General features: G+C 42.5%; 5 protein-coding genes and 1 long non-coding RNA gene across 6 annotated transcripts in view; 2 read left to right on the top strand and 4 right to left on the bottom strand.

The window, feature by feature from the left end:
• The window catches only part of LOC121924260 (zinc finger protein 397-like), a 13,473-nt gene extending 9,751 nt beyond the window's left edge, over nucleotides 1–3,722 (top strand). The window contains exon 4 of the mRNA XM_042455559.1: nucleotides 2,072–3,722. Coding sequence (XP_042311493.1) covers nucleotides 2,072–3,132 — 1,061 coding nt within the window. The 3' untranslated portion in view covers nucleotides 3,133–3,722. The remainder of the gene's footprint in view (nucleotides 1–2,071) is intronic.
• Nucleotides 3,723–16,003: 12,281 nt separating this feature from the next.
• LOC121924272 (zinc finger protein 501-like) lies at nucleotides 16,004–22,890 on the bottom strand. The gene is made up of 3 exons (XM_042455588.1): nucleotides 22,809–22,890; nucleotides 20,770–20,896; nucleotides 16,004–18,578 (listed from the first exon to the last, which is right to left on the bottom strand). The coding sequence occupies exons 1-3, from the start codon at nucleotides 22,881–22,883 to the stop codon at nucleotides 17,224–17,226; spliced, it is 1,557 nt and encodes a 518-aa protein (XP_042311522.1). The 5' UTR covers nucleotides 22,884–22,890; the 3' UTR covers nucleotides 16,004–17,223.
• A 94-nt stretch (nucleotides 22,891–22,984) lies between these two features.
• On the bottom strand, nucleotides 22,985–29,971 carry LOC121923343 (zinc finger protein 24-like). Its single transcript, XM_042453688.1, has 4 exons — nucleotides 29,862–29,971; nucleotides 25,067–25,904; nucleotides 23,471–23,588; nucleotides 22,985–23,031 (listed from the first exon to the last, which is right to left on the bottom strand). Exons 2-4 carry the CDS (start codon nucleotides 25,541–25,543, stop codon nucleotides 22,985–22,987), a joined length of 642 nt encoding a protein of 213 aa, XP_042309622.1. The 5' UTR covers nucleotides 25,544–25,904; nucleotides 29,862–29,971.
• A 1,244-nt stretch (nucleotides 29,972–31,215) lies between these two features.
• LOC121923338 (zinc finger protein 665-like) lies at nucleotides 31,216–52,618 on the top strand. Its single transcript, XM_042453682.1, has 8 exons — nucleotides 31,216–31,304; nucleotides 33,047–33,500; nucleotides 34,963–35,089; nucleotides 37,169–38,668; nucleotides 45,860–45,940; nucleotides 46,944–47,026; nucleotides 47,697–47,823; nucleotides 48,036–52,618. The coding sequence occupies exons 2-8, from the start codon at nucleotides 33,108–33,110 to the stop codon at nucleotides 49,670–49,672; spliced, it is 3,948 nt and encodes a 1,315-aa protein (XP_042309616.1). The 5' UTR covers nucleotides 31,216–31,304; nucleotides 33,047–33,107; the 3' UTR covers nucleotides 49,673–52,618.
• A 4,999-nt stretch (nucleotides 52,619–57,617) lies between these two features.
• On the bottom strand, nucleotides 57,618–61,608 carry LOC121924299. Its single transcript, XR_006102564.1, has 3 exons — nucleotides 61,547–61,608; nucleotides 59,389–59,471; nucleotides 57,618–57,743 (listed from the first exon to the last, which is right to left on the bottom strand). It is a non-coding gene; the product is annotated as an uncharacterized LOC121924299 (long non-coding RNA).
• Nucleotides 61,609–67,919: 6,311 nt separating this feature from the next.
• LOC121924276 (zinc finger protein with KRAB and SCAN domains 7-like) overlaps nucleotides 67,920–70,671 on the bottom strand; it is a 14,847-nt gene continuing 12,095 nt past the window's right edge. The window contains exon 6 of the mRNA XM_042455592.1: nucleotides 67,920–70,671. This exon is cut by the window's right edge and continues 133 nt beyond it. Coding sequence (XP_042311526.1) covers nucleotides 70,092–70,671 — 580 coding nt within the window. The 3' untranslated portion in view covers nucleotides 67,920–70,091.

Genomic DNA, 70,671 nt, shown 5'->3' with positions numbered 1-70,671 from the left:
GGCTGGATGGCCATCTGTCAGGGATGCTTTGATCTGGATTTCCTGCATGGCAGGGGGTTGGACTGGATGGCCCTTGCGGTCTCTTCCAACTCTGTTATTCTATGATTCAACGGGGATGTGTGTCAGTGTTCAATATTCAGTGAAGTCTTGGAGAAGCCTGGAATGGGAGCCAGTTGCAACTTAGAGTACTAGGCTTCTCCAAATGGCCTTAACTCATTCCCCAAGACACCCTCATTGGCTGGGGACATGTTCCTAGCTTTTGTATCTTCCTCCCATTCCAAAAATTTGAAATGTTTTCTTAAGTCTAAGGCTGCATCTGAACTGCAGAAATAATGCAGTTTGACAACACTTTAACTGCCATGGCTCGGTGCTGTGGAATTCTGGGATATGTAGCTTACTGTCGTACCAGAGTTCTCTGACAGAGAAGGCTAAATATCTCACAAAACTACAAATCCCGGAATTCCTTAGCATTGAGTCATGGCAGTTAAAGCAGTATCAAACTACATTATTTTTTGCAGTGTAGATGCAACCACAGTTATAGGCGCAGGACAGACCACCCCAAATGGTGGCCTGCCGGTCGCCTTTTTCTCTCCGGAGGGACGTCACAGCCACCAGACCGCATGGCGTCCATCCGGAGTAAAAAGAACTCGGGAAAAAACAGGTTCTCTTTGTGGCACTGGGCAGACGCAATAAGTGCACCAATGGCGATGCACAGCAACGTGCGAACACTGCGTGTCGCGTACGTCAAAATGGCGGTGCCTGGATGGATAAAATAACGGTCTGGAATAATAAAAAATCAACAGATTACTGGGAAAAGAAATGGAAACTTCTGACAAGGTATTTAAATAATTTATGATGAACAAAAGAAAATATATAAAGCTATTTAAAGGTAATTAGCATATGTAGATAATACCTTATTTTGCATTAAGATATATGGAATAAGGAATTGATAGATGGGAGTAAATGTAAAAACGGAAGTTATGAAGACCTATGTACAGAAGAAAAGGAATAATATTGAGACGTTAATTTGTATGTATATTGTACATGAGGAAAAAACCAATAAAAATAGTAATAAAAAACACAACAAAATGGTGGCACCTGGATGCATGGGATGCCACCATTACTACACCGTTGCGCCACCGCTGTGCAGTTGGTGCATGGTCCCTAATCCTAAAATCAAATTCATATCACAGGCTGAAGGAGCCCCTCCCCCCACATGCTCCTAAAAAGTGAGCTAGCCCCATATGACTTTTCTGCTTGTCCATCCCGTGTGTAGCAGAGCTAGGAAGTAGCTTGTTTTTCTTGGTACCTAATTATGTTTACAGTAAAGAACCAGAGTCAAATTTCATTTTGCTTTTAATCCAAGGCTGTAATCCACTACTTTTCAGTGTAAGATTTGCCTGTGTGTTACTCATGACTGATTCTGAGCAATGGGAGGCTGAAGAGGAAGGATAACTGGGGTGGGTAAAAGGGTCACCCTGTGCTACATCCAAGAAGGCTTGTTTGTAACAGCTTATGCATTTTCCTCAAAATATCCAAGAGGCCATAAAACAGGCCAAAATAAAGCTGTTTCAGGTCACTTTGGGGGTATGCTGTATAAATGGACACACACAGAGTCCAGAAGCTGTGCCAAAGCAGCACTCCAGTCCTTAGGATTGGAATGTGGCTTTGGTGCAACTTCTGGCCTCTTAGGACGCATGCATCATTTAAGCAGCATACCTAAAAAGTGACCCAAAGCAGCTTTATTTTGGCCTATCTGTACAGCCCCCAAGTTGCAATATCTGAATTAGCCACATAGGAGAAACAGAGAGTATTTCCTTCTATTTTGTAATAGCACAGTAGTAACCACAAGGGTAACTTGTTAGTAAGGAATAACTCAGTGAGTTTCCTTTCTGAGTTATAATAGCAGTAGTAAAGTGATCAGATTCATAGGGATTGGAGTAATGAATCGAGTAACTAGTTTCTATTAAAAAGAAACATTTCAAACTCTGATATGTAGGGTACTTGTTTCTTTATTTAATAATTTTCTTTCTATAGGGAATAATGTGTAGAGTTTCTTTGTCTTTTCCAGCGGATGATGAATGGATGACAGAGAGCAAAGAGGATATGCCTCAGCTAGACGATACTGAAACAGTGAAGCGCCACAGACCCTCCTGGAAAAAAAGCCCATGGCCCCAGGAAGATGGAGAAGCTTCTGAGAGTCACAAGGAGTCAGAAAAGGGGAGGAAAAACTACCTCGATTCCAATGTGAATGTATTGTTTCCTTATTTAGGAGAAAGTGGCGAACTGAACCAAACCGTTGTCATAAAGAGAAGACGCAGAAGTAGAGGGGAAAGGGTATGTAATGTGTGTGGGAGAAGCTTCAGTCGGACCACAGTGCTAGTTGCACACCAGAGGACCCACACTGGGGAGAAGCCGTTCATGTGCAAAGATTGTGGGAAATGCTTCAGCTTGAAATCCACCTTGGTTGCGCACGAACGAACCCACACAGGGGAGAGACCTTACACCTGCTCTCAGTGTGGGAAGAGCTTTACTGTCAGCTCGGATCTCACCCGACACTATCGCATCCACATCGGAGAGAAACCGTTCAGCTGCTCAGAGTGCAACAAAAGCTTTAGCCGGAAAACACAGCTTCTCAACCACCACAAAATCCACACAAGGGAGAAGCCGTACAAATGCTCACAATGCGGAGAGACCTTCAACCGGAGTTCCAGTCTCATGATACATGAGGGATCCCATACAGGGGAGAAGCCCTTTAAATGCCCAGACTGCGAGAAATCATTCAACACATCCTCCCAGCTTGTCAAGCACCATCGGGTCCATACTGGGGAGAGACCGTACACCTGCTCTGAGTGTGGGAAAAGCTTCAGCCAAAGACAAATCCTGATGGTTCACCAGAGGATTCACACAGGCGAGAAACCATTCAAGTGCGCCACATGTGGCAAATGTTTCTGTGACCGGGCTGTCCTCATTAGGCATCAGAAGGTCCACACGGGAGAGAGGCCACATCAATGTACAACCTGTGGGAAGAGCTTTTCTCACCGTGCGGTCCTTGTTAGACATCAGAAAATCCACACCAGAGACGCTCTCAATGTGCTGATAATAGAGGAAGAACCAGACGAAACCTCATAAAAGCTCAATCTGCCCAACATTGCCTTACTTTCAGTGTGGGCTGCAACGTCTGTGGTAAACCAGTGGTTTATAATGCCCTTCTACTGGGCTGCAACAGCACTTCAGTAAACTTATTAGACATGAACATCAAAACCAGGAGCTCAGCAGAGCAGGCAATGGTAACCATTTCATTGTTCCGTAGCTCCATTCCAGGTATAAGGAAAGTGCATGCAACCCCCAGAGTTGTTTTTTTTTTACACCCCCTGCACCTCCCCAGTTTTTTCTTGCTCTCAGATTTTTCCAGATACAGTACTGTATGGGTATAGTAGGCAATGTCTGTGCATTTTTTTTTTGTTTCCCTGGTTTGTTTTATACCTAGGGGAGGCTCCCCCCCCCATTTTAAATAAGCAGAAGTTTGCAATTAGGTGACTTTCTGTTGGGGGGGAAGGGTGCTCCTGAGAGGATGGAAAGCATGGTGAAAGTATCCTCTACACCAGGGGTAGGCAACCTTTTTGAGCCGGGGGCCGTGTTGCTGTCCCTCAGACAACTGGGGGGCCGAAGCAAAAAAATAAATAATTAAATAATTTTCAAAATATTTAAATAAATAAATAAACCGGGACAAATGTAGGATAAAATTTTCAAATGGTGGACACTTTTTTAAAAAAAGTGGAGGACACGCAAAAAAATTTGCTGATTTTTAAAAAAATGTTAATATAAATGCATGTTTCTGAGGTTTCTATAGACAATTGCCCCTGCGCGCGAGATGACAAAGGCCCCGGCGACAATTGATGGCAGGACCGGGCTGGGGCCGGTCCCAAGGCCTTGCCAGGCCGCATCCGGCCCGCAGACCCCAGGTTGCCTACCCCTGCTCTACACCCACTAGCGGATGTTGGGGACATTTGGAGGTAAAATTTGGTTCAATTTTGAGGGAAGATATGGGGGTTTCAGTCCTCCTAGATCCCCTGGGAGTCTAATGTGGGTCCCCAACAATTCCCCACCCCTTGTCTAGATTTTGGGGGTAAAAGTGATGCTCTTCCAGATGTTGTTCAATTCTAACTCCTATTAGCACCAGACATCACAGCCAACACACTGGGATGGTGAAAATTGTTACCTAAGAACATCTGGAAGGCCCACAGTTCTCCCATACCATAGGTTTAGTGAGCACTGGTATATCCCAGTTAAATTATTATGGGAAAAGTAATACCTCTGGATTCCCTCTTGGATAAGCACTTGATATACAGCCAGTTGTAGGCAAAGTGAAACCAATGACCTCAGTGTTTGCATTTTTAAGCTATGCAGTAGATGTGAATGAGTAAAACGTGTACCTGGTTATACGGTCGGGACAGCCAGGATGGCATCCATTTGATTTATGCATGTGCATTGACTCATAGTATTAGTAGTAGGGCTGACAAAAGCACTTATTTGGTTTTTGTATAGTAGAATTCTACGTAGTTTGGTTTATGTTTTTGCTCTTCACTTCAGATTTTGGGGCCCTGCTATTGTAATATAAGGGATGGTGAAAGAGTAGCCTGTGGATCACATGTGACCAACAAACACCACTTTTGTGGTATCAAAAATCCACATACACACAGATAGAGGAAGAATTTCCAGAAGGACAGCCCTTGAGAACAAGAATAGGACTGCAGTGCCCTTAGATGATGTTAGGATGAGGCCCAGCGCTTCCCTGTCCCAGTTTAAAATGAGTTGTTGTTTGGATTAAGAGAGGAACCCCTTCAAATTATGTTGATAAACTGGCTGCTGTTACTGTGGTGGTTAGAGAAATGGTGCTCCTTTTCTTTAAGAAATTCTACAGAATTTATCAGTGTTGTCTTTAGTCAGAGGTAACAACCACAGCACCCGCCAGGTATAGTTGAACTACAACCCCCAGTATTCCTAACCATTTGCTATGCTGGCTAGCACTAGTGCAAATTGTAGTCCAACAACATCTGAAAGGCCACATAATTTTTAACTCATGCCCTAAATTCAATTCCTAGTCCAAAGTAGACTACAGATCCATTGAATCAATTGCTGAAGAGCCAGCATGGTGTAGTGATTTGAGTTCTGGATTAGGACTTTGGGAGACCAGGCTTTGAATCCCTACCTGGTCATGAAAACCTTCTAGGTAACCAGAGGGCCACTCTCTCAGCCTCAGAGGACATCAAGGGCAAACACAATGTGAATAAATCTTGTGAAGAAAGGCCATGATAGAATCGCCTTAAGGTCACCATAGGTGGGGAGCAACTTGAAGGTACACAAGAACAACAAACAACAACTTTTATGTAAGGCCTGTTGAGTCAATGGGTCTAACAAATCTGGGCTAGCAGTTTGATTTACGTTAACATATAACCATGGGGAACTCTTCAACATAGGGAGAGCGGTTGGCTATGTTTTTAGTTATGTCTGGTTCGTGCTGTTCTGGTATTCTTGTGGCTACAAGACCTCCCCACTCCAGAATTCCACAGCATAGATGTTTAGCACTTTCAACCTCAAGGTTTAAATAAATAAACTGTGTGCACCTAAGATGGCCAACTCTTTGATAGCTGTGAAGAGCATCCTGCAGAGCAGACTGGAATGGAAGGCTATGAAATGCACCATAGAGTCTATGCAGAGAGGATGGACTGCAAAGTGAAACTAAGCACCAATGATATTGAGAAGAACTCAGGCAAACCACAGGTGCTTGGGACATTCACACTTGTGTAGCCGTTGGCTAATTTGCCCAAAACAGGGCTATTCTCAAGTTGACCACACTGGAGTGGAGAAGTGAGGCTGCTTATGTTCCTGGGACAAAAGGAGATCCCACTTCTAAAAACAATAGCCTTGAACACCCAAGGTGTGTTGAGCACATAAATAAAAATGCAAACATTGAGTCTAACGTTGAAATTCAGATTAGCGAGGAAAGGCCAAAAGAAAGTGTGAAATGAGCACAAAGTCTTCATTGGAACTTCCCATGGTGGCCATGTTGTTGAGTTTAATTTTGCAATAGTATCAGTCACCAGGGTCCATTTGGCTGGTGAGTTGTGGGGTTGCCATTTTGCCTGATGTCTATACAACAAGGAGAGCAACGTGTAGCCCTGAAGCTACATGTCGCCTCCATAAGTGTTTTGTGGCCTTAGAAAATCCTACCCTGATTCTTGGTGTCAGGAGGAGGAGGTGAATTGCCTCTTCTGGAAGCATCTAGGAGCACTTCACTTACCAGCCTTCTCAATGGTGGGGAATGCTGGGAGCTGCTGTCCAAAAACTGTCTTGGAGGCCTTGTGATTGTTCGCCTCTGAGTACATTTACTTCTCATTTCTGAGTCAAGGGTTGGGAATGTGTGGTATTCTTGATATTGAGTTGCAGCACCCATCAGTGGATCTGGCAGAGCTAATACTAGGTCCTAGAACTGTCATTTGACAACATCTGGAGGACCATAGGATTCCTACCGCTGAATTAAGTAAACCATTTGCCACTCACCCTTTTTGACATTGGGTGGAGAATATATCCCCCTTCAGATGTCATTGGACTGCATCTCCCACCAGTCCATACCGACATAGCCACTGGTGAGGGACCTTGACAGTTGTAACTAACAACAGACGTTGCCCATCCTCCTGTACGTAATGCTTCCAATGGGGTCTGTCTTTGACTGTACTATTAAAAGGTGCCTTTCCTACCACCTCTAGCAAACCACCCAGGGAAAGACAATAGGACAAGCCTTTACTTGTTTGAAAATTCCCACCTAACAGAAGGCTTTAGCTACTCTGGGCTGCTTCCCAGAATTCTATGGGGTGTTGCCTGGGTGACTTTGAGCAAGTCACACACTCTCAGCCTCACAGGAAGACAAAGTCAACCCCCACCCAAACAAATCTTGCCAAGAAACCCCTGTACTAGGTGACCCTAGGGTTGCCATAAGTTGCAAACAACTTGAAGGAACACAACAACAGCGACTATACACACATGCGCGCACACATGTATGTGTGTGTAACATTGTGTGCCTTCAAGTCATTTCCAACTTATGGTGAGCCCAAGGCAAACCTATAATAGAGTTTTCTTGGCAAGTTTCTTCAGAGGGGGTTTGCCATTGCCATCCTCTGAGGCAGAGAGAATGTGACTCGCCCAAGGGCACCCGGTGGGTTTACATAGCCAAACCCAGATCTCTAGAGTTTTAGTCCAGTGCTCAAACCACTACACAACACTGGTGTAGAAATATTCCCCTACGTACGAAAATTACATGGGTGGATTTACTATGGTAGACCCTAAATCCTGAGTTGTTATTTTCCAAAATGTTAATGATTCCCTTGATTGAAAATACAGTCATCCCTCCATATTAGCAGCTTTGATATTTGCGGCTTTGATTATTCACGGATTTCATTAATATGTTCACTCTAGGACTGTCTAGGTCTTCCAGTGCAACTCTGTGGTCAACTTTAACTAAAAGTTGCACTGAAAGACCATTTGTAGCTACTCCAGTGCCATTCTCTGGTCAGTGTATGTTGGACATTGACCACAGATTTGCACTGGAGGACCTAGAGATTCCTAGAGAGGTGTCCTCTCAGGTAAAAACAGTGTTTTTGTTATTTGCGGTTTTTCCATATTCACGGGGGTCTTGTTCCCCTAACCCTAGTGAATATGGAGGGACAACTGTACTTCAGAAAAGATGTCATGAAACCCTTTGAGGAAATTGGTTTTGCTTTAAAAATCTCATGGTAGAGCCAGTATGGGATAGCAGTTTGAATACTGGACTACAGCTCTGGAGACCAGGGTTCAATTTCCAGCTCAGCCATGGAAACCCACTGGGTGACCTTGGGTGAGTCACACTGTCTCAGCCTTAGAGGACAGCAGTGGTAAAAACCCTCTGAAGAAACTTGCCAAAAAGAAACCCTGTGATAGGGTTGCCATAAGTCTGAAACGACAACGACAACAACAGTGGCCTATTGACACCTAAGGCATTCCTGTGTTTCCATTTCCTTCTAAAGTCTACCTACAGGCAAATATTTATGCCTTGCAGCCAGAGATCTGCATTGTGATTGACTCACATGTTCACATACTCAGCAATGGCATCAGAGACAATTGGTCAGACCACAAATCGCTGGCCTCCCAGTTGTGCTGTTGAAGAACCAATAAATGTGCCAGTGGCCATGGTGAAAATTTGCAAAGACTCATCCAAAACTGCAAAATAAATAAATATATTTTTAAAAAAGAGTAAGACCAATAAAAATGTTTAGAAAAGCATCTGAAAATGGCAAGAAATAAAATCCACCGAAGAAAACCATTTCCAATTATCACCATGACTTGTGGAATCTGTTGTTTTTTAACTTGGGAAAAAAAACTTTGTTTTGATTTTAAGCCATGAGTTATACCTAGATGAGTAGTTCTGAAAAACAGGCCTTTTAATTCTTCCAGAGACTTTTGGCCCTGCAGTCAAGAATATGGGCTAGGATTCTGGAAATCCCTTGTTCAAATCTCAGTGAAGCCAATGGGTATTTACTACCAGCCGCATCATGCGCACATACCCCATGCTTATAAAGGGGTGAAAACACTGTCCTGCCTCACAGGACTATTGTAAGGACTTTTGAACTATTGTATGTCATACTTGTGCACTTCGAGGAAAATACTGTACTAAATCATTGGTCTTAATGCTATTATGAAAATTTAAAGTTAGGGTCAGGTTTTAGATACTTTCTAAATGCCTTCTTATGTCTTTGGGATCTCCATTGAATAAATAACTTGAGTTGTTTAAGTGTATTGATGCTTTTTTCTCTGAGTTATTCTATACTGTTTTCATTGGATAGCAGGGTAAACATGATCCCCTGCCCTTGCTTTAAACCATTCACAGTGGCATCAAGTGACATTTGGCTTATTATTGACTTAGAAAAAAAGAAAGAAAGAGAAATTGCTACTTTTGGGATCAAAAATGCCAGCATAAAGATCTTAGCTGCTCTTAACTAATCCTTAGGAGAGGAATGCTTTGATTGAGAGTTCCTGCATGGCATGGCAGGGGGTTGGACTGGATGGCCATTTGGTCTCTTCCAACTCTATGATTCTGATTTCATTTTTTTAGAATGGGGAAAATACTGTACAAAAGCTAGGAAAACACCATCAAACAAGAGTGTTATAGAGAAGGGGTTGTTCCCATTTTGGTAGCCAGACTGGGATCCCAGAAGGGCCAGATTTTCCTCCAGGGCCTGAAGTGTAGTCTAGTTCTGACTATGGGGTTATTCAGTCAGTGAAAATAACTCAGGTAGAATCAGGGTTGAATATTTGTTGATCACGTGCATTTTGAATGCATCTACTTAAATTTGAGAGATGAAGCTGCTAAAAACCCCAGTTAACCCAGGGCAGTGGCATCACTAACAGAGTGCGAAGGGTGCGTACCACACCAAGGGACACCACTTCTGTCCAAACACCTGTATTTTGGCAGAAACATTGTGGCATTTGCCTGTATTTCTTTAAAATGCTTTAAGAGATGGTGGGAGTGAGGTGAATCTCAGTGGGAAAAGAAAGGAGCCCCCCCCCCCGAATTTTTAAAAGTTAAAATTTCAAATTTCAAAATTTTTAATTAATTTTTTTAAAAAAATTAACATTGAAAAAAACCCATTACATTTTAACCAAATCTTCACTATGTACATGTAAATACATTTAGGTTATGCATATGGTATTGTCATTTGAAGGTACAGTGTGCCCACGTTATACACAGGCGTGTTTTACGTGGCTTCCAGCATATGCTGGAAGCCGCGACAGAAGGAAGGGAGGCGCGCACTGGAAGGAAACAATGGTGCGTGTTCCCGTGGTGTGCTCCCTGTGCACTGCTGCCACAACACCACGGGCATTTGGATGGGGCTTGAGCATCCGAGTTTTTTTCCATGCAGGAGGGTCGGGAATGGATCTCCCATGTAAGGGAAGGGTGCACTGTATAATGTATACATTAAAGCCAATATTTATTTATTTATTTATTTACTTACTGTATTTATACTTATACTCCGCCCTTCAGCCCTAAAGGCTCTCAGGGCAGCTTACTATTATTATTATTATTATTAATATTACAATTCCCTGCCCTCAGGCTTACAATCTAAAAAGACATGACACAAAAGGAGAAAGGAATGGTGATGGCGATCAGGTCCAGCAGTTCTCCTCTCCCTCTGAGGCCTGGACCAAGGCAGATGGAGTGCAGGCAGGGCTCTGCTTCTTAATCGAGGCCAGGCCCTATGGAGCTGGGCCTAAACCTCTCCCTCTATGGCCAGATTTTAATTTTAATATAAATTTTGCTAGTTGTTTATATCATAACTATTAGCATGAGATTCCATGATATATGTTAATTTTGATTTGTGAGTAACAGTGCATTTTTTTATTATTATTAAGGATTCTGTATGGTGTGAAATGGGAAGACACAGTCAATGAGGGGGGTGACACCATGAATGACTGCACCAGGTGACACCAAACCTAGGGACACCACTGACCCATGGTAATCGATCGCAGGAGTTTTACTGAGTTTTTCTAAAAGATTTGCATTCTTGGCTGTGTGCATAACTGATGCAAATAGGCCTGAGATAAACCGGGATAAAACTCTGCATTCCTTAAACGTGCTTTGAATATATTCACATCTTCAACTCCATCTTTATTTGAGTTCAGATATGTGAGCAACAGAACTCACAGAAATGCTCCTGGGTCATCTGTGACCTCCCCTTTCCCGCATCTGTCTGCTTACTGATGGGAAGAGGTGGTAACTCACAAGAAGAAGATGCAACTGGTCTTTAACCAGAGTCCTGGTGATGCAGGGGTTAAATGCCTGTTCTGCAACCACTCACTCACAAACCCAGTCAGGAGCTCAAGCTCCACCCAGGCTTGCATTCTTCCATAGGTTACTAAAATGAGTACCCAGCTTCTTGGGGGCAATTAGCTTACACATTGTAAACCACTTAGGGAGTGCTTAAGTGCACTGATAAGTGGTATAGAAGTGTACTTGCTATTTGATGCAAAGGAGAAAGAAATAAAAGTGCACTCCCAGATGGAGTGTACCCTCATTTTCCTTCCCCTTTAAGCCAAGACCAGCTGCACCTTCCTCCCTTGAATTGCCTCCCTCCATCACTGTACTCCCTTTCACACTGAACACTGATCACAAACAGCAAGTCCCTCTAAGGGCTTGAGAACTACCAAGAGGGGAAGTTGCAGATGGGACACAAAAAGCTAAAGAATAGCCCCCTGTGACCCATCCAAAAAGAGGCGTATGTACCCAGGAGTCACAGTTCCAGCCAGTCTTGGGGGCCTCGTGATCCCAGGGCCACAGATAGTTCATCTGCTACAAAAGATCCACCTTTTACGCCCACACTCATGCACCTTTAAAGGAACTACCCATGGTGCTGTACTATTTGGGATAGCTCTCTGAAAAGTTCAAACTAAAACCTGAAGCAAATTCACAACTGCTGGGGGCCTACTCCACTGATTCCCAAAGTGAGCAGTACGTCTGCCCACCGGGGCAGTGGAACAATCCAGGAGGAGGGGTGAAGGGGAAAGGGGGCAGCAGGTGGGTGGCAACGGGGAAAGAGGCAGTATGAAGTAGTGGTGCGCAAGAAAGACAAGGGGAGATGATGGCCTTTAGGACCATTGTGGGGATGGGGGTTGCATGAAACTTCTTTTCAGGGACCCTTAAAACCCCCAGGAAGCCTCACTTCATGTGGTGGTGTCTGCTGCTCTTTGCCTGCCCATGTGAGCTCACCCTCTTAGCCACATCTGTCACTAGCAGTGGTGGGAAACTCTTGCGGGGATTGGGTAGAGGGCATCATTTCTGTGGCTTGGAGCAGACTGACTGACTGGACCAAGGAGTTAGACCAAATAGATTTTGTTGTTTTTAAGACTTTCTCTGAATGGTTATTTACAAAACGTAGGTAACTCTGCACATCAAATTCTCTTCTGAAAGGTCTCAACCCTTCATTTGCAAATGACTTGGGGCACCCCCTCATGCCATCCAAGTCCTGTGAGGCAGCTGCTGTATGAGGCTCGGAGGGCACCACCTCACTTCCCCCATGCCCATGGAGTACCAGAGACTCAGAAGGCACCATCCCACCCCCCCCCCCAGGCCCTCCAAGTCCTGTGAGGTCGCTGCTGCATACAGCTTCAAGGGCATCTCTGTCCCGACCACGCCCCCCCCCACACCTATCTGTGGACCATAGAAATCAACCTATTTTAATTTTTGCCCCTACCAGCTGCTAAGTTGTGCAAGAAAGGGTGGATAACCTCATCTATTCTGAGAGCTATATTCAATTTCAGAGATGATTGGGGGGGGCTACATTCCGGTGGTGGATAGCGCCTAAGAGAAAAGGGGCCAAGCCAAAGACACCAGCATATGTTAGCTTCAGTAATGAATGCTTGAAAGAGAGTGTTCAGCTTTTGAAAAGGGAAGGAAGGAAAAACCAATACCTTTGCATCAAATAGGAAAAAAGCTGAGAATAAAGGCATACTCCCAGCAAAGTAGCATGATTGGGCTGAAGAGTTTCAGACAATGTCGCACTTATCCAGGACTTAAGCCATTATGAACCAGCAATGCTCCAGCAACAAATCATTCACAGGACATGAATGGCTTGTTGCTCGAGCATTGCTGGTTCTTCATGGGTTATCGTCTGAATGCAATCATGCTACTTTGCCTGGTGTATGCATTTTTCTCCCATGATTTTATCATCTTATAATCTCCACAGTTAAACCACCAAAGTAAGGAAAGGGATGTGATCATCTGGAGAATTCCAGAGGCAAACTTTGGACCCCAAGAGGGCTCCATTCAATCCAAGGCCTGAGGTTTCCCACCCCATTTCTAAAGGAAATTGTGGGTTGTCCTGTTATTATCACCACATGAAATTGTAATGGGACAGAACGGATAAAAGAATCACAGCCTTACCATCAATTTAACAGCAGCAACAGCAAATGCTCTTATTGTCTTCCCAAATAAGATGGTAATAATCAAGAAAATACAGATATGAGAAGGTGAAGAGAGAGGAAAGGGGCAGATTTTTTGGGTCAAAGAATCTGTTTTCTTCTGGATCAGGTACTGAAACCACATTCTTGGACTATAGGTATGCTCTGAGCCATTCTGTCTCTGATATTTATTTCTGCCTTCCTTAGCTATGCTTCTGTGCCTCACTGTGGTCGACAGTTCTCAGGGCTTCACTATAAAACAAAGTAAACCCTGCTAGCCCAAATTCTGTCCACTGCTGATAAAATGGGCATGGGGAGGAGAGAGAACCTCTTATTCATGTACTCTTTTATTTTAAAAGTAATTCAATTTATTTAAAAAGCAAATTAACTGAACAGAAAGGAAATCTAGGCCAAAATGTAACAAAAAGTATTTTAACAGGGATACAGTACAGCATCTGGGCTGGGAATATGAAATGCACAACTATAGGATTAGTGAAACCTCATTTGAAAGCAGTACGTGTGAAAAAGATCTAAGAATCTTAAGTAGACCACAAGCTAAACATGAAGTCAGCAGTGTGATGCAGCAGCCAGGGAAGCCAATGTAATTCTGGGCTGCATCACAAGGAGTATAGTGTCAAGGTCAAGGTAAGTAGTAGTGGAGCTGTACATTAGGATCGATGTCACGTGTAGACTGTGTTCACTTCTGAGCACCACAGTTCAAGAATGTGACCAGAGGGCAACCAAGGTAATCAAAGATTTGGAAACCAAGGCTTAAGAGGAACAGCTTAGAGAGCCGAGTATGTTTAACTTGGAGAAGACTGAGAAATGATAGCCACCTTTACACATTTGAAAGAATGTAATTGTAGAGATGGAGCAAGTTTGTGTTTTGCTGCTCCAGAGACTAGGACACAAACCAGGCTTCAAATGATAAGAAAGAAGATCCCATCTGAATATTAGGAAGAACTTGTTGATGTTTGCCAGTAGAAGTGACTGCCTTGGAGGAACTGCTCTGCTTCTCTCTGGATCCCACAACAAACTCCAACTCCCAAAATTCCATAGCCTTCAGCCAGGGCAGTTAAAGTGGTGCTAAACCAGGTTATTTCTCCAGTGTGGACGCAGTCTTCTGGCCTTTATTCAAATGTAATAGATTCTGTTTCATTGAGTTGATGACTCCCAGTTAACGAACTGACTCTTCAAAGGTATAATTTCCCCAATGCTAACAGCATAAACCTATGTAAATATAAAGTAGAGCTTACTTTGAAGTAAGAAGGTATAGAGCTAATGTGATGTGGTGGTTTGAATGTTGGACTACAACTATGGGAGACCAGAATTCAAATCACTATTTAGCCATGGAAATCTATTGCGTGGGCTTGGGCAAGTCACCCAGCCTAAGAGGAAGGCAATGGCAAATGTCCTCTGCATAAATGTTAACAAGAACCTATGATAGGATTGCTATATGTTGAAGTCAGCTTGAAGGTATATCTAGAAGCTATACATTTGTAATGCAAAAGACTACACTATATAGGATGAGTTTCCCTGATCTTGAATTTTGAAATCTGAAATTTTCCAAAATCTAAAATGGCCCCAATGGGTGGCTTTTGCTTTCTGGTGGTTTGATGTACACAAATTCTGTTTCACACATAAAATTACAAATATATATATATAATTACCTTCAGGTAAAAGATGTATATGAAACATAATATTTTTAGACTCTAGTACCATCTCCAAGATATCCCCAAAATTCAAAACACTTCTGGTCTCAGGCATTTTGATAAGGGAGACACAATCTGGGCTTTTAATTCATTAGAACTTGGACTGGGCTTTGGATCATGCGGCCCTCCAAGTATTGTTGAATTACAATCGCCAGCATTTTTTAAAGTTAGTTATGATGTCTTGGCCTTCTGGGAGCTGTTCTTTAACAACATCTGGAGGCCACACAATTCCCACTTCTGTGTTATAACTACTCAGAGGTAAGTCCCATAAGGTCATGGAACTGGATCCAGAATAGACTCTGGTGACTATTTGGGTGTCACAGGGTTCTGTCTGTGGCCTGGTCCTATAAAATTCCAGGGTTCAATTCCCAGCTCAGCCAGAAAACCAACTGGGTGACCTTGGGAAAGTCACACGCTCTCATCCTCAGGGAAAGGCAATGGCAAACCTCCTCTGAACAAATCTACCAAGAAGATCCCATTGCAAGTTCACCTTAGTCAGAAATGACTTGAAGGCACACAACAATAATGCTAATATCCCAGAAGACAGCATCAGAATTCAAAGTGACTTTAACAGATTAGAAAGCTGGGCCAAAAACTGACAAAATAAATTTCAACAAGAAGAAATGTAAGAGACTGAACTTAGGTAGGAAAAATGAAATGACAGATATAAGGTGGGTGACACCTGGCTTGACAACAGTACATGCAAAAGGAATTTAAGAGTTTTAGTAGACTACAAGCTGAACATGAGTCAACAGTGTGGTGCACCAGCTAAAAAAAAGCCAATGTAATTCTAGCTTGTATCAATAGAAGTATAGTGCCTAGATTGAGGGAAGTAATAGTACCACTCTATTCTGCTTTGGTCAGGCCTCACCTGGAATACGGTGTCCAGTTTCGGGCACCACAAACCGAGAAGGATATTGACAAGCTGGAATGTGTCCAGAGCAGGGTGACCAAAATGGTAAAAGGTCTGAAACCATGCCCAAGAGGAGTGGCTTAAGGAGCTGGGCATGTTTAAGTTGGAGAAGACATTAAAAGAGGACATGATAACTCTGTTTAAATATTTGAAGGGATGTCATATTGAGGATGGAGCAAGGTTGCTTTCTGCTGCTCCAGAGATTAGAGCACAGAGCAATGGATGGAAACTACAGAGATTCCACCAAAACATTAGGTCAAACTTCATGATAAGAGATGTTTGACAGTGGAATACGCTGCCTGGTAGTGTGGTGGAGTCTCCTTCTTTGGAGCCTTTAAAACAGAGGCTGGATGTCTATCTGTTGGGAGTGCTTTAATTGTGTCTTCCTGCATGGCAGGAGGTTGGACTGGATGGTCCTTGGGGTCTCTGTCAACTCTACGATTCTATGGGGAAGAAGAAAGGGGGAGGATTCTCTGTGCATCCCTCCTAGAGATGGATCTTTGGGGGCTGTTTGACAGTGGAATATGCCGCCTCCAACTATGGTGGTGCCTCCTTTTTTCGTTTTTAAAAGGAGGCTGGGTAGCCATCTGTTGGGGGTGCTTTGATACTGTGTTCCTGCATGGCAGGGGGTTGGACTGGATGGACCTTGTGGTCACTTTCAACTATATAATTCTATGCCATGTGAAACATATTCCCAGGTAACTAGGTATAGGATAGACTAGATATAGGTATAGGATTGCACTCACAGGCCAGAATTGTTGTTGTTGCAGACATCAATGCTGTTATTCATTAATAAGGTTACAGAAGCACTTTGTCAAAGGTTAGGTAAGAGTGTGCACTTGCTCATGATTGCAGACATTCTACACCAGCATAAACCATTGCACCAGTGCTTGGACTGCCCAGGAGGTTTTGGAAGCACAGTGCTTTACAATGGATGTGAGGACTGGGTTCCTTCTCTTACAACTAAAAAGTGCACAGCTGTACCACCCATTGTACACCCAGTTTGTACAACTGGACTGCAACTCTGATGTAACAGAGCTGATAATTTTACACTGCGGAACTGGTGAACAGGATCTTAGTTTGAGTTCTGTTTTTCCCAGCAGTATGTGTCCAGAGTAACACATGCAAGAACAGACCTTTTACAACTAGTTTAAAAAGATACAATATGTATAAAAGCTCCATGGAAAACATGCTATAGAAGCCTAATGAGTGTCTTCTGTTGGTCCTCTTATCTACCCAATAGTCTTATCTGCTGATTTCCCATCTTTCCAGAATCCTTGGAATTGTAGTTTTGTGTAATATTTGAATTCTCTGACAAAGAGCTGCAATGCCTTAGCCAACTAAAAATCCCAGGATTCTGCTGAATTTAGCCATGACGGTTAAAATGGGATCCCAAGGCTATAACTGTGTAGTGTGAGATACACCTAAGAGGTGCCCCACAATCCTGCCAACCTTTACATTTAAATCAATGTTTTTGCCAATGTTCTTTTTGTTTTATTATTATTTCAAACTTTAGTTTATTTATAAAGTTAATTTAGGTTTTTTTCCCCTCTTCTATTTGCTAAAACTGAAGTTTTGTAACCAAGTAAGGTTTGACAAATGACCTTTCTATTCATTTAGAAATAGAGTAAAACACTCTAGACTTTCTACTTGTTTAGATTTCTGACTCAGAGGGTTCTGGAAAGAACTTGATTCCTGGGCAATAGGGAGAATCTCTGAATTTAGAGAGGAAGGAACCCAATTAGTGCTTCGAGGATCCCCATTCCAATACTCTGAGTGGATTCTCTGATGAGAAATGAGGTTCCTTTTCTCACTAAAGCTCTTCCCACAGTCCAAGCACTTATATGGCTTCTCGCCTGTGTGTGTCATGTGATGCCGAAGGAGGTGTGCTTTTTTACGGAAATTTTCCCCACACTCAGAACACTTGAATGGTTTTTCCCCTGTATGGATTCTTTGATGCGTAACAAGATTTGTACTTGTACAAAAGCTCTTCCCACACTCAGAACAAGTATATGGTTTCTCCCCTGTGTGGATTCTTCTATGTGAGGTGAGGCTTGTGCTTGTACTAAAGCTTTTTCCACATTCTGAACAAGTGTATGGTTTTTCCCCTGTGTGAGTCCTTTGATGGAAAATAAGGCTTGCATTCTGAGCAAAGCTCTGTCCGCAATCGACACACGTAAATGGTTTCTCCCCTGTGTGAGTTCTCTGATGTGCCATGAGAGTTGAACTATGACTGAAGCTCCTTCCACATTCCAAGCATCGAAATGGTTTCTCCCCTGTGTGGGTTCTTTGATGTAAAGTAAGGTTTGTATTCTGACTGAAGCTCTTGCCACATTCCAAGCACGTATATGGTTTTTCTCCTGTGTGGACTCTTAGATGAGACGTCAGCTGTGATCTATGACTAAAACTCTTTCCACATTCCAGGCAAGCATATGGTTTCTCACCTGTGTGAATTCTCTGGTGGCGAACCAACGTCGTCTTCTGGCAGAAGCTCTTTCCACACTCCAAGCAAGTATATGGTTTCTCCCCTGTGTGAATGCGCTGATGTGTGATGAGAGCCGCACTCTGACGGAAGCTCTTCCCACACTCCAAGCAGGTGTAGGGTTTCTCTCCTGTGTGAATTCTCTGATGTCGAATAAGGCCTTTCCTCTGAGAAAAGCTCTTCCCACAGTCTGAGCATTTAAATGGTTTTTCCTCTTTATGCATCTTCACATGAGCTTTAAGGTTAGACTTACTGTTGAAACTTTCCCCACATACCAGGCACACACAGACTTCTTTCCCTTTATCTGTTTTTTCCTGGTCTGGGATTTCATAGACATCACCACCCTGAGAAGTAGGCCAAGCAGTGTTCCTATTCTCTTTTTCCTCAGTCTCCTTGCTCTGCTGTTGTTCTTCTATACATGTGGCACTTTCCAGTAATACTCTATCTTCTTGCTCCTCATTCTTGCTGTCCCAACCATTATCTGCTCAAATGAAGAGAGTAAATTGGTAAAACCATGAGAGAAAAATGGAATCTTAACCTAGGGAACAAAACCTATTAACTCCCATAGTTCATGACAGAAAATAGCAATAGCAAATACATTTCTATGGCACTTATCAGTGCACTTAAGCACTCCCTAAGCAGTGTACAATGTGTAAGCTAATTGCCCCCAACAAGCTGGGTGCTCATTTTAGCGACCTCCTCAGAAGGATGTAAACCTGAGCTGAGCTTGAGCTCTTTTGCTGGTATTGAACTCACAACCTTATGGTTTGTGGGTGAGTGGCTGCAGTCCAGGAATTTAAGCAATGTGCCACCAGGGCTCCTAGAAAAAACCTAGAGGGAAGGCATATCCTATCATGTTACCTTTCAGTTCATCCAAATTTTTTAAATAATTGATACAGTTATGGTCCTTCAGTTATAAAATCTATGCCCAAGAGTCTATGTTGGTCATAGACTCTTGAATGGAAAACCTCTATGAGCCCAGGTCATCAACAGTCCTGCTTAGGTCTTGCAAACTCAGCAGCATGGCACCCTTGACTGAAACAATCCATTTGTAATGTGGTATTCCTCTTTTCCTACTGCCTCCCACTTTCTCCAGGATGATTAAGTTTTGGCAGCCCAAGCTATCTGTAGAACTCCTCCTCAGCAGCACATTTCAAATGAACTTTTTTCAATGTCTAGTTTTCACAATCATGTGATAAAGGCGAGTTCTACCAATACCATGGGCTGCTTAGTGCTGTTAGGGATTTAGAATTTCCAGAAGATTGGTGAGGAGAGGTATTTAGCTCTCACATTCATCCTATACATGTTTAATATAGTTAAGGAGCCCAGGTGACGCAGTGGTTAAATGCCTGGACTGCAGCCACTCATTCACAAACCATAAGGTTGCGAGTTCAATAGTACCAACCAGGGCTCTGGCTTGACTCAGGCTTGCATCCTTCTGAGGTGGTTAAAATGAGTATCCAGCTTGAGGGGGCACTTAGCTTACAGTTGTAAACCGCTTAGAGACTGCTTAGAGTTGTATGAAGCAGTATATAAACAACAATAATAATTTATTTATTTATATTTCCTGCCTGTCCCAGGTGGATCGAGGCGGGATCACAGTCCAATAAAATACATACACATACATATATAAATGAAGCTGCTATTGCTATTTCTAAGGGATACAGAACATAGTAACTGGGCATGTACTAGTTAATCAAGCAAGCCTCTAGTAAACAATAATAATAAAGTGGCTTTCAGTAGCTGCAGTTATTCTTGCAGCCTGTCCAGTGTCAGCTCATGCTACAGAGATAGATTAGTATGTTCCTATTCCAGAATGCCTGAGAAATAGTTCCTTTGTTAGAATGGAGTGCTCTTTTCCCCCTTCACCAGTGAAATTGCCAGCACTTTTCATAGAAAAGAAGGAAAGATCATTTAAAGATCAGGTACAATCAGGCCGGTGGGGTGCAATCAGCTGTAGTTCAGTCTAAGAACTTGGTCCACTGGGGTGGTATCTAGTTCATCATAGGGACCCTGGTGAATGGTAACTGTGATAAAGGATACCTATGATCCACTGAAGGGATGTATGCTAACTTTACATTTGGTGTAATTGCTGCATCCCTTCTTAACATCTTCATGTAATGACCAAAACATTTGATACACTTTTGATTTTGATTCACTTTGCTAGACCCTCGAGTCTTACTTGATCTGGGAAATGAGTAGACTAGGACAGTTAGAATCATTAGAAGCACCTAGAACAGTGTCTTTGAAATTTGGACTAAAACCCAGGGTAGGTATGCTTCCCCACCCCACCCCAGTCAGGGTAACGACCAACCACCACTTGAATACAGTTTGCTTTTGAGAGATTCCTCAGAATCCTGCTAAGGGATTTGACCCTGGATAAAGGAGAGTCAACGTGGTGCCGTGGTTTGAACATTGGACTAGAACTGTAGAGATTAGGGTTTGATTTCCCACTCAGCCATGGAAACCCATTGGGTGATCTTGGGCAAATCACACACTCTCAGCCCCAGAAAACCCCATGATAGGATCATCTTACAGCCAATTTAAGTCGGAAACAACTTGAGGGCACACAACAACTACAGCAAAGGTTGCTAGGTCCTCATAAATAGGCAATGACAATCCCTTTTTAATGTGAGCATCTATTGAATCAATGGGAGAAGAAAAAGAATTACCCAGATAGGTCAAATTCCCACAGTTCTCCTCCATAACTTCCACATGCAGGGCTCTTTGGTCAGGATCGAGAAGAGCCCACTCCTCATCTGTGAAATACACAGCCACATCCTCAAAGGTCACTTGGCCCTGAAGGAACAGGAGAGAAGCAAATATTTTTGCCATTTCAATTTATAAATGGCAGGTCAGTGGGAAGACAAGACTGAGGTTTATAACAATATCCCTAGTACAGAGATGGGAACCTATACTGCCTTTGTTCTTTCTACAGAATGTCATTAAGCCACAGAACTCACTGCCACAACATGTGTCAATAACCACCAACATTAAAATAGACAGGGGGGGGCAACTTTGATCTCTTTGTGGGACTAGAAGGCCACTTCAAGAGGGTTATTTTTTTAAAAAATCAGGTAAAGAGCAGTGCTCTATTCTAAGGAAAAATGTTCTTAAAACCACTGGACCTGAGACTGATAATAGCTCAGAACTGGGGGGGAATGGACCACTTCTCAACTGAAGTATTAAAACTGGGAAATAGCACTTAAGGAAAAGCTTACATCTACAGTACGAGATGACAGAAATGACCAGTCAGAACTAAGCTCAACATGGATTCCTTTAAGTAATTTCATCAATGACAGCAGGGAATTTCCATCTCACCCACAGTGACATGTGATGTGACATTCGGATCTATGGAGAGATGGTTTAGTTGAATGGTAAATTTATTGTTATTGTCTCATGCTGTGAACCTATGAATAAAATATATAAACCTTGAAAATCTTACTTTTCGGGGAAAATAATACACATGGAAAAGCTACTAGCCACATATGTACCTATACTTCTAGACTGTGACTGCACTGTCAGCTTGAGGTTATAAGAAGAACTCTGCTTATTAGATCAAAGATATTTATTTTATTTATATGTTAAAAGACTTCTATCCCACCCTTGAGATCCTGTGATAATGGGAAAGACAGAAACACCTTAATAAATAAATACAATTTATATCTTTGATCCAATCAAGTCGTTATCCTTATGGTCACAATCTGGAAGTATAATATCTGCTGGCTGTGGATGGTTGAATCCATGGATGCAGAATCTGTGGATATGGAGGGCCAACTGTACTCAATAAATATTTTTACAGAGGTGAGTTTCAGTTTGCATTACCCCAAGCTACAACCTTTCAAATTTACATTTTTCAATAAATAAATAAATAATCTTGCCCATGACACATAGCTCTTCCACCACACCTGTGCAGTTAAGCAGAGTGAGTTAAGCAAGGATGAGTCAAGAGATCAAGGAATTTTAGCATGGATTTTTGAACAGTAAGCACCCTTACTATTCCACCCTTGAGATCCTGTGATAAAGGAAGGGACAGAAACACCTTAATAAATAAATGACTAAACTGAGTTTCATCTACCAGACTAGGGGTAGATGAAGGGTAAGTGAAGAACACAACTGTGTTCTTGGCATTGCAGAATGGGAAAGATTTCCTTTGCTTGTTTAGAACAGGGAATGTAAATCCTGCTGTCACTTGGTGGAAGGTGTTTCCTTTCCCTGCTTAGAAGGTCATGTGTGAGGAGGATGAAGAAACTGAAACCTTGGTATTTTACTGCAGCTGGAAGGGATTTTCTCTGCCTGCTTAGGAGCAGGATGCACATTGGGGAGAAACAGGTAGAATCGTGGAGTGTTGTGGCTGGAAGGAAGTGTTTCCTCTGCCTACTGCCTGTGTGTTCCTCTGGAGAGGAGCTGTCATCTATGACAAGCCAGCCTATCCCAGCCAAACCTTCTTGTGGTCAGCTTTTGGATTTACTGATTTATTGATTGGAATATTTTCAAGCCGTGGATAGTTGAATCTGTGGATGCAAAATCTGTGGATATGGATGGCCAACTGTATAGTTAAAGTGATGTATTTCTGTAGGTAGAGAGGTTCAGGAGTTTACAGTCCATGACCTGCCTTCTTCACTTTCTTGAGGCTGCCATCACTGAAGCAAAGTGGCAGAGATTTCTCCAGCCCTTAGCTGGTTCCCTCACCCATGCCAAAGATCCCTACCTCATCAGGTTGCACGGCTGCTAGTTCCGCTCCACCACAAAGAGGAGACAACCAAGAATGGAACGTTGGCTTCATTCTGTCATCTAGAAAAGACAGAGGTGGTAAGGAAATACACTGATCATAACATTATGGGCTGTTGTAACTAGAAAAATGGGAGACAGGGAACAAGAGGCAGCTTAGGAGTGTCGTAGTGGCAAAAGTAAAGTGGGCACAGAGATTGTAACTGCAAAGAAATTAAAAAGTCATCATCACTGTGAGAGAAAGCTGTGTAACATATGTCATTACTTTGGTAAGACAAACCATCCAATCCTCTTTTAAACCATTGAGATTCCAGATGAGCATCTTTTTCCCTCCTTAAACTCAGGGGGCATAATAAAAGCATTGCAGTTGCAGGTAATAAGAGCAAGAAAGACAGCTAGCATGGTGTAGTGACTTGATGTTGAACTACAACTCTGGAAACCATGGCCACAAACCAATGGTGCCCTGGGCAGTGCATTCTCTCAGCCTCAGAGGGAAGCAAAGGCAAAACCCTCTGAACAAATTTTGCCAAGAAAACTGCATCATAGGTTCACCTTAGGTCACCGTAAAACAGAAATAATTTGAAAACACAACACACAACAACAAAGGGAGAGAAAATAGAACTATGCCATTGTAAGCCTTACGCAAAGAGGTTGTGCTGGGTCGCACTCCTCTACGATCCACCGGAACAGTGGTTTTTGGCTGATGCTCTTGAAGATGCCATCGCCATTGAGAAATCATGCTCCTTTCCACAAATAATTCCTGAAAAAGAGTGAGGAAATATCCAGAGTAAAGAAAATAAATGAGGATGAGAAGAACAGTAGCAGCAAAACGTTGGGACGTTTCACTCTATTTGTGCTGTTGACACATGTTCAGTGAGCGATTCTAGAGGTAGCTAGCTGTTACTTTGTTGTAGACTGGCACACACAGACTGGCACACACAACTACAGTAGGATGAGTAAACAGCAGAATCACAACTCCTTCCAGCTCAGATTTTATTGTCTTGTTTACTGTAACACACTGCTGCTATCTTGTATGAATTTTTTTTTTCTCTAGCCTTCTTCACCATCTTCCCAATGCTGATGCTGCTAAAAAAATCCTCCAGCTAGACAAAAAGGAAAAGTGAAAAGGGAGTGGGGGGGGTAGATTTTTAAAGGAGCTTCTTATCAGAAGCTTGGCCCAGACAGACTGACCTTTCTGATGCCCTTGTCATGTGCTGGGTTGCCGGGGGGGGGGGGGGTTGGAGTGCCCACACCCCGCAACCCTCCCGTGATGAGGGCTAACAATTTTTTATTTTAAAGATATTTTTAACACCAGTTTTATTGTATCAGTTAATTCCTGTTTTAAGGGGGGATTTGGGACATAATGTTGAATGTGAATATTTAATGTGTTGTGAGCTGCTTTGTCTCATCACAGAAAAGCGAATAAAATAAAAGTTTTATTTTATTTTTTTTTTTAATGGCGTTGCCCTGTAACATGGCATCACCATTTATGCAAGTGCCATGTGGTGTCTGCACGGCATCTCGCGGCGCTACGTAACGAGTGCACCGTGGTGCACTTGTTACGCTACCGCCGTGGGTTCAGAAGAACCTGCTTTTTTTTGGGTTCCGGCTTCCCTCCAGTGGAAAAAGGCCACCGCCAGCCCGCACAGAAGAGAAGTATGTATCGGCCTTTGTTTAACCAAGACATCTTATTTTTGTTCATAGCGAGTCCTCCCCTTATCCAAAATCCTTTGAACCAAAAGTATTTTCTGCAGGATCCTACTGAGGATAGTAAAAAACGTGGGACCTTAAGTCCCGTTCTTCTCAATGAATGCGTACTTTTGCTTGCACCGTCACGTGTGCATGCGTCCATTGAAAAAGCCAGGGTGTGCCATCTGTGGGAGTGCAAACTGTAGATGGCAAGCCTGTGCTTTGTGCAGGCGCACTGTACATACATACTGAGATATTTTGGAGATGGGACTCATCTGTATAAACATGAAATTCATTTAAGTGTCATATATACCTTACATGCATAACCTGAAGGTAATTTTATACAATACTTCTAATATTTTTGCGCATGAAAAAAGTGTGTTTACACGGATCCAACAGAAAGCAAAGCTGCCACTATCTCATCCACCCTTGAAAAGGTTTTGGGGTTTTTGGAATTTTTTGATTATTTTGTTTTTCCGAGTTCTGGATAAGGGAGACTCAATCCGTATTCTCAGCTCTGTAGAACCACACGGAGGAAACTCTTCTCACCTGCTGCTCTTCCAGCTTCTTCTCCTCTGCCTGACTCAACAGGAAACCTTCTGCTAGGGCCACCGCTTGGGAACCAGTCTCTGGCCCACATTCCCTCACCCAGTTCTCCATCTCTGGGGGAAGAACAGCCAGAAACTGCTCCAAAATCACCAACTCCAGGATACGATTTTTCGTGTGTTTTTCTGGCTTCAGCCACTGATGGCAAAGATGACGGAGTTGGTTGAAAACCTTTCGAGGTCCCTGGTCTTCCTGATAGCAAAACTGCCGGAAGTGCTGGCACTGGACTTCCCAACTGAGCAATTTCTCGCTTGTCATCTCCTGAAATATGTTTCCCCAGAATTCCCCTCTGCTCCCAGCCTGGATGCCTTCAGGGTCTTGTCCTACTTCTGGCCTAGGTATTTCTTCTTCTGCCATTTTCCATTTATATCCCAAGGCAGTGCGCATTTGGGCCAAAAAATCACCTCTATAGGCTCCCATTTCTTTTCTGACTTTCTAAGGTGTGGCAAACCAAGAAACTCTTGGTGTAAAATGTTATCCCATTGAGCCACTTCGCTGTTTCAAAGGCAGAAGGAAAGGATTCTAATTATGGTTCAGATCTTCTTCCTAAAAAGGGGGGAGATAAAAATTCCTAGATCTTTGGACCGGTTTCTTGCTTCATTTTCAAGGGGGTTTAGTAGCAGATCTGTTACAACTTCAATTCAGATTTGTCTGGATAGATTATAAGACACACCAAGAAATTATAACCAGTTCTATCCTATGAGTCGAGAGTTCTGGGACTCATTCAAATTGGAGATCTCAGGTTTCTACATGGAGGCAGGATGGAATGATCCAATAGCACCTGCAATAGATGAAGCAAGCAAGCAACTTAAAAGGTAGAAATGTCGATTACCCTTGGAAATGATTTGTTTTGACTCAGATCCAAGGGATGTAACAGAAAAGAGGAACACAAACCCTTTGCCCTGGGTTTGTCGTTGAATGCCTTCAAATCGATTCTTGGCAACCCTGAGGCAAACCTATCATGGGGTTTTCTTGTCAAGTTTCTTAAGAGGGGGGTTGCCATTGCCATTGCCATCCTCTGAGGTTGAGAATGTGTGACTTGCCCAAAATCACTCAGTGGCTGAGTGGGGAATGTTACTTACATATCATTCATGCCACCCTGAAGACATCCACTCTTGTCTAATTTCAGAAGCTAGGAAGGGTCAGGCCTGGATGGGAGACCACAAGGGAATTTTATTTTGCTTTATTTTTATTACATTTGATTTATACACCGCCTTTCTCTCAAAATAATACTAAGGATCCCTCCCAGTGAGATTAACAAAGAATCCAGACTGAAACATCAAAGAGCCATTGACAATCCTGGTCCAGATGGAACGAGGGTCTCACACAGTAGAAGGTTGCTTCCCATATTTCTATGAAGAGTGAATGCATTTTGATTCTCTTTAAACCTTTAAATACTAGCATACCACCTGAAGAAAGACAGTATGGTGTAATAGTTTGAGGGCTGGATTATGACCAGAAACCAGGATTCGAATCCCCACCTGGTCATGGAAATGCGGGTAAATCACACTCTCTCAGCCTTAAGAGGACAGCGGAGGCAAAACCCTTCTGAGCAAATCTTGCAAAAGAAAAACCTGTGATAGGTTCGCCTTGTGATTCCCAAACTTTGGTCCTCCAGGTGTTTTGGACTTCATAACTCAGAAGGGCTGGGATTCTGGTAGCTGAAGTCCAAAACACCTGGAAGGCCAGAGTTTGGGAGCCTTAAAGTTACCATCAGTCAGAAGTGACTTGAAAGCTCACAACAAGAATGCCACGCTGGCTCAATGTTAGGGAATGCTGAGAACTGTAGTTTTGTGAGACATTTAGTGTTCTGCATCAAAGAGCTCTGGTTCTGCAATAAACTACAATTTCCAGGATTCCCTAGCACTAAGCCAGGGCAGTTAAAGCAGTCTCAAACCGGCTTATTTCTGCAGTGTCTCCTGGACCTAAGACTAGTCGATGCTGGGATGACAATCCCTCTGCGATCTCAGAGCTGCCGCAAGGAAAAATGGAGAGGGGGAAATGCACCTTTAATGGTTGGGCAGACGAAGAAATGTCAGCATATGTTGCTTATTACCTGGTTGTGTGACAAGTGACACCTGTTGAAATTCTGTCTTCTACACAACCTTAACACAGACCTGCAATGACAAACCTTTCTGCAAGATTGTAGCTGTTTTTGAGCCCGGACAGACAGGCCAAAATAAACCTGCTTCGGGTCACATTGGAGGTATGCTGTTTAAATGCTGCATGCGTCCCAAGAGTCTGGAAGCCACGCCAAAGCCACGCCCCAGTCCTAAGGACTGGAGCACAGCTTTGGCGCAGCTTCTGGCCTCTTAAAATGTGTCATTTATACAGTATACTTCCAAAATGACTCGAAGCAGATTTATTTTGGCCTGTCTGTTCGAACCCTTTAGTGTATTTTTGGTTGCTGAACTTCAAAAATGCAATAAAAATGTACCACGCATAGTTCTTTCACAAATGCAATGGTCTGACACCTCTTTAAGTGCTGTAGCTCCATCTTATGCAATCCTGAGATACGTTATGTAGTTTCACAAAGTCTCTATAGCCTTCACTGCCAAAAGCATGTCGGTACCTCACGAAACTATAAATCCTAGGGTTCTGTAGGATGAGGCCGTGGCTGCTAAAGTGGTGTCAAAGTGGGTTATTTCTACAGTGTAGATGCACTCATGGGAACGCTATAAGTCGAAGTTGAGTTAGCTGCAGTTCATAACAACAAATCTTAGGTCCAAAACACATTGCAGAAATAATCCACCTTGGGACCGCTTTAACCACCCTGGCTCAATGCTAGCGAATCCTGGGAAGTATGGTGAGACATTTAGCTTTCGTGGTCAAGAGAGCTCTGGTGTCAGTGAACTACAATTCCCAGGATTCTCTAGCACTGAGCCAGGGCAGAGAAAGACATTTCAGACTGGATTATTTCTGCAGTGTGTTTTGGACCTTAGTTGGCAATGCTGTCTTAAGACAGACCTCCCTATAAAAGTAGTGTACCACAAGTTCCTCCCCTGCCTTTCTAGCCAATTTTGTCTTCCTTCTCTAGGCCAAGCATCTCAACATTTGGGGGACACTCTCTCTCCCTACTATCACCCTGGACAGCAGAGTTTGAATCCCCGTTCAGCCATGAAAACCCACTGGGTGACATTCAAGTCACAGACTCTGAGCCTCAGAGGATGGCAATAGCAAACGTCCTCTGAACAAAATTTTCCCAAGAAAGCTGTTTAAGTCAGAAAGGGCTTGAAGGCACACAACAACAACTCCCTCCTTATTTGCCTGTACATGCTATACACACACGTGTGTGTGTATGATGTGATGACATATATACAGCAGGCCCTTGGAACCCACGGGGGATTCCGCAAGTTCCAAAATGTGTGCATATTCAAGCCCCATAGGCTTGAATGGGGCACGTGCCCCATTCATGGTAATGGCAGTCTCCCCTCTGTGGATTTCCAAGTCCATGGATCTCAAGTCCGCAGACTTGGAGGGGCGACTGTATATCTTTGTATGACCAGTGGAGTGCCACAGTGACCTTTCCTGGCCCCAGTGCTATTCAACATCTTTATCAATGACTTGGATGAAAGCATAAGAGGCATGCTTATCAAATTTGCAGATGACACCAAATTAGGAGGAGTTGTTAATACTCCAGAGGACAGGATCAAAATTTAAAATGACCTCAGTATGACCTCAATAGATTAAAGCTCAATAGATTAGAAGCCTGGGCCAGAACTAACAAAATAAACTTCAAGAGGGAGAAATGTAAGATACTGCAATTAGGTAGGAAAAAAAATGAAATGCATAGATATAGGATGGGGTACACCTGGCTTAAGGAGGCTATATGTGAAAGGGAAAGGACTTAACGTAAAAGGATAAGGGTTTAACATGTGAGTCCAAGTAGACCACAAGTTGAACATGAGTCAACAGTGTGATGCGGCAGCTAAAAAGGCCAATGCGATTCTTGGCTGCATTAAATACAAGTATAGTGTCTAGATCTAGTGAAGTCGTAGTGCCACTCTATTCTGCTTTGGTCAGGACTCCACCTGGAATACTGTGTCCAGTTCTGGGAATGTTTAGCCTGGAGAAGAGGTGGTTAAGAGGTGATATGAGAGCACTGTTTAAATACTTGAAGGGTATTTAAGGAGGGAGCAAGCTTGTTTTCTACTGCTCCAGATAACAGGAGAACATGGAGCAATGGATGCAATGGATGGAAAAGAAATTCCACCTAAACATTAGGAGGAATTTTCTGACAGTAAGAGCTGTTGGACAGTGGAATATGCTCCCTTTAAGAGTGATGGAGTCTCTTTCTTTTGAGGTTTTTGAAACAGAAGCTTTGGTTGAGAGTTCTTGCATGGCAGAATGGAGCTGGACTGGGGAGCTCTTGGGGTCTCTTCCAACTCTAGGATACTATTATGATGGTGAATTCCTGCATGGCAGAATGGGGCTGGACTGGGGGGCCCTTGGGGTCTCTTCCAACTCTATGAGTGTAGTGGTTTGAGTGTGTGAACCCCTGCTCAGCCACTGGAAGCCACTTGGTGACTTTGGTCAAGCAGTCACACTCTCTCAGCCTCAGAGGGAGGGAAAACCTCTCTGAACCAATTTTGCCAAGTCTCAACAGGTCAGAAAGGACTTGAAAGCACACAACACCAACAACCTCCTTTATTCAGTCCCCCCAATAAACCCAACCCTCCTCCCCCTTCCTCTCCCCTCTCTGCATCCCTAACAAAGAAAGAGGAGGAGGAGGACTCACCGGCCCCGGTGCTGGCTCGGTTCTTTCTTGGAGGTGGGAGTGGTGGAATAAAAGACAAAGAGGGGCTGCTTTCTCAGGGAATTGGGGAGGGGGAGTGGAATGAGGATGGGGGATAGGAAGTGACGCATTCTCCTTCTTCCTATGGGCCTCTCTAGTACTCCATTCTCTGGCTTTAACCCTGTGATGGTTGTAGTAATGTGCCTCCAAGCCCTGCCCTGTTCCTTAACCACTGCACAAAAAGGCAATACTGATACACTGCAGTCCTGGGCATTCACATGCTGTTGTTGACTGTGGCCAAGGTCCCCCAGTTGGTTTCTTCTGTGTAACTAGGAAACTAGTACTAGTTGAAATCTATTTAATCCTATGCTATCCAGGCAGTTTTTAAATCATGAATTTTAGACATGAATTTTATATTTAATTATTGTCCTACACATTGTAATATAAACATTGCATGATAGAGATGCAGCTTAATGTGTTTATTTTATGTAATGATTGTTTTTAATAATTTATTATATAAAAGACAATACTGTATAAAACATGACAAGACTAATACATAAACTAATACATAACTGACATTGCCACTAAACACATTTAAAACACATACCATAGGACATATCACAAATCACAAAACACAAATCACATATTAAAAAAACAAAATAGGAGGATGGGAAAGGAAGGGAAAAAAGAGTATATAATTATTAACTATAATAATAAATGAAATACAAAGATATAGCCGTATTAGTCTCTGGAATCAGTATGTGGAGAGATCTTGTAGAACCTTTGAGACTCACTGAAAGAAAGAAGTCAGCAGCATGAGCTTTCCTGGACTTCAGTCTACTTCCTCAGATACATTTGGAAGTACAGTTGACTTAAGTCTAGGAAAGCTCATGCTTCCAACTTCTTTCTTTGAGTGACTCTCAAAGGTGCTACAAAATCTCTCTCTACTTACTGATTCTGCAGACTAACATGGCTATGTCTTTGAATTCTATTATTATTATTATTATTATTATTATTATTATTATTATTCTAAAGTGGGATCTAAACAACAACAACAATTTTATATCCCACTTTATAATGATTATTATTATAATTATAAAGTTGGGAATACTACTACTAATAATAAAAATAATACTTCAGATGCATTTGTTGGAGTACAAGCCAGGTACAGACTTATATATATGCCATTAGTGTGTGGGAATGTCAATTCAAATTCAAACTCCTTTGGGTATGAAAATAATAAACCCTAATAAACTCATAATAAACCCTCTTTGTTTCAACTTTCTACCACCCAAGAGAGGGTTAAAAGGATAGAGCCCAGAGTCATAGAGAGACCTCTAAAGAAGAGGGGCTGGATCTGAGAGGGACCATTCCCTTGTTCCAATCCATTTCTAGTGTCTCCAAACCAGGCTCCAGCTGCATTCCTTGCTGGGGAAAAAGGTGGAGGTGAGTTCCAAGGACCCCTGTGGCCAGAAGGAAGGAAGACCCCAGTGTTTTGCTTAAAGGCTTGTTCTTTGCATCTTTTGGAGGAGAGGGAAGACAAGGCAGGAATTCATAGTGTGGCCAGGTTTGCAAAATAACAACAATAAGGCAGAGGGACATGCAGGGTTGACAGTTAAGAAGCAGCTCCTAGTACATCTGTTGTAGTGCTGTGTCTTCAAGTCATTTTTCAGTTATGCTGTCCCTGCACCCTAAAGGCACCAAACCCAGTCTCTTTTTGGAAGCTAAGCAGGGTCAGCCCTGGTTAGTACTTGGATGGGAGACTGATACCAAAACCGAAGACCAGGCGCTGAAGGCTTTACAGGGTTGACTTTCCCTTATCCAAAATGCTTGGGACCAGAACTGTTTCAGATTTCAGGATACGTTTTTGAAGCTAAGCAGGGTTAGCCCTGGCTAGCACTTGGAAGGGAGACCAACAACTTGTTTGGAGGCAGTGTACCTCAGAATATTAAAAGAATCATTGAGTTGGAAGAGTTCCAAAGGGCCACCACCCATTCTGCCATGCAGGAACAAACAATCAAAGCACCCCAGACAGATGGTCATTTAGCCTCTGTTTAAAAACCTCCAAAGAAGGAGACTCCACCACTTTCCCAGGCAGCATGCTCCATTGTCAAACCACTCTTACTGTCGGGGTGTTCTTCCTAATGTTGAGGTGGATTCTCTTTTCCTGCAGCTTGCATTTATCACTCCGGGTCTTGTTCTCTGGAGCAGCAGAAAGCAACCTTGCTCCATCCTCAATATGACATCCCTTCAAATATTTAAACAAGGTTATCATATCACCTCTTAACTGTCTCTTCCCCAGGCTCCCTGAGTCTCTCCTTATAAGGCATGGTTTCCAGGCCCTTCACCATTTGATCACCCTCCTCTGGACACACACCAGCTTCTTAACATCCTCTTGGGCATGACTTTGCATGGCTGGCAGTGTAAGATAAAGTACAGTGGGTTTTTGGTGTCTGCTGGGGTTTGGTTCCAGGACCCTTCACCGTGGATACCAAAATCCATGGATGTTCAGGTCCCGTTGTATAGAATGGTGTGACAAAATGGTACCCCTGATATAAAATAGCAAAATCAACCTTTGCGTTTTGGAATTAAACAAACACAGATATTTCCAAGCCATGGATGGTTGAATCTGTAGGTGCAGAATTAGTTGGTATGGAGGACAAGCTATTTAATGAAGTGAAGTAAAGAAAATTCAACACAATTCTCAGTTTTAAATCTATTGGAATTAAATGTGATTAATTTATTTTGGAATATTTATACCCTGCCCTTCAGCCAAAAAGGCTTCTAGGTTGGCCCACAAATTGTTAATTTGGCAGTCCCTTGCCCCTAGGCTTACCATCAGTCTTGTTAGTCTAAACAAGACAAGTGGTGGTGGTTGTTTGCCTTCAAAGCATTTCCGACTTATGGCAACCCTATCATGGGGTTTTCTTGGCAAGATTTGCTCAGAGTAGGTTTGCCATTATCTTCCCCTGAGGCTGAAAGAGTGTTGATTTGCCCAGTGGGTTTCATGGCCATGTTGGGAATCAAAGAAAAGGGAATTAAGTTCAGCAGATGCTTTTTTCTCTTGCTGAGTCGGAATGGAGGATATTTATTGACTTAAATATATGTGATAGAATGTGGTTTATTTGAATTAGACTATAACTTATTTAAGGTTCCCCCTGAGTCTTGGTGTTTTGTCTTCCCTACAGGAAGAAGGAGACCCTATCACTGTCGTTCTTTTGGCTCTTTTTGAAGTGGGATCAGCTGGAGATGAAAGTAGAAGACTCAGCTGGTCATAAAAACCGAGAAGAACTTGATCACATGGAGGTTGGGAAGAGCGAGGAAAAAACGGAGACATCCCCAGTCAGAGACACCCACAACTCAGACGTGCAGAGCCAGCGTTTCAAGGAGATTGCTTCCTGGGAAGATGAGGTGCCTGAGCCAGTGTGTAGCCAACTTTATGATCTTTGCCATCAGTGGCTGAAGTCAGGAAAAGATATCAAGATGGAGATCCTGGACCTGGTGGTTCGAGAACAGTTCCTGACTGTCCTTCCACCAGAAATGGAGAGTTGGGTCAGAGAAAGCAAACCACAATCCACTTCTCAGGCAGTGGCCCTGGCTGAAGGTTTCCTTTTGGCCCAGGCAGCAGACAAGAAGGAGTCGGTGAGGGCTTTTTGTGCTGCTTATTCCAAGAGACTGAGAATATGCCCAATGTTTTGTGTATATCATCATCATCATCATCATCATCATCATCATCATCATCATCATCATCATCATCATCATCATCCCACCCTTAGCCCAGGGCTGGTACTCAGGGCAGCTTACGTTAAAAAACACCATACAGTTAAAAACATACAAAAATAGTATAGTAAAATAGAATTAAATTACTACAGTAATTAAAATAAATTCAGTGCTAAAACCAAATACTTTAAAAAGATTAAAATGCTTAAAATACATCAAAACAATATAACCACACCCCATCACATGCCTTAATAAATTGCTGTTTTAAATGCCTGTCTAAATAAGTAAATGAATTATCTAAGCAAAACATTGCACATACATATTCTGGCACTATCTGTTTTTGAAAGCATTCTACATAACTACATTTGGTGGTGGAGATGGTGGATTGACACGCTAGGGGTTTTTCCTGTACACTTCCCTAGATTTCATGGAATCATAGAAACCTAGGCTGCATCTGCACTGCAGAATTAACACTGTTTGACATTGCTTTAACTTCCACAGCTCAATGTTGTGGAATTCTGGGATTTGTAGTTCTATCAGAGAGCTCTGGTGCCACAACAAACTACAAATCCCAGGATTTCATAGGATGGAGCCATGACGGTTAAAGCAGTGTCAAATTGCATCGATTCTGCAGTGTGGCAGCAGGCTTGCAATTGGAGGGGCCGCACAGGCTATCTAATCCAACCCCCTGCCATGCAGGAGTATACAACTAAAGCACTCCTAAAAGCTTTCTTTAACGACATCTAGAGATGGAACAGCAGGAAAAAAGCTTGCTCCGTTTTCTACATTACATCCATTCACATATAGAAAGATGACTACCATGTCCCCTGAAGTGGTAGAATTCAAAGATATAGCCATGTTAGTGTCTAGCATATCATGTCCCCTTTCAGTCTTTTCTTCTCTAAGCTAAGCATACCCAGCTCTAGGTTGTTTTTCATAAGGCTTGGTTTCTAGACCCTTGCTTGGTCATCTTGATCACCCTTTACTGAACATACTCCAGCTGGTCAATATTTTGCTTGAACTTTAGTGCTCAGAACTAGTATTTGAGGTGAGGTCTGATCAAAGCAGAATAGAGTGGCACTGCTACTTGCCTTGATTTGGACTTTATACTCCTGTTCATGCAGTGAAGAATTGCATTCGCTTTTTTGGCTACAGTATCACACTGCTGACTCATGATTAGCTTGTGATCTACTAAGACCCCCTTAGGTCCTTTTCACATATACCATTTCAAGCCAACTATCACCCATCATATATTTTTGTCAGATTGAATCACGCACTCTTGCTCACATGCACATTGCTAGTTCCATTCATTCCTGGATTCACCTTCATAGGGGTGAAACCATAGCATCCTGCATGAATCTGAAATTGCTACCTCTTCCTTCAGGACCCTGTGACCTTTGAGGACATTGCTGTACCTTTCACGGAGGAGGAGTGGGCTCTGCTGGATCCAGACCAAAGGGCTCTGCACAAGGAAGTCATGGAGGAGAATCTGGCCAATGTGATGTCTCTGGGTAAGCTTTTCTTTTTCTTTGGGTGTTAAAACCATTTTGGTTACACACAGGGGGATCTCCATTTTACATCCAGGTTGCTTCCTGGAATTGTAACGTAAATTCAGAGTGCTGGTGGTGCATTGGTTAAATGCCTGTACTGCAGCCACTCACTCACAAACCACAATCCCAGCCAGGGGCTCAGGGTCAACTCAGCCTAGCATCCTTCTGAGGTTGCTAAAATGAGTACCCAGCTTGTTTGGGGCAATTAGCTTTCACTGTTGAAGTTGTCCAGGTGTTTGTGGATTTGCATATCTTCCCATCCTGAGGCCTTGCCATCAGCAACAGAACAATACACAGATTAACATGGAAATCACTCCTCCCAACCCAAGGTCAGACAGTATATATACTACCCCACTCTTCCATGCCAGCATTCTCTGAAGATGCCAGCCACAGATGCTGGTGAAATGTCAGGAATAAACTCTTCTAGATCATGGTCACATAGCCCCAAAAACCCACAAAAGACTAAGTAATGTTTGACTTTTGAATATCTTCCTTCCCTCACATGCTCCCCCTTTTAAGCAAGCAAAAGGAAACCCCTTCCATCCTATAACACCAAGACTGTAGTTGTATTCTCCCCTTCCCACTTTCTCAACCTGGGCTGTTAGATGACATCCAGTCCGGTCAACTTGGCTTACTGTTCAAAAATCTATGGTCCAAAACTCACTGCAGAAATAATCCCGTTTGAGACTGCTTTAACTGCCCTGCTAGAGAATTCTGGGAACTGTAGTTTTGTGAGACATTTAGCCTTCTCTGTCAGAGAACTCTGAGGCCATAGTAAACTACAAACCCCAGGATTCCCTAGCACTGAACCAGGGCAGTTAAAGCAGCCTCAAACTAGATTATTTCTGCAGTCTGTTTTAAATCCATGCTAACATTTCAAAAAGCTTCCGTCTTTCAGCTCATCTCTTTCTTGTCTCACCTTACTCAACTGTGCACATGTGCTGGGAGAGCTCTATATTGTGGGGAAGATTTATTTATTTAATTATTTCTGGGGAAATGATGTAAATCTGAAAAATTGTAACTTAGGGTAATGCAAATTGGACCTCACATCTGTAAGACTATTTATTTAGTACAGTTGGCCCTCCATATCCACAGATTATGCATTCATGGATTCAACTATCCACAGCTTGGAAATACATATATTTTTACATGCCAAAAAGCAAACTTTGATTTTTGCCGTGTGTGTGTGTGTGATTTTACTATGACATAGTATACAATGGGACTTGAGCATTCATGTATTTTGGTATTCATAGTGGAGTCCTGGAACCAAACAAACCTCAGCAGATACCAAGGGCTGACTGTATATCACCATCTTTAATTTAAAATTATTTTGTTGATGTTACTTTTTATTTAAAACTAATTATATTTTTTAGCATTACTAGTTAACAACATAATACCACCACCACCTCAAGTTAACCCAAGAAGAGGCTTGTTGACCAAAAGCATAACCTTATAGGCATTATAATGCCCAATAATGGCAATAATGACATATGGGTAAGAAATCAGTTTATAACAAATTATTTCCAAGCTCTGTGTGCTCTTGATTCATTGTAATACACTGGAATGACTGTAGATTCTTCTTCTTTTGTTTTGTCACAGTTTATTGGTTTGATCCCTCCATCTGAGGATCCATTTGTTCCTTGGATTCTAACCAGATTACTCTGATTACTCTAAGCTTTTTCCTTTGCTTGATGACAAGGATGAGCTCTTTTACAAAAGGTGTATAAGGCATGATGCAAATATTTTCCGTAGGTGCTATGTGTTCTATTACTATTTTGTTTTCTTCCCTGATTTGGGCTGTTTTTACACTGCAGATTTAATGCAGTTTGAATTCTGAGATTTGTCATTTTGTGAGATATTTAGCCTTCTCTGTCAGAGAGCTCTGGTGCCACAAATATTACAGAACCCAGTATTCCATAGGATGAAGTCATAACAGTTAAAGCAATGTCAAACTGTATTAATTCTGCAATGTGGCAGGAGCCTTGGCACGTTATTATTCACTTTGTCTCAAACAAGGAATTATTATTATTTTTATTTCAGTTCCTGAGGTGAGAGGAAGGAAGAATGAGGAAGAACTGCATAGGGGATGCTTGAAAAGAGTCATTGGTAAAGAAAAGAAAGAAAAGAAACAGAAAAGTGAACTAAAACAGAAGAGAAGTGATGATACCTTTACTTCTTTCCATGAAGTCCCACTTGCAGAAAAGGCAGGCAAAAGCAAGGAAAGAAATAAGTCACCCTTGTGTAGTAAAGGCTTCATTTCTAAAGCCAGTCTAAATGCTCAGTGGAGAATGCTCAGTGGAAAATGTTCAGAAGCCACCAAGAGTATTTCTGATCATTCAACTATTGAAATAGATCAAAGAATCCACACAGAGGAGAAACCAAATAAATGTTCTCAGTGTGAGAAAAGCTTTGGGCAGAGCACCCAGCTGGCTCGCCATATGAGAATACACACAGGAGAGAAGCCATTTAAATGTTTGAAATGTGGAAAGAGCTTCCGCCACAGCACAAGCCTTACTTCTCATGTGAGAATCCACACAGGGGAGAAACCATTTCAGTGCCTGGAATGTGGGAAGAGTTTCAGTGATAGAAGCAGTCTTTCTTTCCATATGAAAATCCACACAGGGGAGAAACCATTTAAATGCTTGGAGTGTGGAAAAACCTTCAATCAGACCACACAGCTTGCTCGCCATATGAGGATCCACACTGGGGAGAAGCCATTTAAATGCTTGGAGTGTGGAAAGAACTTTAGATGGAGCACAGACCTCACATCCCATATGAGAACCCACACTGGGGAGAAACCATATAAATGCTTCGAGTGTGGAAAAAGCTTCACTCAGAGTGCACCGCTGGCTTCCCATGTGAGAAGTCATTCAGGAGAGAAACCATTTAAGTGTTTGGAATGCGGGAAGGGCTTTAGTCGGAGCACAACCCTCACTTCCCACTCAAGAAGTCACACGGGGGAGAAACCATTTAAATGCTCTGAGTGTCCAAAGAGCTTCCGACAGAGTACCCAGCTTACTCGCCATATGAGGATCCACACAGGAGAGAAACCATTTCAATGCTTGGAATGTGAAAAAAGCTTCAGACAGAGCACAGACCTTGCTTCCCATACCAGAATTCACACTGGGGAGAAGCCCTTTAAATGCCTGGAATGCGGAAAAAGCTTCAGTGACAGAAGTGCCTTCAGTTGCCATCAAAAAATCCATACTGGTCAAAAGCCATTTAAATGCTTGGAATGTGGGAAATGTTTTAGTCGAGGCTCACATCTTGATTCTCATATGAGAATGCACACTGGGGAGAAACCATTTAGATGTTTGGAATGTGGAAAGAACTTCAGCCGAAACACAAACCTTAGCTCCCATATGAAAATCCACACGGGAGAGAAACCATTTCAGTGCTTGGAATGTGGAAAGAGCTTCCGTCGGGGCACAGGCCTTACTTCTCACATGAAAATTCACACAGGGGAAAAACTGCTTAAATGCCTGGAAAGTAAGAAGACCTGTAGGGACAGCACAAGTCTTCTTTTACATCAGATAAGACACTGAGGTGAGAGTAATCCAGTATTTCCACCAGTTGGGCCTCCAAGGAGAGAGTATTCCAGAGCAGAGGGAGCCCTCTTCCATGTCCTCTCACAGTGTATTGCCCCAGCTGATGGGACATAAAGGAGAACTGTTCTGCAGACCCAACAAGTGCAGGAAAAATTATATGGATTCCAATTCTGTAAATTGTCAGAAATTTAAAACTAAGAGAAATGTATCTCTCCATTCATTCTCAAGCCCACTCCCTTGGGGTTAGCAATGTTATGTACATCACAGGTAAAGTTTGTCTGTTTTAAGAAGAGGTACATAATTTCCCTAGTATTAAATTGTCACTGTTTTAGTTCTTACTCTTGAACAGTGAATATTTTTGTCTAAGTTTAATTTTGGCTTTAATACACTCTGGTACAGGAATAATGCGATAACTCATTCACTCACACATGGCATTTTTGTGATTTCAAATGCAGGAGAAACCATTCTGGGTGTGATTGTTGATGTTTTCACTCAAGGTCACTCGTAAGCTCATGGTGGGAATAATACAGACTGAAAAACAACTACGTGCATTTATTTTATTTGTTGCTGTTGTGTGCCTGCAAGTCATTTCTGATTTATGGTGACCCTAAAGCAGCGATGGCAAATGTTTTTGGGGACGAGTACCCAAACTAAAAGCCCTTCCAGCACCAGGTGTTACCCAGTGCCGGGGTCAAGACTTCCACCTTCCGGGAGCAGGACTTCTGCCCTCCAGCAGTGGGACTCCAGAGATAGCTGAATGCCCCAGGGGGGTGTTGAGGGGGGAAGAATGCGAGCAGGCAACAGAAAGCCAGGCAGGACCTAGAAGGAAGAGGAACAGGTGCATGCCTCTTCTTCCCCGTGCAGTTCCTGAACTTCAGCTGTGTCTGGAGAGGCAGCTGAAGGCCGGGAAGGGTCTGGAAGGAGGAGGAACAAGCATGCGCCTCTTCCTCCTTTTCCCTCGCACTGTTCCCAGCCATCAAGTGCCTCCGGAGAGGCCCTCTTATGGCTGCAGGAGTTTCCTGCATGCCATGCAGCTGTGGACATGTCTATATAGGGACCACCAAATGCAGTGTTCAAACACAAATCAAGGAACACGATAATGCAGATAATGGACCACTAATTAAGGAGACACTAATCCTCTTTGCATATCCTCTTATCCTGAGACCTTGCCATTCAACAACAGAACAAAACACAGATTAACATGGGAATCGTTCCTCCCAACCTAGGATCACACAGTGTGTGTGTGTGAGGGCTTGCACGCCTTGGCGCGCGCCACCCAGGCCTCAGCAGGGGCCAGTGGCAGCGCGCACCTGCTAGCCATCATATAAGGAAGAGGAGGGGGGAGAGGAGGAGGAGGAGGAGGAGGAGGGAATCGGAGGAAGGGTGCCTGAAGGCCAGGGCAGAATTGGGCCAGAGGAGGAGGAGGAGGAGGAAAGCTGAGTCTGTGGCCATTAGGTCTGCCTTGGTATTTTGGGGTTTTTTAATTATATTTAAAAATATAAAATACTTATTTTATTTAATTTTTTAATTTTTATTATTGCTTTTTATTTTTCTTTTATTAATTTTTATTATTGCTTGTTTTTGTTTTATTTTATTAATTTTATTATTGCTTGTTTTTTTATTTTATTAATTTTTATTATTGCTTGTTTTTATTTTATATCATTAATTTTATTATCAAATATATACACCCCTGCCTTGTTTTTCATTTATTTTTTCATTATTTTTTATTATTAAATATATGCAAGTGCATTTTCTGTGTATTTATGGTGCTTTGAATGCTAACAAGTCTGCCTTTCTTGGCCAATTATAGTGGTGATGATGATGATGATGATGGTGATATTGATATCAACAAACCTCTGAGACACGGCCAACGTAACTTGCTGTGATTTTTACAAACTCATGCGCAGTGAAGAAAAACCACAGTCCCTTGACCAAGTACACACTTCTGAGAAGTAAAGTTGAACCCGAGGGCAAGTCCATTTCTGCCATCTGTCTAGGAATGATGCCAAAATGTCCTCCATTTTGATCATGCCTAAAAACATGCATTTATATTAACATTTTTTAAAAAAAAACTCAATTTTTGCACGTCTTCCATTTTTTTTATTGTTATAACAAATATACAAAAATATGAATCACAAGTATTAAAACGTGACAAGACAAACAATACAATCTTCTACATTACAAAAAACATTTAACACCATTATGTTAAATTTTCACACTAATCTGTTAACAAAAGGCTTCCACAAAATTTTGTATTTATATCCTCTCTTTAACATAAACCATAAGCTTTTTACATTTTAATTCTAATTTCCCATTAATACAAATTATAAATTCCTTTTCTATAATTCATAGACTCTTTATTTTCTTAATCCAAGTCCAACTTTTTAAATCTTTTTAAACACTCCCATTCTTCCTCTCTTTCATCCATCTTCTGGTCGCTTATACGTGCTGTAAGTATATCCATTTCCTTCATTTTTATAAAAAATGTGTCCTACATATGAAAAGGTTGCCCTACATTTGTCCCGGTTTGGAGGTCCTCACTTATGGCAACCCTATGGGGAAGTGTCGGGAACAAACTCTTCTAGAACATGACCACATAAGCCTGAAAAATCCACTAAAAAGTATGGAAGCTGGCCATGAAAGCTGTCAACTTCACAAATCATTATTGTCTTTTGCAATGAATAGAAGTGGAATAGAAATCTGAGAGAAATAAGCCTTAAAAGTGCTGTGTGTTGTGTGCCTTCAAGTCATTTTTGGCTTATGGCATCCCTAAGGTGAACCTATCATGGGATTTTCTTGGGAAGAAAACAGGAGGTTTGCCAAGGACTTCTCCTGAGGCTTGCCCACAGTCACCCAGTGGCTTCATGGCTGAGTTGGGAACTGAACCCTGGTCTCCAGAGTCCCAAGTCCAACACATTCTTTTATCATTGGATATTATTCACCATTGCCTCTGTTAAATTGGTATTTTCAGTGATGAGAGGCAGGGATAATGGGTTTTGTTGGATACTTTATTGCATTCTGTATTGTATTTTATTGGAAGCTGCCTCGAATCCAACCAGAGAGGCGGGATATAAATAAAATTTTATTATCATTATTATTAACACTCAAGTAATTGCACCATACGGTTATGTGCTCCTAGGTTTTATCCATTATTATTATTATTATTATTATTAACCTTTATTTATAAAGTGCTGTAAATTTACGCAGCGCTGTACATACAATCTTTTCAATTACTTGACATTGGTTCACCTTAATGGTGCTACTAGATTCCTTCTCTACAATGGACTAACAAAAGCAGCTATCGCTGAAGAGTTTCCAAGAAGTTTACTATCAACATATTCTACTTTATATCTATTCCCTTCCAGTACTTTTCCCATCCGTGGTGACAAAATAAGATAAATTCACTTGATTATAGAGGTCCAAAGAGTTAATTCTTCCACTGGGGCTTCAAAGCTCTGGAAACCTTTGTAAGGTTCCAAAATAATGAACAGAAATATTTCATGCAACATTATGTATGTGAGCTATTTTTAGGCTTCTCTGCCAGAGAGCTCTGGTTGCCCCCATCAAACTACAGATCCCAGGATGCCATAGTATAGAACTGTGGCAGTTAAAAGTCGTACCAAACTGGATTATTTCTGCAGTGTGGATGCAGCCCTAGAGGGGCCTTTTGACTGTTTTCACCCCTGAGCTAGAAAAGGCTTGCAGTGACATGGCTCACAATCCTTGAGGCTCCAGATTTTGGGGAACTTCAACTCCCAGGATTCCTGAGCATTAGCCATCCTTGCTAAGACCTCTGGGAGTTGAAGTCAACGCCTAAAGTTTGAGAGCCATAGAAGTACAGCATCCTCAGTCCTAGAGAGGACAACCGGAAGAAGGGAAGGGATCTCCAGCAGCCACTTCCTTTCTGCTTCCCTCCTTCCGCCCTTGAACCAAAACAACTTCCGGAGCCTCCCTTCTGGCTGACTCTCAGAAAGGACCAGGTGAGGCTGCATCTGCACTGCAGAATTAATGCAGCCTGACGCCACTTTAACTGCCATGGCTCCATCCTGCAGAGAGCTTTGGTGCCACAGAAAACTACAAATCCCAGGATCCCTTGGGAAGGTGGGTAGTGGACTATAGGAAGAGGGTGGTATTCTTTCCTCTGTATCCATAGCCTATGAAGAAGACCCCCTTTCCTTACATTCCCTTCAAAGGAAAGGGTCCTGAGTAGCTGAGCCTTTTCTGAGTGGCCCCACACAACCCACATCCATCCAGAGACTATGGCCAGGAGCAATGGATGGAAGCTCCAGGAAAAGAGATTCCAGCTCAACATCAGAAGGAACCTCCTGACAGTAAAGACTGTTCAGCAGTGGAACAAACTCCCTCAAAGTGATGGAGTCTCCTTCCTTAGAGGTCTTTAAGCAGAGGCTGGATGAACATCTGTCAGAGGGGATGCTTTGATTGAGAGTTCCTGCATGGCAGAATGGGGTTGGACTGGATGGCCCCTGTCATCTCTTCCAACTCTAGGATACTAGGATTGTATGATGGTGTGTGTTCCTGCATGGCAGAATGGAGCTTGGACTGGAGACCCTTGAAGTCTCTTCCAATTTTGTGATTCTGATTGTGAGTTCCTGCATGGCAGAATAGGGTTGGACTAGAGGGACCCTTGGGCTCTCTTCATAGAATCATGGAATCCAACTCTAGGATAGGATGACTCTGTGACTGTGAGTTCCTGAATGGCAGAATGGGGTTGGACTGGGGGGCCTTTGGGGTCTCTTGGAACTCTAGGATTCTGTGATTCCCATCCTTTGTCTCTGCTGGCTATGAACCCCTCCATTTCTTTCATCGGTGGGGGTCTTAAGCAGCTGAGCCTTCTCTGGGTGTCCCCTCAAAACTGATTACAGATCCATCCATCACATCACACCAATCTTAAAATCACTCTACTGGCTGCCAGTTAGTTTCTGGGCAAAGTACAAAGTGTTGGTTACCTTTAAAGCCCTATAAGGTTTGGGTCCAAATTACCTACAGGATCGCCCCATGCAATCCACTCTGTACACTCAGGTCCTCTGGAAAATGTTTGCTTCAGCCAGTGAGGACTAGACTGGCAGTGGCTTCCCAGATGACTTTTTCTTCTGCTGCCCTCAGACTGGAAGAAAGAGGACAGCTGAAAACACCGACTCCATTTAAAAGAGCATTAAAAATATATGTCTTCCAGCAGACCTACCCAGTCCGTTTTAAAACAGGACTTCTTAAATCGTATATTCTAAAAATATATTCTCTTGTGCATGCATTTTAATGTTTTTATAGTATTGCATTTTAACTGCAGATTTTATGTGTTTTTAATTGTGCTTTGTGTTTAACATGCTATGTCCAGCCTTGAGCCTTAAGCAGAGATGAGAAAGATGATGGTGCCAGTGAATCCGACTTGCTGGGAATAGGAGGTTCCCCAGTGTGGACTTTCAACCACTGTTTTCTGAGTGCTGTAGGGAATCTTGTAGCGTTGATGTGCCATCTGGGTTCAGAGATGGGACTTTCTGAAAGGAAGGGCTGCTTCCAGTCAGAGAGAGGTGCCTTCCTACTGGAAACCCTTCCATTTTGGCCAGTTCCAAAAGTAGTTTCTATTTGTAGCACAAAAGAATGTTAGGGAAATGTGAACATGAGTCACCAGCATGATGCTGTAGCTAAAAAGGCCAATGCAATTTTAGGCTGCATCAATAGAAGTATAGTGTCTAGATCAAGGGAAGTAACAGTGCCACTCTATTCTGCTCTGGTCAGGCCCCACCTAGAATATTATGTCCAGTTCTGGGCGCCACAATTCAAAAAGGACATTGAGAAACTGGAGCGTGTCCAAAGGAGGGCGACAAAAATGGTGAAGGGTCTGGAAACCATGCCCTATGAGGAACGACTTAGGGAGCTGCCTGGGGAAGAGACGGTTGAGAGGTGGTAAGATAGACCTGTTTAAGTATTTGAAGGGATGTCACAATGAAAATGGAGCAAGCTTGTTTTTTGCTGCTCAAGAGACTAGAACGTGGAAAAATGGATGCAAGCTACAGGAAAAGAAATTCCAGCTCAACATTAGGAAGAACTTCCTGACAGAAAGAGCTGTTCAACAGTGGAACACACTCCTTTGGAGAGCGGTGAAATCTCCCTCCTTGGAGGTCTTTAAGTAGAGGCCATATGTTGGGGATGCTTTGATTGTGAGTTCCTGTATGTCAAGGGGTTGGACTGGATGGCCCTTGTGATCTCTTCCAACTCTATGATCCTATGATTCTATGAAGAAATAAATTATAGCTGAGAGAAGGCAGAGAAGGTATGCAGAGAGAAGTTGCCAGGGACAGACAATGGTTGGGGTACTTCTTCCTGCAGCAGCCAGTCAAATGGAGCCTTTGATATGGACTTGACCATGCTACAGTCTTTCCCCTGTGACGTTTGGTCTTTTTCTGTCTTTCCTACAGGAATGTTAAATCACTGTAAGTCTTTTGGCTCCACTTGAAGGAAGAAAAGATGGAAATGTAAGTGAAAGTTTCAGCTGGTCCTTAAACCAGAATAATAGTGGCTGCCAGTGGCTGCAGCCAGGAAAACACAGCAAGGCTGAGATTCTAGACTTGGTGACCCTAGAACCTGTTCCAGATTGTTCTTTCACCAGAGGTGGAAGGCTGAGATAGAAAACGTAGGCTGGAATCCACTTCTCAGATGGTGTCCATCGCAGAAGGCTTCAGCTTTAGTCAAGCAGTGGATAAGAAGCAGGACAAGCAGCAGGTGAGGAAAAAAAGGTGAGGAAAAAAAGTGGTGATGGTTCATAGGAACTGAGAATGTGGCGCAGTGGTTAAATGCCTGCACTGCAGCCACTCATTCAAAACCATAAGTTTGCGAGTTCAATACCAGCGAAAGGGCTCAAGCTTGCATCCTTCCGAGGAGGTGGCTAAAAGGATTACCCAGACGGTTGGGGACACAATTTGTAAACCGCTTAGGGAGTGCTTAAGTGCACTGATAAGCGGTATAGAAATGTACTTGCTATTGCTATTGCTAATGTGCATAATCTCGTGTTTAAATTGTCCAAGCAAAGCATCTCCACTCCACTTATTTTGGCATCTAGTATCTTGCCAGCACTATTTGTCTTGTAATTCCTTTCTGAAGTCCTGTTCTGAAATTCCAGATTTTGTTTTGGGTGTAGGGTTCTTCAGAACTGGCCTCCTGCAGTAAGTGCAGAGTCCACCAGATACCAGAGAGAGGCCACTGTTCCTGAGGATCCTGGAGGAGAACGGTGTGGGAATCAATGCTCAGGGTGAGGATTTAGTAAGCATGTTATTACAAAGCCTCCTTGTCTGATATATTCACTAGGCTGGCGAAATGGAGCTCTCCAGAGTCTGAGTAGAGGCATACCTCAATTAACAAAGCCACTGATAGTGAAACTCTTTTTTACAAAGTCTGTTTACCACTTATCCTCTGTGTAGTTGAATTTTTTTATCATTGCTATTGGGAGAACTGTAAAAGAGGACTGGAAGGACACAGCTCTTTTTTGGTTGGGTTACAGAAGTGTGTCTGACATAAACCATCCATTTAGGCTAGAGCTGGGAAAGAGCTGGATTCTGCTCAAGCCAGTCCTACTGCACATGTGTCTGCTTGCCTACAACAGGCAAGATAAACAGCGGCAGCTTCCATTATTTCATACTACGCACCCATGAAATAGAGAATAGGGGAGAACAGATAAGACAGCCTCCAACATTTTCAAAAAGCATACATCTACAGGTTTTGCCACCAGAATGGAAATCATAAGAAAGTGGAGGTTAGTGAAAGTAAAAGTCATCCCCAGATGCATTTGAAAGCCTTGAAATGGTCCCTAAACAATTCAGTTTTTTATTTACTGAAAGCTTGCCTGGCTTGTTTCCTTTTCGAGGTTCGTATTGTTAGTTTTGAATCAAAAATTTTGTGGATCGTGTGGAATTCCCTTCCTTCCTGCCTTCCTTCTTTCCTCCTCCACCCCCCCTTCTTTCTTCTCTTCCTCTTCCTCCTCTTGTTTTTGTGGTATGATGTGGGACCCTATCTATATTATTTGAGCCTCTAGTACCAAATTTTCTGTTAAATAACCAGTGACTAGGAGCACATCTACTTTGATAAATGAGGCATACTTGCACATGTTTAAACTATTAGGCATACTTGTACATGTTCAAACATTTGTATATGTTTCAACTTCCTAAAAATAGGAAGAAAAATATTTTGCCAGAAGGAAAACCTCAAAATACAATGAAGAACAAAAACTGTTTCCATCATCTTGGTTTCTTTTGCAGGTGTTCAGCTGATGCCAGGGACACATCCTTGCTCACCTCTTCCTTGTGAAGAAATGGAAACAGCTTCCATGCCAGGAGTTCAGGTAGGGGGCAATCACTGCGGAGATGATCAAGAGTTTGCCTCAGTATTTCTCTCCCTTGTTTCACTGGACTTGAAAGAATCTGTTTGGTAATATTTAGAGCTCTCAAAACCACCCTTTTGGGGAGAATGAGTACCATATATACTTGTCTATAAGTTTAAAAATGTATGCCTAAAATTGATCCCCAAATCCCATGTTGGCTTATTTACAAGTCACTATGGTAATGTGATAGCAGCTCTTTCAGATTTCCCCATGCATTCGGCAGACAGTTTATTTCTTTCTTGCACCAAGCAGAAAGAGTCCTGAGTGATTAATTGATACTGCTGTTTGTTTCAGAGTCCTCTCCCTCCTGCACTTCTGGCTGAAATGAAGAGCCTCAGTGAAGTCTCTCTTGCCATATGCACACATATACACGCACTGTAGGAGCCTCCAAGTTTTATCCTCGACCTAACCATGGGTCATAGCAAAATCCATAATTTTTATCCAAAACATGACGCCGACTTATACCTGAGGTTGACTTATAGTTGAATATATATGGTATGTTATTACTGGAGGCTTGAATCCTGCACTTCAACTCCCAGTCAGCTTCTTGGCTTTGTTTTCTTCTGAACTATAGTCCATAAGGCAGGGACCATGATAATCTCTAAGGCTAAAACTTTTTCTCATCCTTCAGGGTTCAGTGACCTTTGAGGATGTTGCTGTGTATTTCACGGAGGAGGAGTGGGCTCTACTGGATCCGGACCAAAGAGCTCTGCACAGCAATGTCATGGAGGATAATCTGGCCAATGTGACATCATTGAGTAAGATTGGCTTTTCCATTTGCTTAATTAAAAAACAACAGGACTGTACAACAGCAATGTACAGTCTATAGATGTCTACTGTTGTGCTTTGAGAATGTCCTCTTTCAATCTGGTTGGTTTGTGAGCTGTTTTTGTGTTCGTAGATTTTGGTTACTGCTTTTAAACTCCACCTTCCACTTCGCCTCTCTCAATTTATTTATTTTAAATTGCAGTTTCTGAGATGAGAGAGATCTGGAACGGGAAACAGCTACATAGAGGATGCTTGGAAGGAGAAAGTGAGAAAGAGGGAGAACGACAGAAAAAGAAAAGTGAAGCAAATAACAGAAGAAGAAATGAATCTTTTGCATCAGCAGGTGATAATTTGTACAAAAACTTGCACCATGAAAGAAAAAAGAATAGTAAAAGCAAGCAAAGATATGTGTGCTTTTTGTGTAGGAAAAACTTCAGTTGTAAAGCAAGTCGAAATGCTCATATGAACATCCACAAAGGGCGTAAAGTACTGAAATGTTCTGAATGCAGTAAGAGTTTCTGGGATAATTCAAGCCTTGAAAAACACGAAAGAATTCACAAAAGAGGCAAACCATTTAAATGCTATGACTGTGGAAAGAGCTTCAATCGGACCTCATACCTTATTTCCCATATAAGAGTCCACACTGGGGAGAAACCATTTAAATGTTCAGAATGTGGGAGGAGTTTCAATAGCAGCACAAACCTTACCTCCCATATGAGAACCCACACAGGGGAGAAACCATTTGCATGTTCAGTATGTGAAAAGACTTTTCGTAGCAGTGCAACTCTTGTTATCCATATGAGAATCCACACAGGAGAAAAACCCTTTAAATGCTTGGAATGTGGAAAGTGCTTCAGTACAGTGGGACACTTAGCTCGCCATATGAGAGCCCATAGAGGGGAAAAGCCATTTAAGTGCTTGGAATGCGGAAAGAGCTTCAGTCAGAGAACTCGGCTCACATCCCATACAAAAATCCACAAAGAAGGGAAACCATTTCACTGCTTGGTGTGTGGAAGGAAATTCCGTCAGGGCACAAGCCTTGCTTCCCATATGAACATTCATGCCAAGGGGAGGCCATTTAAATGTTTGGAATGTGGAAAGAGTTATAGGTATAGCACATACCTTGTTTCCCATATGAAAGTCCACACTGAGAAGAAACTGTTTAAATGTTTGGAATGTGGGAAGACATTCTGTGAGGGTGCACACCTTACTTGCCATATGAAGGTGCACAGTGTGGAGAAACCATTTATGTGCTCAGAATGTGGAAAGGGCTTTGTTCAGAGCAGAGGCCTTGCATCCCATATGAAAATCCATACACAGGCGAAACCCCTTAAATGCTTGGAATGTGGGAAAAGCTTCAGGCAGAAGACAGACCTTACTTCTCATACGAGAGTCCACACAGGAGAGAAACCATTTAAATGCCCAGAATGTGGAAAGAATTTCAGTCAAAGTTCAGGCCTTATTTGCCACATGAGAATCCACACAGGGGAGAAACCATTTCATTGTTCAGAATGTGGAAAGAGTTTCCGTCAGAGCACAACCCTGGCTTCCCATATGAGAACCCACTCGGGGGAGAAACCATTTAAATGTCTGGAATGTGGGAAGTGCTTCATCCAGAGCACGCACCTTGCCTGCCATATGAGAATCCACACTGGGGAGAAACCGTTTCAATGTCTGGAATGTGGGAAGAGTTTCCGTCAGGAGGCAACCCTTACTTTCCATACAGGAACCCACACGAGGGACCAAGAGTTGAAATGCCTAGAATGTGGAAAGAGCTTCCGTTACAGCTGGCACCTGACTTCCCATATGAAAAAGCACACTCGAGGGAAACCACTTTAATGTTTGCAATACTGAAAGAGCTTCAACACTGGTAGGATGCCAGTTCAGTGTTTGTGGTCAAGAGTTTCAGTCTGATCTCACACCTTGCTTTACTGCAGATCACCCACAGAGGGAAGAGGCAATTTAAATGCTGTGAGACACTTTGGGAAAAGATGGTGGATGGCTGCCTTTCATTGTACAAACAAAAATCCATCAGTGATACCTTTATTGGCCAATTGAAATGCACAATACACTTGCTGCATACTTTCGAAGCTCCATGGGCTTCTTCATCAGGCAAGATGTTACAAACCAAACAGGAGAAAAAAAAACCAATTGGAGATGTTAAGTCAGATGCCTGTATGTTGTTTCAGTCCTTAGTAAAGATGGTAGACAGGGAAGGATATCTTTTGCAGTCAGGTTCCTTCTCCTGGCCATGCAACAATAGGGAAATTTTCAAAGTCCAGGAAATTTAAAGTCTGTTTGCATCTCAACAGGGATCCCTCTTTTGCAAACAATATGTCTCCATTCCAGTGAGATCACAGGCCTCTTTGTAGGCAGAGAACAATTGGATTCCGCAGGAAGTCTCCATGGTTTTGCAGCAGGAACATTTTGCTGATGAAATGGTAAAACATATGAATTCATTGTGTTAGTGTATTTGTCTGCCTGCTGTTGGAAGCTTGTTTCTCCCCCCATTTCTTAACTCACTTCAGTTCTTCCATCCTTCTACCTTTCCTGGGATTACTGAACAGTCTCCCCAAAGCAATGACAAGAAGAAGCTTCACCCTTGCTTCTCTTCAGTGGAAGAAAAGAGAGCTATCTGGCATGACTTGGAGAGCTCAGGACTTAATAAACTGCAAAGAGAGAAGAAGGAAGTCCATGTAAGCATCCTTCTAAGGAAATAAGTCATCTAGTTGACAAAGCATCTCATTCCTCCCATTGAATATTCTTCATGGATTTGGAGTTTGATTTGCAGGAAATGAGGTTGTTAATAGCTGCACAACAGAAATAATATGGTTTGATACTTTTACTGTTATGGCTCCATGCTGTGGAATCGTGGGATTTGTAGTTGGATGGGGCACCAGAGCTCTCCAAAAGAAAAGGGTAAATATCTCACAAAGCTATAAACCCCAGAATTCCATAGTATGCAGCCATGGCAATTAAAGCTGTGTCAAACTACATTATTAATTTATTTCTTGGTTTGTTTATTTTAACATCATAATTTTACAAATTCATTAACATCTATAAGGCATAAACAACAATCATACAACAGAAACACAAAAACCATATAAAACAGTCAAACAACTACTATTACAGGTACATAAACACTACTTCCAACTAGTTTCCCTGGATTTCTGGGATTCAATAAGCCTATTTCATCACCTTCTGGCTAAGCATAAATTCCATCATGTCATTACAGTGTGTCAAAGACAAAAAGTTATTAGCAGTGTTTCTAAAAAAATTTTTTTTTCAAAACTTCATCACAATATCCAATCACCAAAGAACAATCATAGAATCGTAGAGTTGGAAGAGACCACAAGGGCCATCCAGTCCAACCCCATTCTGCCATGCAGGAACTCTCACTCAAAGCATCCCCAACAGATGGCCATCCAGCCTCTGTTTAAAAACCTCCAAAGAAGGAGACACCACTAGACTCTGAAGGAGGGTATTCCACTGTCAAACAGCCCTTACTGGCAAAGTGACCATTGTGCAACAGGATCAGTGCACAACAGAATATGTATCACATCAGTCCTGCTGCATATTGAGCACCAATTTACATTGAGCAAGCTTCCTAATGCCCTGTCATTCGTCTTTGCAAGGTTATTCTTAGAGTATCATACTCCCAGACTTGCTGTGGACAACAAAATTCACAGAGTAGCAAACCCTATTTGAATGAACAATTTCCTGCAGAAGTTGACCATAGAGCGATGCAGGAAGATTCCTAGAGATAACACCCCTCTAGGCATTTCTAGTGTGACTCTTACCTCCACTGGAAGCGCACCATAGAATTGCAGTAGAGGACTTAGAAAATACTATAGAAAACATTTTTGGTTGGGGGGGCAGTGCAAGGCATCACAAGGGACCTGTAGCTCTTCACAGATAGGTGAAATAATGGATACTGGATGCATGGATACAGGGGATCTAGTGCATAGGTAAAGTTACATAACACAGATGGTGATATAGGATTCCAGCAATTGTTTTTAACAGCCCTGCTCAAGTCTTGATCACTCAGTGCAGTGTGGCTTCCTTGATTTGAGTCAATCCATCTGTAATGTTTTCTTTTTTTCCATCTACTGCTTCCAGCTTTTTCCAGAATTATTGTCTTTTCTAGCAAGTCCTGCTTTTCTCATGATGTACAGTACAATTTTCTCAAACTACAGTACAATTGGATCATTTTGGTTTCCAGTGAAAGGCTTGATTTGCTCTCAGACCTATTAGCAGTCCATGGCATCCATAATCCTCCTCCAGAAATACATTTTATTTTATTTTATTTTTAAAAAGACTCAAAAATGGGCATGCCAGCATGGTTGTTATCAACTATAAAAACCTAGGACAGAGAAGTTGGAGCTGTGAGGCACCCACAGACCATGGTTTTTATTGTCACATTTTGGCCAAGAGGTTTGCAAGAGACATTAAACCAACTGTGAAGAGTAGGTAAGGTCCTTTCCTTATTTGTGGTGCCCAGAACTGGACAGAGTATTCCAGATGAGACCTTATCCAAACAAAAGATCTCTTGAACTGGGTATTCGTTCCCAGCTGTGCTGTCTGCGCAAACTATATAGGAAGAGTCGTTACTTCACCAGACTGCAAACCCATTTGAATCCCTGCTAGGATCATTTCATTGGCAAAAAAATAAATTAAAAAATTATCTATACAAACAAATCAATCAACGAAATAGGAATATTTATTCAGGAGAAAAATGTAAAAGTAACAGATATTGACAGTGATTCTCACTGGAAATACCCTGGAATTGGGAAACAACTTTCCCTGAGAGATAATTTCAATTATCCTTTCTGTATTAAAAATTAAATAAACAAACAAACAACAAAAAGTTCATTGTTCTTTTTTCTCATACACATGCTGTCCTTGATATATACATACACATTTGGCAATTCCTCTGCCTTTTTCTGATCTTCATGAAAAAGCAAATACAAGTTGAGCCTTCCTTACTGAAATGTTTTGACCAGAAGTGTTGTTGGATTTTTTTAAAATTTGTGGAATACCTGTAGTAACATATATGAACATAATGAGATGTGACCTAAGTCTCAACACAAATGCATTACATTTCACGGAACTTATACGTCCCACAGCCTGAAGGCAATTTTATACAATATTTTAATAATTGGTGTTTATGAAGTATGTATACACTGAACCATCAGAAACAGAGGTGTCACGTATCTTAGCCCATCCATGAAAAATGTGTTTCTTGGAATATTTCAGAATTCTGGAGAAGTGAGACTCAACCGGTGCCTCTCTGGACAGGTACAAGGCAGAAATAGCTAGAAGATCCCCTGGACAAGATCCATTAGCTGAGCATCCAAGGAAGGCAGAAAGGCCATCCAACTGGGAACCTTGTCCACTAAGTCTCCAATTTCGGGACACTTCTCCCACTGTTCCACCAATCTGCCCAAGAACATAAACAGCTTTTTTGCTATCCATTGGAACATCATAAGAATGGTCGAATGCCCTGCGATCCACTAACACATTCAGGGATGCAGCACCTCCAGGACAGCAGCTCCAGCATCTGAAACACAAGTAAACATCCCATGTAGGGAACAGGAGTTAGAGAGATGATGGCTGTATTCTGTATTGCAGTTATTGATTGTGAACATAGTTGAATCTGTAACTGTTCCATTAAGACTATGGGTCCGTGGTCATGGCACATTGCCATGATCACAATGCCCTCCCAAACCTACTTTAACAGGCAGAAGAGATGGACATCTGTTAGCTGGTGACCGGGATGCAGGAGGATGACATTTCCAGCCCTTTACCACCAGTAAAACACCTGCAACAATCAAAAGCAGGATCCCGATATAATTTGTTATCATAGCCTCACTTGCTGGCAGGAAAGGACTGGAAAGTCATCCTCCTGCGCCATGATAGTCAGGCGAGCAGATAATTTCTCAGTGTGGTTCTGCCTCATTAAGTTGGTTGAGGGATTGAGTCAAAGGACATTTGTCAGTCTTCCAGATCCACAGATCAACCAACTGGGGTTCGAAAATACTCACAAGCACAAAAATTCCAAAAATTTTGCCGTTTTATATAAGTGAGGTCCTTTAACGGTGTTGTATATAATGGGACTTAGCATCCATGGATTTTGGTATCCATAGGGTGTGTGTGTGACCAAATCCCAGTGGATACCAAGGCCCAACTGTATAGATATACATTCATACTAAGCAGATGAGAAGAATATGGGCCAGTGTTATTTGTATCAGGAGAAGGAGGTTTATTCCCAGTTCAACAACCCGTGTGTAATTTGTGTGAGTTGAAAAAAAAAAGTAAAATCTATACAATTTCATATCATCCCATGCATCTCCTATTGTTATTGCATCCATAAATTAAATAATCTTGTGGTAGTTTCCCTTGTTCTTTTTTAATCTACGCTCTGAAATCTATCCAATTTGGGTCACTCACTCCATTCCATCGCCTAACGTAAGTATAGCTTTCACTAGTTTTTCTTTTAACTTTTTTATAGAACTGACCTTTGTTCTCCAATGGCCATACAATCCTACTATAAGAGTTTTTTAGATTCATATGTAGAGTTCTAGAATGACATAATGTCCGCTGGGATCGTTATATATTTCTTTTACTCATATTTAGATTAACATAATTACTACTCTCCCTTTTTTCTTAAGTTTAGAAGCTGAAATAAAGTCTTTTCCAATTTAAACATCCAGTGCCTTTTGTTTTTTTCCTTTATCCTTGTCTCTTGTAGGCATATTAATCGAGATAATCCTTAAAACTGGGGTTCAAACAGTCCTATAGCCTCCTAGATTTTTAAAGCTTGCTGTTGTTGGGGAAGAGATATTCGATACTAGAGGGCAAGAAAGTGATTGCTGACTCTATAACCACAAAGCCAAAGAACACACCCTACTGAAGACCTCTGTCTCATTGGATTCAGAAGCTAAACAGGGTCATGGCCTGGTTAATATGTGGCTGGAAGACTGTGAGGATGGAAGATCAGGGATGTTCAGGAGGTCTAGAAATGGGTCTTGCTTGAAACTCCCAGTGGGTTTCCATGCCTAGCTGGGAAATGAACCTTGATCTCCAGAGTCATAGTGTAAGACTCAACCACTGCGCCGCACTGGCTCTCTTAAACTATGCTTGCGTACACTATTTTTGGTTGCTGTGGAGATTGTATTCCCTTCTTCCCTCTATAGCAGCGGTTCCCAACCTGTGGGTCAGGATCCCTTTGGGGGTCACCTAAGACCAGGAAAACATGTATTTAATTACAGTTTATGAAGTAGCAACGAAAATAATTTCATGGTTGGGGGTCACCACAACATGAGGAACTGTATTAAAGGGTTGTGGCATTAGGAAGGTTGGAAACCACTGCTCTATAGTAACTAAAGCCACCACCCCTAAAATACCATAAAAGCACTCATGTACCCCAACAACCTGTGCCTGGAGGACAGTTGGGAGGCAACAAGCATCTGGCATTTCCCCTTTTTTGTGTTATGTGCCGTCAAGTTATTTCCTACTTATGGCAACCTAAGGCAATCCAATCATGGGATTTTCTGGGGCTGAATATATTTGAATCGCCTAGGTTACCTAGTGGTTTTCATGGTTAGTAGGAACTGAATCCAGGTCCTACACTCAAACCAGTACATGCTGGCTTCTTTTGTCCCCACAGCCAGACTCAAAGTGATTACACAGTCACTGCAATCTCCAGAGGACCTTGAGAGAAGATATAATAGTTGTTGTTTGAGAAAAAGATGGCTCGGATAGAGAGATTTTAGAAGCTTAAATCCAGACTGTAGACAAACCCTTTATTAGAGCAACAGAAATCTCGTATCTCTATCATTAGACACAATATTACTGTATCTCTCCGTGATGCACAAAAACTCTGGTAGCCAGATGGCAGAGGAAAATCCACAACATTCTCACCTTGGTGGATTTTTGATGGGAAGTGAGTGTATCCTCTGCCGAAAGGTTTTCCACACTCTGAACATTTAAACGGTTTCCCCCTGTGTGGGTTCTGACATGGGAGGCAAGGTGTGAGCTCCAACTGAAGCTTTTCCCACACTCCAGGCATTAAATGGTTTCTCTCCTGTGTGTGTTCTTTGATGAGAAGTAAGGCTGACTCTGTGGGGAAATTCTTTCCGCATGCAAGCACTTAAATGGTTCCTCCCCTGCCATGGATTCTTTGATGGAATCAGGTTTCTTTTTCACTGAAGCTCGTTCCACATCCAAGCACTGGATGGTTTCTCCCCTGTGTGGACCCCTCATATGGGAAGCAAGGTGTGAGCTTCCAGTGAAGCTCTTTCCACATTCTGAGCATTTGTATGGTTCTCTCCCCGAGTGGGACATTGATGGGAATGAAGGCTGATTTTATAAGAGAACCTCGTTCCACATTCCAGACATTTAAATGGTTTTCTCTCCTGTTGGATCCTCATGTGGGTAGTAGACTTGTGCTCTGACAGAAGCTCCTTTCACATTCCAAGCACTTAAATGGTTTCTCCCCAGTGTGGAGTTCGCATATGGGCCGTCAGGCGTGCGCTCTGTCTGAAGCCTCTTCCACACCAAGCACTTAAATGGCTTCCTCCCCGGTGTGGATTTTTTTATGAGAACCCAGGCTTCTTTACAACTGAAGTTCTTTCCACATCGAGGCAATGAAATGGTTTCTCCCCAGTGTGGGTTTTCATATGAGAAGTGAGAGTGTGTGTCCGACCGAAGCTCTTCCCCACTCCAAGCACTGAAATGGTTTCTCCCCTGTGTGGATTCTCAATGGGAAGTAATGTTTCTGCTCGACGGAAGCTCTTCCACACCCAGACATTTGAATGGTTTCTCACCTGTGTGGATTCTCATGTGGGAAACAAGGTGTGCATTCTGACTGAAGCTCTCCACATTCTGAGCACATGAACTGTTTCTCACCTGGGGGGGATCTCAGATGTCTTTCAAGGGTTGAGTAAGCACAAAAATACTTGCTGCATTCTGTGCATTTCAGTGGATCCTCTCTAAATGCATTTCTTACCACAAAAGACATTTTCTGCCTTTCTTTGCCTTTCCCTGTTTTTTTTCTGTAGTGGGGCTTCGTGGAATTCCTCCATGTGAAACGGCAAAAAAATCATTCTTGCCACTTTTTCCTTCACTTTCCTTCTCAGTTGTTTCTCACTTTAGGAAGACTCTTTCCAAGCACCATCTTATCAATTTGTTCACATTTCCGCTCTCTCCAACATCAGCGGCTGCCAAAAAGAAAATTTTGGTTGGAGCCAAAATGAAAAACGACATTTCAAATCAGGAACAAAATCAACTGACTCTAAAGAACATCTACAGAGGAATCTCTTTCCACTATAGGCTGAGTCTCCCTTATCTGAAATGCTTTGAACCAGAAGTGGTTTGGATTTTGGATTTTTGTGTGTGGGGGGGGCTACTTGCATATAAAAGAGATATCTTGGAAATGGGACAAGTCTAAATATTTTGTATACACTTTATACACATAGCCTGAAGGTAGCTTTACACAATAATTTAATATTTTGTGCATGAACAGTGTACAAGTTTGTGGTACACTGAACCATCAGAAAGCAAAGATGGTCACTATCTCAGCCACTCATGCATTTTTATTATTATTTATTTGAATTTTGGAGTATTTTCAAATTCCAGACAGAAGAGTCAACCTAAACACCGTCTGGGAGTCCCAAGCCCACCCAAGACTAGAAGAAAACACATTCTTTCTCCTACATATTATTTAAACTTTCATATAATTTGCAAACTGATTTTATCAGCCAATGAGAAAAGAACTGCTTACCCAGAAGACATCACATGGGCCAAATTCTCATCCATGACTTCCTTGTACAGAGCCCTTTGTCTGCATCCAGCAGAGCCCATTCTTCCTCAGTGAAATTCACATAAACTTCCTCAAGGTCACTGGAGCCTGAAGAAAAGGAAACCTTTCAGCTTCACACTTAATGCAGAAGCTATTTATCAAATAGAATCCTGGTAGCAAACTAAGCTGGCCAAGATGGTGGAAGTTACGAGTACAGTTGGCCCTCTGTAGGACGGATTTCTTCACCCATGAATTCATGTATCCACAGCTTAAAAAACATCCCAAAAATTTATAAATTCCAAAAAGCAAACCTGAATTTTGACATTTTATATTGGGACACAATTTGAGTATCTTATATTTAATGGGACTGGAGACCCCACAGATGTTGGACCACGGAGGGTCCTGGAACTAACCCCAACCAATACTAAGGGCCGACTGCAGTGCGTATAACTGTTTGCTGACTTCTTAGTCTCGTGGTCAGCAGCTTTCACGCGAAGCCCATGGAAAAGGATACTATATTCTTTCAAGACCAGGAAGTTGCAGCAGAAACAAAGCATCTAGGTTACTTTGGACTGTTCCCCAATGACTTCCCTCTACCTTCAATCCAACTACCATTGCTTTGCATTTGCCTTGGTCCCAGTAGCCAGAGAGAAGCCCTCACTCTATTCTAACGGCCACTGCTTTTGGTCTGAGGGGACAGAAGAGCAGACAGGCACAGCTTCATCATGCTGGCATAATGTGGTAAGAAACTCTCCTTCTATATTCCCAAGCAGTGTCATCCCCTTCTGGGTGTCACCCATTGTGGTCCACATCCCCGACATCCCCTAATGACACCACTGGCTCAAAACTATGGAATTCTGGAATTGTTGTTTTATGGGACATTTAGCCTTCTCTATCAGAGAGCTCTGGTGCCACAACTAGGCTTGCCATATCCGCCGGGGGGCGGACTTTCCGGTTGGGGCAGGTCCACCGGTCCCGCCCCGGTTTGCCCCCCCCCGGCAGGATGTGGCAGCTGAGGGAGGCTTTCAGTCGCCGCTTGGGCCGCGCTCCCGCCGGGGGCCCAGGCAGCGACTGAAGCCTCCTTAAGGCGGAGGCTTTCCCGCGCCGCTTGGGCCTCCCGCTCCCGCGCCGCGATCGCGGCGAGGCCGGGGGCCCAGCGGGGAGGGAATCCTTCACTCAGGGAGCTTTCCCTCCCTGCCTGGGCCTGGGCCTCGCTGCGATCATGCGGGGGCGGAGGCCCAAGCGGGAAGGGAAATGTAGGACAAAAATTTCAAATGTAGACACAGGTGTTGTGTGTCCTACTTTTTGAAATTTTTGTCCTACATTTTTCCCCGGTTTCAAGGTCCGGAGGTATGGCAACCCTAGCCACAACAAACTACAGATCCCAGGATTCCATCACATGGAGCCAAGGAAATTCAAGTGGTGTCAAACTGGACTGTTCCTACAGTGCGGATACAGTCTTAGACTGAAAGCTTGAGAGAAGGGAATTATTTGAAAGCTGCTCTAGGAGCCTTTCTGGTATGGCCTAAGTACAGTGGGTCATTGTTATCCACTGGGGTTTGGTTCCAGGACACTCTGTGGATTGCAAAATCCATGGATGTTCAAGTCCCATTAAACACAATAGCATAGTAAAATGGTGTCCCTTATATAAAATGGGGAAAAAATCAAGGTTTGCTATTTGGAATTTATACTTTTTTTGGTGATAAAAATCTGTGGAGAAGGAGGGGAAACTGTATTACAAATAAATAAGTACCTGATCTGGTTGCATGGAAACCGTTTCCATTCCTCCACAAGAAAGAGATGAATTAGGATGTGTTTCGAGCTTCATTCCAAGCCCTACAAAAGGAGATCAAGGTGGTGAGATTAGAAGACATTTTATTCTCCATATATGTTTTATTTCACAGCTGCAGAAACACATGACTAGCTAACCAATGTACAAAAATCTACATGGGCTCTAAAAACCAAAAGCACTTCCTCGATTGGAAAGGCATGACAAAACAGGTTTTACACTTCAGGTTATTTTGAGGATAAGGGTTACCAGACAAAGGACAACACTGAACCAAGAGAATGGAGGAAAACTTAGTTCATTTAGTTTATGGGTGGGTAAAATGTGGCCGGTGGGCGTTATTTTTGTGATTTCTAAATCCCTCCCAGCAACCTAAGCTCCTGAACCCATTTTTTAAAAATATATTTTCCTGCCACTTTTTCCACTTTAAAACCAGCCAAAATGACCCCAAACAAGCTACAAATACAATATTTACACCTGTCCTTCCCAGATGTGCATATGCCCCCAAATATTTTAAACACTTATAGTCAGAATTTAAAAACAAAATCATCTAATTTTTTTCACTATCTTTTTCACATTATTGTAAGCCACCTTGAATCCTATTTTGGAGGAGAGGTGGAATATACATCCAATAAATAAATAAATAAATAAATAAATAAATCTTTTTACACCCACTTAGCCCCCTCTTTTTTCTTTTTGTTCTCTGTCTAGCTGGAAGGGCTTATTTTTTAGCAACAACTGCATTAGGAGGATGGTGAAAGAGGACCAGAGAAAAACAAGACTTTAAGTAGCATTTTTAGCAAAGTCTCGGCAATAAACGATGCAATAAAAGCTGGAGCTGGAAAAGAATGGGATTTGGTTCTAGCTAATCTTACTGCAGTTGTGTGAGTTTATGTACAACAGGCAAGATAATCAGCAGAAAGAAAAAGAGAAGGCGGATTACCTCCTAGCATGTTAAAGAACTACAAATCTGTACATGTGAACATTAAAATGGAAATTACAGGATGAGTCCCCCTTATTTGAAATGCTTTGGACCAAATGTGTTTTGCATTTTGGAGTTTTGGGGATTTGGAAATATTTGGATATGCATAATGAGATATCTTGGAGATGGGACCCAAGCCTGTAAGGAAATCACAGGTCATCAGATGCTCTTAACAGTTCAAAGCATTAGATCAGGCCACCTTCCATAATGTGTTGAAGCTTATTAAGTTTCTCCAGCCCTTCCACGAGTGAAACATATTGCATTTTAAATTGATCTGGTGTTTTGCAAGCTTCGCAACATACTTTAAAATACATTAACTGCAGCTATACTGCAGATACAACACAGTTTGACACCACTTTAAGAATAAATATCCTGTGGGCCTCCCTCCTCTTCCGTGGCCAAGAGGTTGGGCTATGGGGCTTTTTGTTTGTTATTTTTTGTAATGGTTGTCTGTATTATATTTGTATTTTAACTTTTTCTGTATTGACTGTTGTTTTAATTCTGATGTAAGCCGCCCTGATCATTGGAAGGGCGGGATATAAATAAAATTTTTATTATTATTATTATTATTTAACTGCCATGGTTCAATGCTATGGAGTTTCGGGATCTGTAGTTTGTTGTGGCACCAGAGCTCTCTGAAGCCTAAATATCTCACAAAACTAGGATTACACAGGATGACTATGACTCTAGAGACCAGGGTTCGAATTATAGCTCAGCCATGCAAACCCACTGGGTGACCTTGGCCAAGTCATACTCTCTCAGCCTCAGAAGTTAGCAATGGCAAGACCTCTCTGAAGAAACCTGCCATTATCAGAAATGACCTGAAGGCACACAACAGCAACAAGATGCACATTGAGATGCCTTTTTGTACCTATGGGTCACTTTTCTGAGTGACCCATGGCCAAACCCTTCTGTTGCCCCCATCCCATTTTTGCAGTGAAAATGGTCTCCTTAATATACAGCATGAATGCTGCAGCTCTGGCCATAATCTTTTGAATCTGTAAAGCTCATCCACCCAATTAGCAAAAAATCCCCTTTCCACCATCTCTCCCTTATGTGCATTTCCCTATAACCAAAGCAATCTATCCAACCAAATCTGGCTTTGCAGATCTCCATCTCCCCATAGATCTGCTGGACACTTACCTTTTTTGCAGCCCAGCTGAGAGGCTCCAAAAGTGGGTTTGCCTTCTGGGAGGAGGAATAGGATAGGAAGGATTTCCTCCCCTTCTTGCTAGACGCCTCTCTAGGAGCCAAGATTTTATTATTTTAACCCTTGCTGGGTAAATACAGATTTGGGAAATTCTCTTCCATTTAAAGTTGCCAGACTTAAAACTGAGGCCTCATTCCCACTACCTTTTAAACCAGTTCACAAATCGTTTCGAACTGGTTTAAACGACCCTGGTTCACACTAGATCTGAATTGTTGAAGTGATTTGGAGGGGGGACCCTGTGCTAGACCCATATAATGCACGTCATTTTAACACTCATTCATTCTGTGTCTTTTTCAATAAAACAATTTATTTTACAGTAAAGTGATTCAGTCCAAGTGTGAACCAAGTGTGGATTCGAATCTGCTCCCTGTGAAGTGGGTGAAGGTGTGCTTGCTTCCTCTTCTCATGCTTCCGGGGGAGGGGGGGGGTCTGCAATGGCTGCACTGTCGATGCCACTTCCCTAACCACCATTTCTTCCTCCCAAGGGTTCCCCACCGTACTCACTGGGGAGCCCCCTGAACCAGAGGTACCTTAAGGGACAGGCGGTGGCGCAGCACTGATGGTCCGGCGCAGAGTTGGCCTTCTTCTCCCGGAGAGAGCCGGTAGTCCCCTTTGATGAGCCTTGCCGCTTTCCGCAGCCACATGTCTCACCTGCGCCATGGAAGGTGAAGCAAAAGATCAGGCACTGGGAGGGAACCTCCACCACTGCAGCCTCTTGCCCCTTCCTCAGCATATTGCCTGGACTGGGAGGGTCAGGCTTGACTGGGGGGGAGGAGGAGATGCTTTGATCAGCGCAAACGTAGTGTGAACCATGCTTTGCTACTCAACATATTAATCGATTTGGATCGGAAACCGAATTAACTGTAAGTGGGAATGAGGCCTGGAGAACACACCTGTCCCTTTACTGGCTGTGCATAAGAGGGGATTTCACCAAATGTATCTTGTTACCTGGTTGCATCATGAGGAGATGTAGAAGTCCTGAAAGGCAAAAAGAAAGGGAGCCATGGGAATGGGAAGAGGCAAAGAAGCCTAAATCATTTTATATAGTTGCGTTTTCATTCTTTATTTCCTTATTTCTCCATTTATTTTGACTTTCTTCCAAGACTGACTGGTCAATTACATACAATACTATTTATTTTGCAGTGTTTATTAAATTTGCCCATTTCTTGTTCCAATGATTTTTTAAGCTGGTTTCCAATCTTCCTCTTCTTGATTTGTAGGTTGATCTCTCATCAGAGCAGTATAGTGTCAAGGTCCATCATTTCTTGAGTTTTCTAAAACAAAGCTCCAATATAAAAGGGAAAGGGCAGGAGGAAGGAATCTAGTGGTGCCTTTAAGACTAAATGATGTATTTTATCCCATTATTTAGCTGTTGTTGTGTGCCTTCAAGTCATTCCTGACCTATGGTGACCCCAAGGAGAAGCTCCCATGGGGTTTTCCTGCCAAGATTTGTTCAGAAGAGGTTTGCCACGGCCTTCCCTCGAGGCTGAGTCTAGAGAGTGTGCCTTGCCTAAGGTCAGCCAGTGGATTTCCATGACTGAGTGAGGAATCAAACCCTGGCCTCCAGAGTTGTAGTCTCTGGAAACTCTGGAGACTCAAATCTCTATGCCACACTGACTCTCATTATTTATATATCTCATTATTATTTTAATCTTCAAGCTGACAGGAAGAAAATAAATTAATTTGAGGTGTGGTGCTGGAGAAGAGTGCTGAGGACACCATGGATGGCCAAAAAAGATACCACTAGAACCCAAGATGATCAAACTAAGGCTGTCATACCTTGGCCACATCCAGGATTTCCAACTTTTGGCGACCCTGAGACAACCCTATCATGGGGTTTTCTTGGCAAGTTTGTTCGAGGGTTTGCCATTGCCAACCTCTGAGGCTGTAAGAGCATGAGTTGCCCATGCTCATCCAGTGGGTTTCCATGGCTGAGTTGGAATTTGAACCCTGGTCTCCAGAGTCCTAATCCAGTGCTCAAATCATTACACCATGCTGGCTCTCAGGCACATTTTAGGAAGGGCAAAACATAAGCCCCGGAGAACTCTCTCAACTCTCATTTATGAAAGCGCCAGCTTTCCCAAATCTGAAGGCTTTCATGGACAGCATCCATAGTTTTAGTGGGTTTTTCAGGTTAGGTGACCATGCTCTAGAAGACAAGCGTCAGGAATAAAGTCTTCTAGAACATGGCCACCTAATCCGAAAAACCCATAAAAAACTTTCCCATATATTTTTCCTCTTTTCTACCAAAATCAGGAATGTGGCTTACCCATCCTTAGAATTTTATTTATTTATTTTAAATTCAGATGACTGACTGAAATTCAGACTGCCACTGAAATTCAGTGACAAACCACTAAACGAACAATGGGAAAAGGTCCTTGATGCTAGGATATCAGCAATGCCATTGGTAACTTAGGTATCAAATGAGCTTGTTTTATGCTGCTGCAGAGACTAGGATATGAATCAATTAATTCAAATGGCAAAAAATATAAACATTAAACCAGGGGTAGGCAACCTTTTTGACCCGGGGGCCGGGTTGCTGTCCCTCAGACAACTGGGGGGGCCGAAGCCAAAAAATAAATAATTAAATTTTTATTTATATATATATATATATATATACCGGGACAAATGTAGGACAAAATTTTCAAATGGAGGATACTTTTTTAAAAAATGGAGGACACGCAGAAAAATTGGCTGATTTTTTAAAAAATGTTAATGTAAATGCATGTTTCTGAGGCTTCTATAGACAATTACCCCGTTTGCCCCCTTGCCCGCTGCTTGCTCCCCCTTGCCCCCCCCGTTGCCTGCCGCTTGCTCGCCTCCTCCTGATAGGCCAAAGGCCCCATGCCCTTGCGTGAGAGGCCAAAGGCCCCAGCGGCAATCGCCGGCAGGACTGGGCTGGGGCTGGTCCCAAGGACTCGCCGGGCCGGATTCGGCCCGCGGGCCATAGGTTGCCTACCCCTGCATTAAACATTAGGAAGAACTTCTTCACAGTAAAGAGTTGCAATAGTGGAATAGATTGCCTCGGAGGGTGGTGGATTCTCCTTTTAAGCTTTTTTTTTTTAAACAGAAGTTGGTTGGGCATCTTTTGGGAGTGCTTTAGTTATGTATTCCTACATGGTTGTATAGATGGCCCTTGTGGTCCCTTCCAATTCCAAAAGGAGAGTTAGTATCATGTGCAACAGTAAGACTCACCAAAATCACATTAAATTCATTTATATAAAAATGCTTTGAAGCCTGGCTTCGAAGCCTGGCTCAGATTCATTTATATACAAATATCTATATATAAATATAAATATAACCAGCATCATGTCATAGATTAAGCATTGGACTATCACTCTGAGTCCAGGCTTCAAAGCCTGGTTCAGCCATGTAAACCCACTGGGTGACTTTGGGCAATCACACTCTTTCAGCCTGAGGATGGTAATGGGATTTATTCCTCTGAATAAATCTTGCCAAGAAAACCCCATCAAAGGGTCATCTTAGGGTCGTCCTGAGTGGGAAATGACTTGAAAGCACAAAACAAACATATGAATATGAATTTGGAAATTTATCAAAACTAGAAAAGTAGAATTTTAACAGGATAAATGTTGGGGTGTGAGTATAATAGCAAAAAATGACAGCAGAGATTTGAGGAAATTAACAAAACTTTACTTAACAGAAGTCTCAAAAACTGAAGCAAAACAATATGAATGGCATAGTACAAAATCCTGATAGCAGCATGCATACATTACCATGAGGGCAGCATGGAGAGCAAGATTCAATGAATGCTCCCAAGACCCAGTAGGTCCACCAGGCAATTATACCTTTCTAATTAATTAACACAATCACCTGGTTTACTTGGCTCATTACCATGGTCTACACCTGTCTGCTCACTAGATTCTCATCCAGTCACAACTTAGTACCTGGACAATAAAAGCATATTTGGTTGGTACTTATCATGCAATGTCGTGTCCGCTCTTCATTGGTTGCTGGAGTGCACTTTTTATTAACAGGCAAAACCTGTCCATAGGCTTTCAATCTCACTGCTATTCCTGTCTTCGTGTGATAGGTGCCTTCTGCTGCAGTTCCATTTCTCAAGCAGTCAATGGTGTGAGTTGGTGTGATTGTGCTCCTCTCCCCTTCTCCTCCCCTCAGCAATTGCAGTGCCAAACACCTTCCTGAAGTCAACTGCTGGGTGCATATTCAGACAGCAGCTGGCTTCAGGAGGGAATTGGCAGCCATGATTGTTCATTCTCACCATTCCTCCTGGAAGGTGGCATTTGGCAGTGTGGAAAACTGATTACGTGACTGTGAATTGTGGAAGCGCTGTCGTGGGGGAGAGCGTGATAAGAAATTAGGTCAAACTGGTATGCTTCTATTCTTAAACCAGCACAATTGTGACAGGACAGCCTGCTGGTGTGATATTTCATTATACAGTGGTACCCCGGGTTACGAAATTAATTCGTTCCGCGGTTAATTTCGTAACCCGAAATACCTTCGTAAGCCGAATTCCCATAGGCGCTAATGGAAAAATAGCTCTCTGCTGCCCTCCGGTGGCGGAAAATAGCGCCGCGGTTTTTTCGTAACCCGAAGAAACCTTCGTAAGCCGAAGCAATAAATCCCTATGGGATTTTTTCGTATCCCGAAAAATTCGTAACCCGGCGCATTCGTATCCCGGGGTACCACTGTATTGTAAACCTTCGTATGCTGTTACTGTATATACTCATGCATACAGTAAGTCTAACACTTTTGGTCAAAACATTGACTCAAAAAACCTGGGTCGACTTATCCAAGGATCAATGTACATACTGTACTTTAACTCTTATATAGATATAAAAAGGAGCCCTCCCCTTTCTCTGAATAGAGTAATAAAAGGTGAGAGCTTAGTCTATCCTGGGAGCACTAAAAAGAAGCATGGATCCCCTCTACTCTCTCATCCATCCAGCCTTTAGGATGAGGACAAACAGTTATGCCAGCCAGAATTTTCTAAGTTCTTTGGCATCATCTTCCTTCCCATCATCCTTTACATCTTTTGTCACATGCCCCTAGGATTTACCCTCAACTTATCCACAGGTCATATCAAAGTCCATAATTTTAGCTCCCAAAACCTGCCCTCGACTTAGACATGAGGTCGACTTAAAGTTGAGTATATTTTCTCTCTAACTGTTTTAACTTTTATAAGCCATCTTGAGTCCTGGACTGAGAAAAGGTTGGCAATTAATAAAAATATGATGGCACAAAGCTGAGAGCAAAAGCATGCAGCCCTTTTGAGCCAAGGTAGGTGACTCCTTTGGCACAGGTCCCTAGCACAGAATTTAAAATACTTGGCCAAACTACAAATCCTAACATTCAAAGTAGGGTCAAAGTGCTGTAATTGTGTAACATTTGGAAAAAAATAATACCCATTGTCCCAGCTTTGGAAGGAAGGCAGGGTATTAGTAAAATAATAGATGAACAAAGAGAATACAAGAGGCCCTTGATATCCCCGTGGATACCAACATCTGTGGATGTTCAATCATATAAAATACATAGTAAAATGGTGTGCCTTGTACAAAATGGCAAAATCAAATTTTGCTTTTTAGAATTTATATTTTGTCTGAATATATTCAAGCTGTGGATGGTTGAATCTGTGGATACGGATGGCTGACTATACATTTGTTTTAACATTTTCTAGTAAAGGACAGATCACTATCTTCTAAGGGGGTCTATTTCATTATTGAACATCACTTCTGTGTGTGTGTGTGCGCGCCAGATCTGATCTCTCAAGGAATAGGTACAGCTGGTGCAGCAGTTTTAAATGTGAAAATGGCCACTGCTGAAACCTGGACACCAGGGCTCAGAGCTGAGCCCAGGAGAACATCCAAACTGTAAGCCTGGTGTTTCAGGGGCAGTGTAACCCCATCAATGACTCTGGAGACTAGTGTTTGAATCCCCACTTGGCCATGGAAAACCACTCAGTGATCTTGGACAAGTCACAATCGCTCAGTCTCTGGGAAGGGCAAAGGCAATCCTGACCCTCTTGCCATGAAATCCCTATGATAGGTTGTTAGGGATGCCGTAAGTTGGAAAACAACCTGAAAGCATACACTAATGTGAAAGCAGCAAATGTAAGAGTTCTAGGTGTGTCTCATGGTCCACAATGTAAGAAATTCAGAACTGAAGGAAAATTGTGTGAGGGTGTTCTTATCTGGGCAGCCAATACCTTCATTTTAACCCCCCTCCCTTTAGCTACAGATGTGACCCACCCTCTAGGACCAACCTATAAATGAGGTAAGTCATCCTCCCCATCTATGTCATTCCCTCCCCAGATAGACTACATTACAGTTTTTTCACTGCCAAAGAAAGGGCTTTTTATTTTTCCAGCTTGTTCAGAATCCTTTCAGTACTTTTAGATCTGGTGCCATTTTATTCTTTTTGCTGCTGCTTTCCCTCTTAATACACAGTTTTTATTATTTTACTGCATGTTATGTTTGCAAACCATAAAAATATCCACTCCAAGTACACCAAGCAGAAAACTACAACTGCTGGGAGAGTTAGAAACATAAGAAATAAACATATGTCGGATCACAGCCCATTGCAATTCTAAGTATGTCATGTCCAAGATAAATATCCTGGTCAGTCTGCTCATGTGGTAACAGGCTTAAAAGTGCAAACACAGACCCAAAGCTTTCTGTTATCTTCCCTAGAATCTCAGAAAACATACACCTCCCGAAGTCCATTGTCCACATGCGCCTAGAAATTGGTACTCATGGGCCAGATTCTACAACCAAAGACAAGATATTTGAATGCATTTACAGCCGTTGAATAGATGCCTGTAACAGCAGAGAACACTGACATGGAAGAATCCTGAGCCAGTTAGAGATAAACTATTGTATGCACGAGGGGGTGTACAACACTGTTTTTGCAGACTCCTCTGTCTTCCTGCAATACTTGTATATAATTGTTTTTCATTGGTCATCCTAGATGCAGTTCACAATTGTTATACACTATTGTTGTGTTTGTAGTTGTTGTAGTTAATTTATCATCTGGAGGTCAAACTTGTGAGGTTCAGGTTCTCTGGATGTGGCTAGGCTGGCCCTCAGAGGCCAATCAGGTAGGTTACCAGCCTCTTCTGTACTATGTTAGTAGTTCTGTTATTGCCAGGGTCACATGATGGAGATGAAGGGTAGGGTGGAAGTTAAATTGTATGCTTTGCTACTCTAAGGACTCTGCTGAGAGTCTGCTTGAAAATCAATACCTCTCCAGGCCAGATGTTAGGGATGGGGGAGGATATAACTTGGTTGCTCAGTGCCCTGTGGATCTTCACCTGAACCACTGCCTCCATTCTTGACCATAAGGAGCCAAACCCAAGATAGCAAGCAGATTTAGAGATGAAAATGGGCTACTGTACACTTTTGCCACTATGCTGGGCAAACCAATTCCTTTGCATCCAGTCCAGGACCTGGAAAATGTAGTAGGAGAGTGAGAGGATGTGTTTTCTCCAAGCAGCAGATGCCAACAGTTACACACCAGGTTCAGTCTTCACAGCAGAGACCACTATGTGGGCTATACACTAACCAGCCCTGCTTCCAACTGGGAAGCAGAAATTGTTATGGCCCATGAAGTCATTTGCTCAGCCTGTACACTACAATAGGTTGGGGTAGGCTTCCTTGGATTTGCAACCACTTCCTCACTGATATTACAGGTGTCAGCTTAGACTGAAACAGTTTCCTTACTCTAGCCATTTCAAATGTTTCTCCCCTTGTGAAATGCCTGATGATGAGGAAGATTTGTCTTCCCACTGAAAACTTCCCCACAATCCAAGCATTTAAATGGTTTCTTCTTTTTGTTGATGGCTCAAGAATGAGTGAGGCCTGTCTTCTGACAAGCTCTTCCACACTTTAAGCATGGAAATGATGGGTGGGCAACTCTCCTGAACAGCTCCACTCATCTGCAAGAAAAAAATACTTTGTCCCCACATTTTCTTAAACAACCTGTTGGGATGGAAGAGGCCTTTTCTCTAAGATTTTGGGTCCACCTGGACCATCTAGCTGGAGATCCCGCATTGAGCAGGGGTTAGACCTGATGACCTACAATTCCTCATCTAGCTCTGTGATTCTATTTTAGGCTCAGGAGAGGCCGTTTTAGGAAGTTATCAGGAAGTGTCTTCTGCCCACTCTTGGTTGTTAAGAAAGACCTCTCCTATGCCTAAAATGACCCTGGGGTCTTAAAATATGGCAAAAATTCTCCACTGCACCTCCTAGAGGGCATTTGGAGGGGAAACTATATGACATTTTGTTTGAGGGTGACAAGGTTTCTTAGAAAGTTATGGACCCCCTCCTTGCTTTCCAGTTGCCAACCCCTGGTTTATATGGTTTCTTTTCGGTGCATGTTGTTTGATGACAAGTGAGGCCTGTCTTTTTCCTGAAACTTTCTCCATACTGCAAACACTGAAATGGCTTCTCCCATGTGTGATACTTGATGGCAAATGAGACACATGTTCTGACTGAAAGTCTTTCAACACTCTAAGAAGTTAAATGGATTCTCCCCTGTGTGGGTTGTTTGATGACAAGCAAGGCCTCTCTTCTGCCTGAAGCTCTTTCCACACTCCAAGCACTGAAAGGGTCTCTCTGCTGTGTGTGTTGCTTGATGACGAGTGAGGTTTGTCTTCTGACTGAAAGTTTTCCCACACTTCAAGCACTTAAATGGCCTCTCCCCCGTGTGAATCGCTTGATGACGACTGACTTGTGTCCTCTGTCGAAAACTTTTCCCACACACCTGACATTCAAAGGGTTTTTCCCCTGTGTGGGTTCTTACATGTGCTTTCAAGTAAGATTCCCACTTGAAGCTCTTTCCACACCTCACACACTGAAATGGTTTGTCACTTGTCTGAATTACTTTATGGGAAATCAGAGCAGAGGTATTTCCACACTCCTCACTTTTGAAAGGTTTCTCCCCTGTGTGAGTCTTTCGATGAAGATTAAGGCTGGCTTTGCAAGTAAAGCCTCTCCCACACGCAAGACAAACACAAATAAGCCTTTCCTTTCCTTTCTGTGTTATTTCTTGGAATGAGAGTTCACAAACGTTCTCTTCTTGA

The sequence above is a fragment of the Sceloporus undulatus genome, chromosome 2, assembly GCF_019175285.1.
Source record: "Sceloporus undulatus isolate JIND9_A2432 ecotype Alabama chromosome 2, SceUnd_v1.1, whole genome shotgun sequence".
NCBI classification, from domain to species: Eukaryota; Metazoa; Chordata; class Lepidosauria; order Squamata; family Phrynosomatidae; genus Sceloporus; species Sceloporus undulatus.
Note: the sequence above shows the minus strand (reverse complement) of the source record. Positions and strands in the feature narration are given on the sequence as shown.

Excerpts from the sequence above, each read along its gene's own strand:
- LOC121924272 (XM_042455588.1), bottom strand. The coding sequence starts at position 22,883 with ATGAAGCCAACGTTCCATTCTTGGTTGTCTCCTCTTTGTGGTGGAGCG. Across the intron at positions 20,897-22,808 it reads CAGCCGTGCAACCTGATGAG|GGCCAAGTGACCTTTGAGGA; the intron begins GTAGGGATCTTT and ends CTGTTCCTTCAG. Across the intron at positions 18,579-20,769 it reads TGGGAATTTGACCTATCTGG|ATAATGGTTGGGACAGCAAG; the intron begins GTAATTCTTTTT and ends TCATTTGAGCAG.
- LOC121923343 (XM_042453688.1), bottom strand. The coding sequence starts at position 25,543 with ATGGGAGCCTATAGAGGTGATTTTTTGGCCCAAATGCGCACTGCCTTG. Across the intron at positions 23,589-25,066 it reads AGAAGCTGGAAGAGCAGCAG|GAATTATTTGTGGAAAGGAG; the intron begins GTGAGAAGAGTT and ends ACTCTTTTTCAG. Across the intron at positions 23,032-23,470 it reads ACCCAGCACAACCTCTTTGC|TTACAATCTCTGTGCCCACT; the intron begins GTAAGGCTTACA and ends ATTTCTTTGCAG.
- LOC121923338 (XM_042453682.1), top strand. The coding sequence starts at position 33,108 with ATGAAAGTAGAAGACTCAGCTGGTCATAAAAACCGAGAAGAACTTGAT. Across the intron at positions 33,501-34,962 it reads CAGCAGACAAGAAGGAGTCG|GACCCTGTGACCTTTGAGGA; the intron begins GTGAGGGCTTTT and ends CTCTTCCTTCAG. Across the intron at positions 47,824-48,035 it reads GGCCAATGTGACATCATTGA|TTTCTGAGATGAGAGAGATC; the intron begins GTAAGATTGGCT and ends TTTAAATTGCAG.